We start from the raw sequence: 72,089 nt of genomic DNA on the forward strand, positions 1-72,089 counted from the left end.
CTTTCCAACATCCAGTAAGGGATTTTTACTTATGTGTTTATTTTTCATTTGTTTGTTGGCAGGTGTCCTCCGTCCCCATATCCCACAGAGAAGGGCTGAGAAGGCACGTGCAGTATTTCCCATGGCTTCTCAATGACCTGCTTTTCAACACCTTCACTGGGGGAGAAAGAACAGCCGTTATCTTCCCATTCAAGAAATTCAGCCTGGAAGACTGGCTTCCTGTGAATGTGTCCTCACGCTCCTGGGAGGTCATTCAACCTTCTTGACATTCTTGTCTGTCCGTGGCTTATGGGGGTATGTTTGGGGAAGCAAAGATTGGAGTCTGTGACCCAGCAGAAGACCACCAACTATGAACTCTATGGCCAATATTTTAGTGGTTAACTGATGACATTTCTTGCAAGGGCTAAATAGGTTGATAGGAAGACATTAACCAAAGTAGAAAAACATGATAGATACTAGCAGGCATCTTGGTAATTTCTCTTTTACCAGCCTTTCAGCAAATCTTGGATCTTGAAGAGTTTTCGAACAGAAAGAACAAGGGTTTTAGAGTTTCTGACTTAAAATCTCACTTTTGTTACTTTCTAGGTAAACTTGGTCTCTGTTTCCTCACCTATAGAACCTAGAGGATAATCATAGGGGGGATGAAGTGCCATTCTCTGCATAAAGAATCTGATGTTGAGACATGTACCTGGGACAGAGAAGATTTGTAATAGAAGGCTTGTCGAGTCTAAAAGTCTTTAATAAGTGGACTTGAGTGAACTCTTTCTGGACAAGGTGGAGATAATAACCATGAGCATTAAGTCAGTGGTGGCACAAGAAAAATGCACCTGTATCTAGGCAGATGTCCAACCAGGAGGCAGAGCTATGTCTTAAAGTGGTGTCTGTGTGTGTGTGTGTGTGTGTGTACCTATGTGTGCTTTATCCTGGACTCCCTACTCCCACTCCTCCTCCTGGGAATGTTGCAGGATAACTGAGCACACACACAATGTACTTTAGTTTATCCAGAAGAAGCGTTTGCAAAGGGAAAGCTAGAATTCAGTAATGAAGTCTCACTTCTTGGCAGTAGAAGTTGCTGGTCCCTGCCAAGGTGCAGATGACATCAGATCTTGAACAAAGTTGCCCAGTGCCTATATCTACGTCCGTTGTGTATTTTTACACATGAAACTGGTTTACCAGCTGCACGGGAGGGGGAATCCCAGAGTTAACACGTTTAATTGGGACTTTATAGCACTACCAGGCTGGCGTGGAGATGGGAGGAGGAAGGCCGTGTGTGCGGAGTTAACTCTTCTTTTGGAGTTACCTTCAGGGTCAGCCTCATAATCTCCTAAATATGATGACAGAACCAGCAGCTTTGAGATGGGTGTGAAGTTTTTGAGGAAATCAAATTTCTCCAGATCCATATTTGTGGATATAAGTAGCCATACAGAACAGAGCAGTTTTTGTTTTGAAAGTTAGGTATGACTCTAGAGCTCTATAGAGTTATAAGATCTATTCCCTCTGTATTTCATACTAGTTCAATCTCATGGAAATTTTCCAAATGTCCTTGATGTGAATGTTTGAAATAAACATCAAATATAAACTTACAAGGGAGAATGCATACAGTGGGTCCCCTTTGCAGGGCAGGATAGTCTTAAAAGATATATTCCAAATGTTTAATAATGATAATTTCTTGGGGGCCGGAGGGGTGGGGGTTGGGGGAGGCAAAAGTATAATAAGGAAAGAGTTTTTTACCTTGTATCTTATATACTTTTTGTATTTATAATAAAATAAAAGCTAAAAGTGAGCTTTTAGATGTTCACTAAACATATACTGAACATCTACGATGTTCCAGGAATTTTGCTACACGTACAATTTGATCTCATTACCTTAACAACACTGTGGGCAAGGTATTATCACTGCCTCAATTTTACCGTTGAGGAAATTGAGGTCTTGGAGGAGATAAATCACTTGCCAGAGATACATGGCTGAGTATAAGAGCTATAATGTAAATGAGGAGCCCAGATTCTGTACTTCTGGTCACCACACTAAAACTTCCTCAGCTGAATAAATAAATAAAAGTTCAAATTCCTCTTGGGGGAACAAAGAGTCAGTCTCATTACCCTGTAGTCACACCTTCCATACATCTTAAGTTTATACTTGGAATGTAAACTTTCGTTCACTTAAACATTCAATCAAATGTACATAACTGGGCGCCATCACCCCTCCCAGCACCTGCCACGCCGGGGTCAGGGAAATGGACACGTGTTGGTGGTCAGAGAGGGAGAACACAAGAGAGCCCAGAAAAAGATACCGGAGGCTGCTGGTTGGTCTTCCTTAAAGTACGAAACAAAAGGCAGAGAGAGAGAGACGAGCTAGAAAGGCCTTGTAATTGGGGAAACTGAGAGCATTGCATATTGGGAGATGTCCTGACTAGAAGTTACAGTAATGTTTTTTGATATACTTTAAAGTTGGTTTTTTTTTTTTTTACATTTATTTATGTTTTGAGAGACATAGAGAGACAGAGCACAAGTTGGGGAGGGGCAGAGAGAGAAGGAGACACAGAATCCGAACCAGGTTCCAAGCTCCAAGCTGTCAGCACAGAGCCCGAGGCGGGGCTCGAACTCACAAACCGTGAGATCTTGACCTGAGCCGAAGTCGGATGCTTAGCCGAATGAGCCACCCAGGCACCCCTTCTTTTGATATACTTTTAAAGTCCACTTTGTATTCACCAGATAAAAATAATTAGAAATTTCTTTTGGTTTGTAACTCTTCAGTATTCTTGTTTTTAAAAGCCTTCTTTTGCCTGGGCATTTTTTCTTATGACTTATCATGGGTCATTAAATAATGAACAAGAAAAAAAAATATGCATAAGGGGTCCTTCTCTCCTTCACAGCTCCCTATGTCTTTCCCTTCTCTTTTAATTTTTTTTTTAATGTTTATTTATTTTTGAGAGAGAGATAGACAGAGTGTGAGCAGGAGAGGAGCAGAGAGAGAAGGAGACACACAATCGGAAGCAGGCTCCAGGCTCTGAGCTGTCAGTACAGAGCCCAACACGGGGTTCAAACTCATGATCCCTGAGGTCATGACCTGAGCCGAAGTTGGATGCTCAACCGACTGAGCCGCCCAGGCGCCCCTTCCCTCCCTTTTAAACAAGTATTTCCTAAGCCATCCGGATAGAATGTCCCATTATGGATATTTTCCTTGGTTAAATCTCTGGCCCACTGACTACTTAAAAACTTGTGTTTGTTTTCCCACTGAGAAAGAGGAAGAAAAATTAACACCTATAGTATCTAGACACTAAACAAGCTACTCTACCGACTTCATTTAAGCCTTCCAATGACCCTGCAAAGTAATTGTGATCTTTCCCATTTTACAAATGGAGATAAGATAGCCTGTCCAAGGTGGCCAGTGGCAGAACTGAGTTTGAAGCTTTGTATTTGGTTTCTGAAGAGTGTATCTCTCCTCCTAATACACTGCTTTGATGTGCTAACAATGTCGTATGGGATCCATGCTCCTTTATTAACATTAGCATTATTAATATCATTAATAGTCACCATTTGTTGGATGCTTACCAAATACCGGGCAGGGTGCTAAAAACTTTCAGCCTCTCTCACGTGCTCCCAGCATTAACTTTACACAGAGTTATGACCTTTGCTTACAGATGAAATAACTAAGGTTTGGGAATATAACAAGTTAATACCTCTAGCAAGCTTTGGAACCTGGCCTCAAACCCTGCTCAGTCGGGAACACGCCCTCTCTGAGTTTGCTAAGTCAATGCTTTCCAAATCTGAGCACGCATCAGCGTCCCCGGGTGGGGCTTGTTAGAACATAAGTCCCTGGGCTCCACTCCAGAGTTTCTGCTTTAGGAGGTCTGGGGTACATCCAAGAATTGGCATGTCTAACAAGTTCCAGGTCCGATGCTGCTGGTTGGAGATACACTTGGAGAATCGTTGCTCTGGCCTGAGAGAAAGCAGAGCATGGGCACTTCACATTGTGGCAGACTTTAATGTGTAAATAATTGTCGATATAAATTCTGGAACTATTCCGCGAGTGTGACTTCCTTCTATTCCTTTTTAAAATTGGTGAGGGTGCAGGCCGTATGACATTCCCCACAAGCGGGTGAAACAGCTGACAGGTGGGACTGGCTCGCCCAGCCAGCCAACGTCAGGAAAACAAACTCACATCATCACCAGCGCCAGGCGGGCCGTTTGTGCCTCGGAGAGTTGTCCTTGGCAATGTCCAGCAGCACATTGTCATGGAATTCACAGCTGCCTTGCCCACACCCTGTTGGGGGACATGGCTGACATCTAAGAACCAGGAAACCTTATCCACAAAAGCACTGTGTCTCTTGGTGCCACACCACCCTGGGGCACTCCTCTGCTCCGGCTTCAAGCATCGGGTCAGAATTCCAAAGGGGCGTTGCCTCCCATCTGGTTGGCACAAATGTAGCTGTTGGCGGTGCTTTATCTAGGATTCCTACCCAGCAAGATAAGGTCCCGCCAAACCCACTTGGGCTGGTTCTCGTTGGTGATAAATTTCTCTTCTCTCAGCATGTTACCTATAAGGGGACACGGGATCAGAGAAAGTCGGGACTGGCAGGGTTCTCTAGGCTTATCTAATGAGGGCAGATCTGTGAATCTCACTGATGGGAAACCTCAAGGCAGAGAAATGCTTGGCACTCCTGAAAGCCAGGCTTCACCGGGACTCCTTCCCAGAAAGAACCCTCCACGTCCACCCCAGGAGGCCATCAGGGAAATGTAACTAGGCATGTCTGCTGGGATTAAGCCAGGTGAAATGTACACCCATTCTGGGAAGATCTGTTGTCATCTGCAAACAGGGGACTCTTCCCCCATCGCTTCTGGCTTCGGTTGTTTCTCAAGTCCCAGCCCTCCCCCCTAGCCTCCCTCAAGTTCTCAGGAGAATCCGGAGTAAAGTGTCTGGAAAAATTACATCATGGTATCTTAGGACCATGATATCATTTTAAAAGACAGCCTCGGGGATCCCCTACTTATCCCCCAAGGGCCAATCTCTGTTCAGAACATGCCAAGCGCTGCGGCTGCTCTTGTGAACTGAGGCCAGAGGCTTTCTGAACACGAGAAGTTGAGGCAGAGTGGGGCACCTTGGTGCCGGATCTCCTTGCTTCCGTGTTTGTTCTCGTCCGATCCCTGAGTCCGTCCCCACATCCTTTTACAGAGGGGAAAATGATATACAGCATACTGTGCTGTTTTGAGGACCAAAAGATGCAATCTATGCTGAGTCTGGCACAGAAACTGGGATATTGAAGGCTCCATGGTCTCTGTTCCCTCTCCCACCCTTTCTTCATACCACACTGTGTGCTAAGGCAAGCTCTGACAGTAAGGGGAGGGCTGAGGAGTATGCTTCAAGCACCTTGATCCTTCTGGAAGAAGCTGTGAGGGCCTAAATACAGTTTTATGTTCACTTGTATTACTTTGTCCACCCCTAAGACCTTGGGTACAAAATGGAATCTATAAAGAGTTTGGATAGCTCAGTCATGGAGTATGTGGCTCCTGGCTGACAAAACTCTAAAATTTGCTAAACTCCTTCCTCCCAAAGGAAGAGATGAATCCAAAAAGCTCAGGATATCCCCAATCTATTTTGTACCACGTGCTTGAATTAACTCTGTATTAGTCCAAAGTACCCAAGGACATCCTGTTGATGCAGCCCAAATTTAAATAAAACACTGCCTTTCTAGCAGGTGGAAATCTCGAGTCGACCGTGCCTAATTCCTGCTTGGCTTAGAAGCAGGCAGCCTTCGCTATTCACCAGCACCCTTGGGCACAAACCCAGGAAACAGAGGTATTGTTTGCTGTCCCAGAACAGCAATTATGTTCTTAGCTTCCTAATCTCTTTTACTGTACAAAACACCACAGAAACACTGTAAATTGTTCCTAATTAGAGTAGCTGGATTAAAACGCCTTTTATTCCCCCAAATTCCAAAGTGTATTTCAGGTGTGTTTAAGCTTTGAGCAATTTGTTCAGATTTATTTCTTGGTCAGAGTCCGCCCCCTGAAGTTTGATAAAGGTAAGTGCAGCACAGCCCTGCTGCCTTCTTAACAAAAGGTAAATTGTCTTTCCATTTAAGAGTCCTCTGAAAGGACATAGCTTTGGGGCTCTTACCAAAATCTTTATCAGTCTGAGAAACATTCTAGGTGCTACAGAATGACTATTCCTCAGCCCCTTTATTTATTCTGAAAGCGTCAGAAAAACCTGGAGAAAATTAATCTTTCTAAAATAGCTAGTTCCGGATCTGGAAGAGGTTATCCAATACAAGGCCAAGCAAAGTCTAAACATGATTCCATGCTATATATTCAGTATGAAACTTCCCAACAGTGGGATTTCTTATTCTGAATGACTATTATATTCTTATATCTTGATACAAGATGGGAATAAGCAAGTCAGGGTCTTGACTCTCAGCAGTATTCAACCCAGTTGCTATCCTTGAAATCTTTCTTGAAAGCTTTTCTTACCTTCTGGGATGCCACATTCTCTTGGTTTCCCTCCTCCTTCACAGGCTGCTCTTGCTCATTCCCCTTTCCAGGATCTTTTTCCTCTCCCTATTTCTAGATTCTGGGGTGCCCTGGCTCAGTGCTTGGACCTCTTCACTTTTGCCCTGTACTCACTAGGTGATCTCGTCTGGCCCCATGGCTTTAAGCAACATCTCTAGCCCCGCTCTTCCTTTGACAATAAACTATTATACCCAGTGGCCTACTTGACATCTCAAATTGGAGCTCTCATAGGCATCTCAAAAACCTGAAGCAGCTGGCCAAAGCCACATAAGCTTGGAGAGCCCTGTGACTTCTGAGTTCAAGGAAATGAATCAAGGGGACTTACAACTTTAAGATAGCCCATGCCTTCTTCAATTCATACACACACATTCCACATTTATTTATGTTTAACCACAGTTACAGGGATATGGTTTCAAGACAAAAAAAAAAAAAAAAAAAACCTTTAATTTCCTGCTTCCCGGAGAAAATCTCTGTTAACTGTTTTATTCCTTTGATAGTTATTTCCATATTTCCAAATATCTTGATTATAATGTTGCTTCTTGGTTTCTCAGTTTTATCGATTTCCAAACACAAAGAAAGATTTAGAGCTCTTCTGCCATCCCTCAAAATAGACTTCCTATTCTCCACTTTCCCAAACACTTATGGTGTTATTGTCTTGCTTATATCAAAATCACTTTTCACTATTGGTACTCTGTATACTCTATTCATAGCTGTGTTAGGTAGTATGTTTAAGTACTTTTTCTTTTCAGCACAGCATTTTGTTTCTGTTAGATGTAACGCTTTTTTTTTTTTTTTTTACTTGTTTGGATTTCTGTGTTCATATCAAAAATTTATCCCAACCCACCCCTGGGTATGTAAATCTCTTCTAGATAACACTCAGGGGTGCTTGGCCGGTTCAGTCGGTTGAGCGTCCAACTGTTGATTTCGGCTCAGGTCATGATCCCAGGGCTGTGGGATCGAGCCCTGCACTGGGTTCCACGCTGAGCATGGAGTGTGCTTGAGATTCTCTCTCTCCTTCTCTGCCCCTCCCCTGCTCACGTGCTCTGTGTCTCTCTAAAAAAAAATAATTAATAAAATAAAATAGATAACTTCAAAAAGTAGTAACACTCAGATCTGTTAGGTATCCTACTCTCGCTTTCATCTTCTTGAGCAATCTTTCTTGCAGCTCTAGCCTGGATCTGCCCCAGGTTGTTGTCTGGGTACAAACTCCTTTTAAGCCCACCCTAGATAGTCCCTCTGCTCTCTCTTTCATAGCATCTTTTGTTTTTGGGGTCCCAAGCCTTTTCCTTTCTAGGTCAATTGTCACGTTTGGTACTATTTCCCAACAGCTTTTGGCAAGGGAAGCTTTGCAGGAAAATTTATGGCGAATTTCTGTGGCTGAAGTTATCTTTATTCTTCCTCACACTTAACTGCTTCTGGGTTGCAATAATTCCTTCTCAACGTTTTGAAACCATTCTCCATCGTTATCTAGCTTACAACGTTACTGCGAGGAGTCTGATAATATTCTGATTTTGACCTTTTACGTAAAACCTTTTTTATCCCCTCTGAAAACGTTTTGTTCTTCTTTTTTGTCTTCTGTCACAGAATATCATAGAAGAAATTTCACAATGCTGTCATCTCAGTTGGTTCAAGCTGCTATAACCAGATACCATAGACTGGGTGCCTTATAAACATTTATTTCCCATAGTTCTGGAGGCTGGAAGTTCAAGATCAGGATGCCAATACTGTCGGTTTCTGGCAAGACCCTCTTCTGAGATACAGACTGCCAACTTCCAACTTGGTAGAAAGGGCAAGAGAGCTCTATGGAGTCTTTTGTAAGAGCACCAATGCCATTTACAAAGATTCCACCTTCACGATCTAACTACTTCCCAAAGGCCCCGCTTCCTACTACTATCACCTGGGGGGTTAGGTATTAACATATGCATTTGGAGGGGCACAAACCTAACTGTGGGTCTTTCACCTATCATCTCCTGGAGTGTGGCCAGGACCTGTGACCTACTTCCAGTAATTGAATATGGTAAAAGTTGTGAGATGTCACTCACCTGATTATGTTATACTTTGTCATAAAAGCCCACTGGAGTAACAGACTGTTCTGGCAGGCTTACAGGCATAAGTGGCCATGTTAGAGAATCTCTTGTGTCAGGGAAGTATAGGCAGCCTCTGGGGTGTCAGGGTAACCTCTAACCAATAAGTCAGCAAAAAGTCAAGGTTCTAATTCCCACAACTGCAGAGAAATGAATTCTGCCAATAACTTGAAGGAGTTGGAGTTCCCCAGTCAAGCCTCCAGCTGAAAATGCAGCCCTTGATTACAGTCTTGTGAAACTGAGCAGAGGACTCAGTTAGCTGTGTCTGGACTCCTGACTCAAAAGCTGTAAGATAATAAGTGTGTGTTGCTTTAAGCCCCTGTTTGTGGCAATTTTTAAATTCAGCAATAGGAACTATTGCAATGTTTTACTCTTTTTCTGACTCTTTTATTGTTTTTAGTAGCATTTTGGGAAGTATCTGAGATGAACGTGTGTGTAATCAGTGGATTAGACAAACGCGGCTTATGACGTGATCAAACACCTTTTTTTTTTGTCTCTCATTATCCTTATAAAATTTATTCAAGAGTAAAAGCTTTTCTTTCCCACCAGATATGTTCCAGAAATTACTCTAACATGCTCCAATAATAGCAGCTTTGTGGTCACTTTGGATAGTTCACACACTCTCAGTTTGGTTATTAAGATGCTGAGTCTCATGTAATAATAATAACTACAAATAATTTGGCTTGAATTTCTATTCTCCCCCAACTCCCTCTCCAACTGAGTCCTACTCTGGGTTGGCTCTTGGCACTGGCACATCTTTGCTGATGGACATTTTTGCTCAACTTTTCTTCCTCTCCTTCTACCCGCCCCACCTTGGGCAACGAGGTTTCTGACCTCCTTTCCCTCAAGTCCAGGAAGAGAGATTTGAATTACAAGATGGGGTTGCCTTCATATGGTGCCAGTTCTCTCTGGATGTAAGGGAGGGAGTGTTCGGGAACTCTTCTGAAATTTCGTATCCCTGACCTCTCTCACATGCAATTCCTTTAGCTCATACAAATTCATCTATATTCCAGGTGCTCATCCCCTAATCTGGCTTCACCTCCAACTTCTTTCTGCTCGATCTCCACCACTTTGGGTGGCCCCCTCACACAGCACCCAAGACAACCCCGTATTGTCTCTCTCTTGCTTGCTTGTCTCACCATTCTCCGTAAGAAACACACACACATGCTTCACTCTGACAAACTGTAGGCGTGTAGGCTGGTCTCAACACAGAGTCCATTTAGGGCCCCAGACCAGGACCCTAGTTCGTGCCCTGCATCGGTCTCTGTGCTGGCAGCTCGGAGTTTGGAGCCTGCTTTAGATTCTGTGTCTCCCTCTCTCTCTGCCCTTCCCCACTCACACTCTGTCTCTCTCTCTCAAAAATAAATAGACATTAAAAAAATTAAATACAAAAAGTAATTTTAAAAAGACTCTGTAAATCTCAAAATAGCCCATTCAGAAATCTGTTCTGTGTCCTACTTGAACATGCCTAATGAATGTTCGTTGTGTCCATGGGGCTGAATTCAGATGCACTGTCCTAAGTGGGACCTATTGCAGTAGAGAGCCTGGTCTAAGAACCAAATGGTTGGCACAAATTCACATGCTCTATTGCCTTCTTCCATCAATGTCTCCAATGGGCATAATGAAAATGCATCCACATCTCCTCCCTTGTCAGTAGAAAGGTGGAAGAATGTGGGGCAGGGACTGTCCAACCTGGAGTTTGATCTTTATGGGCTCACTCTTCACTAAGTGCTGGCACTCACATCTGACCTCTCTAGCTTGCCAGACAAAACTGTTGACAGTGGGTATATCCAGGCAATATGAGGTGGAGACTGGGAGGAAGCTACCCCAACCCACTCTGATGCCATGAGCAACGGGAGCCTTAGAGACCTCTAGGATCAAACTCTTGGCATGAGCACTGACACGTCCATGAGAGGTAGGGCGTGGTGGTGAGGCTTCATCAAAGAGATTCTGTAAGCAGCAACTGTGGATGAGTGAGAGGCAGAACAAGAAAGGGAGGCCAAGGCGGGTGGACCTAATTAGGGCTACCACGAGTGACTATGCAGATTATGGCCTAGACAACTTTAGTTGGCACCATTAATATCACAGGTGTGAGAATGGCACCCTCTTGAGTACACGGCCTGTAAAGCCATATGTGGTGACCTTGGAAAACTATGGTCATTGCACCTGAGATTGTCCTTCATCATTCCCTTGGGGACTTCAAGAAATAACTGAGAGGATATGTTGAAAGACCCTAAGTTCAATTAAACAGATAAGAACCCCAGCTGCTTGTTAGGAATTGAACTGCGTGTCTGCAAAATTCATATTTTGAAGCCCTAACCTCCAATATGACTGTATGTGGAGACGAGGCCATTTAGGAGGTGATTAAGGTTCAGTGAGGTGATCAGAGTGGGATCCCCATCTGATAGGATGGGCGCTCTTAAAGAAGAGACACCAGAGACCTCTATTAGCATACAATGAGAAGAGACCATGTGGGGACATAGCAAGAAGGTGGCTGTCTATGAGACGGGAAGAGTGGTCTCATCAGAAAATAACCCTAAAGACAGCTTGATCTTGGAAGTCCTAGCTTCCAGAACTGTGAAAAACATGAATTTCTGTTGTTTAAACTACCCAGTTTGTGATATGTTGTTATAGCAGTCTGAGTTAATATACTACTATAGATAGCCATTAAAAGTGGATATGACTTCATCTTGTAATGATGGTCTGCTGAGATTCGGGACATGAGGACTACATGTAAAATAGGGACTAGATGATGCTTGAGATCCCTCACAGACCAGAGAGTGTAAGATTCTAATTACAATTAAATAAGCAGTGCCCTTGCCTTCTAGTCTGACTTATATAACCCACTTCCTGTTAAAATTAACATCCACGACTATTATATGTATAACGGCTATTCATCATCCGTGTTGCCCTGCTCACATTATTTCCCCTTTGGGCCTTCGTTTCTGCTGCTGTAAACCGGGGACAGTAATGTTCCCCACTCCCAAGCTTCTTGTGAAGATTAAGAGTTAACATATGCAAGGCACTTAGTGCCTGGCAGGGAGTGAGCAGTCTATGAATGTTGCTTCTTCTTCTTTGACCTCTTACGATTATCGTCACCATCACCATCGTCATCACAATTATTGTTGAAAGAAATCTGCCCTTGCAGATTTTTAGGATGTCTAAGATTTCTAGAAGCAGGGATGAGTCAGATAGGGCTCAGTCTTTCTGGGCCCAGTGGCCAGGGTTGAAACACTGGCGAGCCCAGGGGGTGAAAGTATGGAAAGGAAATGTCACTTCGTGTGGTGCCTGTCCACCTGCTGCTCTCTGTCTCATCTGAAAGTGGCATTGGCTGTACATGTAAACAACCCCAAAAGTACTCACAGTGGTTATGAAAGAAAACCAGGAGAAAAAAAAAAAAAAAGAAAACCAGGATGTGTTTGGGTATCTCCCCGGAAGGTGACAACCAAACTCTCCCTCAATTTGCCTCTTACATTGAAAGAATTCTGGGAGTAATGAAACTCATATCTGACCTTATAAGTATTGTTAAGGTTGAAGGTCATTCCTAAGGCTGTTATGGGCCATAGAACTGGACTAGGAACCAAAAGTCCTAAAAGCCCTCAGTACCCCTTTACTGGCTACACAATCTCCACCTTGTTGAACATCCGTTTCCTCATCTCTGCTTTAGATCTGCCTGGACACCTCACTTCACTGGACTGGGGGCCGGATGAAATTACAAGGTGTAGACTGAAAAACATTGCCTTACGTATACAATCATATCATTATACTTCCCAACTAATGGCTACAAAGCTGTGTGAAATAGAATTTTTTCATTTTATTTCTGAATAAGTTCCAAAGGTAAGTGACTGAACCTAAAAAAAGAAAAAAAAAAGGATAAAATCCCACTGGAAAATTTGGGAGGGAAATGCCTCTTCTCTAGGAAATTTGCACCAATGACTTTTTGATAGGAAGTGAACGTGGGCCATCCATTTATCTCAGGTGATTTCGTGACGTTTTCTGACTGCAGTTCAGATGCCTGGGAATGCGACAAGAATAATGCTATTTCATGAAAAAGGAAACTGCAGTCTGTGGCAGTGAAAAGCTGGTACAACAGACGCAGCTTCTAATAAAACCTACTTTCCTACGTTTATGAAGCAATTCCTTTGAGTCAAACCACATGGAAATAAATGGTTCCGTTTAAATGAAGATAAAAAGAGCAGTGATGGAGCTGCTGAAACCTTCTCATTTTATTCCAGATGCCCACATCAGAAAATTCCATCTAATATTGTGCTAATTTTTTCACTGACATTTAGTTCTAAATGTCAAGTTGCACCAAAAATTTCCCTTGATTTTATGGTTCGCAGCCTTATTCAGTTGATAAAAACTGGGTTAGCATGATGTCATTTGACGATTCTCCAGTATGGGAAAGAGCATAAATGCCTAGGAGAGGAAAGAGACAATAAGAGTTACTGCTTCTATGTTGGAATCAAGCATGAGACCAAAATGAAAATATGCCTAGCCAGGTCCTTATAACTCTGGACAGCTCCGGAAAGATGATAGGGAAAGCTACAGAATGTGTAGTTGGCTGATAGGCAGCCACATTTTCATTAATTTCCAAGAGACTTGCGTTTATCAGACATCTCTCATTTGAGAAGAGAAGCACCACAGCTTTCAGATACGGCTGAGAGATGAGATAAAGTAGGTTTGAGATCATCAAATGTAATTGCTAGAAGGAAACTTTGTGATCTCTTAGGTTTTTCATATTATTGACGAGGGACAAACATCCAAAAAGGTTAAGAGATTTGTAAACAACACTCAGGCTGGTTGGTGACAGTGATAACAGGACCTAAGGTTTCTGGGTGGGCACACTGGACATTTGGGGAGGGAAGCCTTTTCAAGTTCAAGCACCTGAACTTTATTTGGAATTCAAATAATTTTTCTTAGAATCTAACGTGAGTGGCCCATTTCTCTGCCCTCATAAAGATATTAACCTAATTTAACATGTAGTGAGACTTGGGCATTTAAATGTGACTTCAGCTTAACTTGTAACACAATACCTCTTCCTCACCCCTCTTGTTCCACTCTCCTCCTCCAGGCATATTGCAACTATTTGCAGCATACATATCAGTCTTCCTGTAGCTGAATATCATTGACTTTAGCAACAGCCAATAGATGAGGGTAAAAACGATGCATGTCACAGCTGGAGGGGACAGTGCTTTCTCACCCATAGCAAGTGGTGGCTTCTCCCTTTGCAGGAACATTTTAGGATGCCTAATACCTGGCCCATGCCCACTGCTCAGCTGCTGACACAAGGGGAGTGACTCTCCAGTAAGGACAAAATTGGTGTTCATCTAACCACACTCCTGCACCCCATGACCCCAGTGATCAATGTCATCAATTTATATAATGTCTAAGTGAGGAAATGGTGGTAATTTGTGATGAAATTCAAAGGGACACCATGGGTCTCCATGACCCTCAAATCCCTAACAATGTTCGGTCAGCCCTGAGCACCATCCAGATGAACTTCAGACATATGACCAGCTCATATTCCTATACTTCCCACCTGAGGTTTTTAAAAGTACCCCTTCAGGGGCGCCTGGGTGGCTCAGTCGGTTAAGCGTCCGACTTCGGCTCAGGTCACGATCTCACGGTCCGTGAGTTCGAGCCCCGTGTCGGGCTCTGGGCTGACTGCTCAGAGCCTGGAGCCTGTTTCAGATTCTGTGTCTCCCTCTCTCTCTGATCCTCCCCTGTTCATGCTCTGTCTCTCTCTGTCTCAAAAATAAATAAACGTTAAAAAAAAAAAATTAAAAAAAAAAAAGTACCCCTTCAATTTTCCTCATGTGATATATTCATATTCTTTCTTCTATTTTTTATTAACCTTTGGCTTATTGTTAACTCACCTTTGTGTTGCAGTGGGTTGAAAGGCTTTGGGAATTTGGGTTTGGCAGATACATCTGTTGAGTTCTGCTGCATAAAAGAAAAACAAGTCATTCGGAAATTAATTCTATTCGTTCAGTGATGCTCTGCATTTCCGACATCTTAATGTCATTAGTGAACCTTTACTCCATTTACATGGTGCACTATTCTGTTTTATTAGAGTACTCCTTTCTTACGCTTTCTCCTGCTTTAATCTTTTTAAAATGCCTAAGGACTTATTTCTAAGTGAATCTTGTGTTCCTGTATATTCTCACAACTTCTAACAACAAACCAGAAAGAAGGGGTTTTTTTTTTGTTTAATTTTTTTTAATGTTTGTTTTTGAAAGAGACAGAATGCGAGTGGGTTAGGGGCAGAGAGAGAGGGAGACACAGAATCCGAAGCAGGCTCCAGGCTCTGAGCTGTCAGCACAGAGCCCGACGCGGGGCTCGAACTCACGAGCTGTGAGATCATGACCTGAGCCGAAGTTGGTCGCTCAACCGACTGAGCCACCCAGGCGCCCCAAACCAGAAAGAAGTTTTAAAGAGGGCATTATTGGGGTGCCTGGGTGGCTCAGTCGGTTAAGTGTCCAACTTCAGCTCAGGTCATGATCTCACAGCTCGTGGGTCCCCATGTTGGGCTCTGTGCTGACAGCTCAGGGCCTGGAACCTGCTTCAGATTCTGTGTCTCCCTCTCTCTCTCGGCACCTCTCCTGCTCATACTCTCTCTCTCTCAAAAATAAACATTAAAATAAATAAATGAAATAAAGAAGGCATTATCTTTTTTCATGTCTATGCTTACATTTCTTTGGTTCACACATGTATCACTAGAAAAGAAACCCCAGGGGGGAAAAACAATAGTTCTATAAAAATGGTCTCAAATAAAACTTTGCCTTATTCTCACTCATCTTAGCATTCAAATCCCTTTGTGAATAATCCTTTAGCAACTGCTGCAGAGGCTAAATAGAGTTCAAAAATTTGAAAACTGAATTATCTCACTGAAATCAAATTTTTAAAATGAAGAATATGTTCTTATGGGGAAAGGTAAATGTGTTAAGATACACTGTATCCTTTTCCACTCAGCAGTTGATTTATTCATCAATTTAACATCTCCTATTGAGTACCACTGTATGCTAGACACTATGTTAGGCACCAGGAATAATTAGAAAGAATAAGATCCATTTTCTATCACTGTCCATATCATGAGGAAGCTAAATCAAGATGGAAGAAAAAAGGTTCTTGTTATATGCAGTGGGCAACCCAGTGACAGCTCCTGATTTTCATGGAAATATAGAAGTTGCTACCCCACATTGAGCTCTGGAAAAAGATTATCATAGAGAGAGGAATGAGAAATGTCTGAAACTTCCAAAGCAAAATAATTGATTTTCTAGATTCAGGACTTAGTAAACATATACTAAAGAAAAATTCTACGGTCATTATCATTGCTTTTAAAACTGCATCCTGCCCCATAGAGAGAGAAGAATCTTAGATTGCTTAGATTTCAACACACTCAGGGATTCTACATGGTCTGGGATAAAGCAGCCTCTTCAGACACGTGAATATATGGGGTTAAGCTCTTGGTCAAATAAAAGGACCTGAATCATTGGAACCATAAACAATTAAATAACTTCTCTCTGGAGGGAAATTCTGTAGGGGCCACCAGTGTCTGCCTCTTGGTGAAGAGTTGCAGAGAACATGGCTAGAGACGATGGAAGGGCCAAGAAGGGTCCCTGAGCCCTCAGCAAGGACTCGAGAGAAACTGCACCATGGGTCCACACAGTGTCATGGCGGCTTGAGGGATGGTCCTTGTAGAGAACACTGTGGACTACTTTCATTCCTTTCAGCCAACAACCCAAATTTCACTGCCCTTTTAAGACCCCTATTTTGCCATCCATTTTTCCATCTCTTATTGGATAGCCTTTTCTCTTACTGTAAAAACAAAACAAAACAAAACAAAAAAGTACCCAGGTCTGAATTCTCTCACCCCCTGACCCAATCTGCACACGTTGCTCTATCTGCATCAAACTGATGCTTCCTGTGTCCAGGGAAGAGTCTGACCCCTCTGTCTTAAGTCGAGCCATTCCATGTGCCTTCCCAAGAATCTTCTTCCTTCAGTCATCCTTCCCAACCCCCATTTGTCTTCAGACTATCTTTGCTGGCTCATCCCTCCCAGCATATGGACTTGCTCACGTCCTTGTGACTCAGCTCTACCATCACTGCTGTCCTGAGTCTGCGTCTGCTTTCCACCCTCACTCTCTTTTCTGTCACGACGAGTTTCTTGCAGGAACATTCCCACAGAGGTATCTTTTCCTCCCCTTCTCATTCCTCAACCGGGGTCGTCTGGGCTCCTGTTTTACATTCAAACTTCCTCAGCATTGAAATGTGGCTTCAGCTTAACTTGTAACACAATACCTCTTCCTCACCCCTCTTGATCCACTCTTCTCCTCCAGGCATATTGCAACTATTTGCAAGGCATACATATCAGTCTTCCTGTAGCTGAATATCATTGACTTTAGCAACAGCCAATAGATGAGGGTAAAAACGATGCATGTCACAGCTGGAGGGGACAGTGCTTTCTCACCCATAGCAAGTGGTGGCTTCTCCCTTTGCAAGAACATTTTAGAGGGAGGGGATACCTAATACCTGGCCCAGGCCCACTGCTCAGCTGCTGACACAAGGGGAGTGACTCTCTGGTAAGGACAAAATTGGTATTCATCTAGCCACACTCCTGCACCCCATGACCCCAATGATCAATGTCATCAATTTACATAATGTCTAAGTGAGGAAATGGTGGTAATTTGTGATGAAATTAAAAGGGACACCATGGGTCTCCATGAGCCTTGGGAAATTACGAACACCCATCTTCTATTCTCCCAAATACACATTTATTTTAAAGCAAGCGAGCCACCTAACCCGAAAACAAAATCCCACTTTTGTCATCTGATTTAAAAATGACATTGGAAAAGGAGTACAAATCCACAAGATGCCTCAGTGACCACAGCTGCCTGCTGACCAGTGTCAACACTTTACATTAGAAACAGGGAGAAAAAACACTGTCGGGCATCCTTACTTTTGTTTTTGTTTTAATTTATGTCGGGGTGTTTTTCTCTCTTTGGTTTTCAAATGAGAAAAATTCTGACTTCCTGCTTGGTGGGGTGGGGGGTGTCCTGTGTTACCTTGTTAACTTTAGGTTTTTCTATAATGCAGTCACATATGCTGTAGCTCCCTCCTTTTCTGAAGAATAGTGAGTGATTTCTTAGTTTCACTTTTCCTGGTTGAAGAGTTTGGTTCTTCAAGACATAAACTCAAAATCACAGAAAATCAGAACTTCTGCTTTGAGTGACCAGCCCAACAGTTAATATTAACAGTTGAAACAAAAATTAAAACCAAAAGGTACCATGTGACTTTCCTAAAATCATTCAGCCAATTGGTTACTGAGTCAGAAATACAGGGCAGGTATACTCTCACGGGCCACCTAACTCACAGCAATTCCCAGTACTAGGAAATGCAGAGCCAGGGAAAAATTTTAAGGTCAAAGGTTAATTTCTTCACAGTTGGGCTTTTTTTTTTTTTACTATTATTATTTCAAAAGATTATCTTGTCCCTTATAAAAATCTCTAAACACCATGTAGGTTTACATCGACTTAAGTCAGTTGACTTTTATCAAACACAAAAATCTCTGCTTTAGAGCTCATTCTGAAAGGCCTTCAGTGTTTTGCTGAAAAGCAAAAGACTAAATTGACTTCAAAAATACAAAATATGAACACAAAGGCGTTTGTTCCTACTATATTCTCCTTAAATGGATTGCACTATAATGGCAAAGAATGAAACAGGAATCCTCTGTTGCCATACAAATGTCTCAGTTTGTAGATTTAACAGCTACAGTTGCAAGGGACAGTTATACCCACTTAAGAGGGAAAACTCAGAGAGGACATTTCACATATTAGAAGTTAATCAAGGACTTCACCGTTTACTTTTATGAAAGCAAAATGGTCTGCAGGAGGTCCAGAAAGTCATTCAGAGAAAAGGGTCTCACTGACTCTAGATATTGGCAGACAAGTCAGACTAAAGCAAATGATTGCTCAAAGGTATTTGCCCACAAGAACACCCCCAGACCTCAGTGCTTGAACATCTTTGTAACTTTCCCTGCCTTCTCATTCATTCATTTATACACTCATTCATTCACTCACTCATTCATTGTCTCACTCACTCAACTTTATGAGTATTGACGCTGTGCTAGGAACCATGCCAGATAACAGAAATATAATGGTGCCAGAAACTCAAGGGGTTATGCAAAAGTGGGCTTGCTATAAAACTGCACACGGAGAAAAGTATGAAACCGGAACTTCAGGCATTGGACTCATGGCAGCAGATGATTACCTTTGATGCTTGCTTCTGAGAGCTTAAAGGAGACAATTTGTTGAACAGCAATTGTCGCAGCTATAAGGCAACAAAGAAATATTGAAGACAGGCACATATTCAATCATAAAAGACAAATCCAGAACAAAACTACAGATTGGAATTGTTGTTTACTAGAGGTATTTCCTGGAAGCACTTAATAGACCTTAACCATGGCTATCTGATGAAAGAATTTGTTATATTTGTTTGCTTTACCTATAAACAAATCTAAGATTCAACAAAGAACAACAGTACCAAAAGCTGTCATAATTCAGATCCTAGGCAAATAGTAATTTATAATAATTGCTAGGTTGAAATTTATCTTTGAAGTAAAGACTTTCCTGACCATGTGAATGATGCCATTAAGAGAATTATTTAGTCTCCTCAAGAATAGCAAATTGCTTCTCTGTAAACAGGGATTTTGGATATGTGCTAAAATTGTGCTAATTATAAAATATTCTTATCTTCTTATTAAAACAAAGTCCATATCGCTTAGCTTACTGTCTTTACGTCTCTCAACAGACTTGCTCAAAGCTTGGGCAAAATAATGAAACAAGTTGATATAAAATTTTTTCTATAATTTTTTGCTCACATTGGTTGTCCTTCATTAGAGATTTTACTTAATGTTAAAGGCTATTTAATATTTACCATATAAAACTCTAGAAATATGGGAGGAAATACTCCTTCCAGCATGTTCTAAGTAAATGCATACATTTAATCGAGGAGAAACAGAAAATTCAACCTTCCTGAAAGTACTTTCGCTCTTCAATGACTGCCAAACAGTGGATAAAAGTGGCAAAATGAAAAGTAAAAACAATTTCCCTTTTTTGTCTACAATGTTCACATCATATGTTGTGATTAGTTCTATATAGTTTTATTATCAGAGGTGAGTATTTCCACTGAGTCTTCCTGAGTCTGCCTTTTATAAAATTATAGAATTTGATTACAAAAGTACCCAGGGTCTCATCTCTATTGTGAATAAGAGCCCAGAAATCTTATTGGGTTGGATGCCTGGATTAGAAGAAGAAAGAGATAAAGAGAGAAATGAACACACATACCTTACTATCCCAGAGCATTCCAAAACATAAGATGAAAAAACCCTAAAAAAAAAAAAAAAAAGAATAGATCACGTGCATGGTCTTATCTTTTCCAGAAAAATGAAGCACTGATATGTAATACTATTCTATCACCCAACATGGAAGTTGTTTTCTTGTCTGTCTTCCTACTAGACAGTGGGCTCCTTGAAGGCAAGGACCCTGGGTCACTCCCCAATGCCTGGCATAACACAAGCACTCAAAAATGTTTGTGTCGAATGTATAAAGAAGTGAGTGAATAAAGTTTTAAATGCATGCTGAGGGGCGCCTGGGTGGCTCAGTCGGTTGAGCACCGACTTCGGCTCATGTCCCGATCTCACGGTTCGTGAGTTCGAGCCCCGCGTCGGGCTCTGGGCTGATGGCTCAGAGCCTGGAGCCTGCTTCCGATTCTGTGTCTCCCTCTCTCTCTGCCCCTCCCCCGTTCATGCTCTGTCTCTCTCTGTCCCAAAAATAAATAAACGTTAAAATAAATAAATAAATAAATAAATAAATAAATAAATAAATACATGCTGAGATTTCTTTTCCCCTTTGTGTCATCCTACACCCAATACAAATCACTTCCATCTGCCTCTATATCTTAGTCTTTCTTTAGAATAGGCATTAAATAAACATTGACTAAACATTTATGACGGCAGTGGGCATTGAGGTCCAACCCTAAGATCAAACGGAGGACCTTTAGCTGCACCCTTTCCATCAGGTCCACCCTTGGGGAACCCCTGGAAGAGGCTTTCTTGTACCTTGGAATCCTCTTCTCTGTCAGAGCACCCTCAACTGGTGCCTGTTCACACAGCATATCACCACGGGTCTGCCCTCAACAGAAGCTCCCTAAGCCCGTCACCATTAGGTCCGTGCTTTCGAGGTTTGCCCTCTGTCCTACCACTGAAAACATTCACCAGTATGCTAACATAGGTGGAAAACCACTTGCTTTTAGAAGACGTTATTAGCGTCTGCTATGTGCCAGGCACTGTGCTAAGAGCTAACTTATGCCATTCATCTTCATATCTACTTTATGATACAGGTAATGATATTATCCCTGTTTAACAGATGAAAGAATTGAAAGAGAGATTAAATAATTTTTTTTTTAGTGGTCACAGTTGATAACGTGACATATTTGAGCTGAGACCTATTCAAGTACAGAGCTCAAATGTTTAACCACCACCTTCCCGAATCATGTCCAGAGGGGACCAGCAAATTTTCGTCAAACCAGGATGAAAGGCTCTCTTCCAGACTCATCAAATCCTAAAGATTACTTTGTCTACCTCCTCTCTGACCACTCTCTGGTTGTGGAATGTAAAACCCATGCTTTGCAGCAGGGGTAGGCCAACTTTTTCTGGAAAGAGCCAGAGAGGACATGTTTTAGGCTTTGCAGGTCATACGATCACAACTGCTCAGTTTTGCCAGTGTAAAGAAAGCAGCCGCAGACCGTATCTAAAAAAACTGGTGTGGCTGTCTTCCAATAAAACTTTATTTACAAAAACAGAGCTGGCTACAGTTTGCCAGCTCCTGCTCTGTCATGCTCTAGAGACTTCCTTTGCACCATGCAGAGTCAACAATCACTCTTGATTTCTTTCCCTTTCCCTGTGTGCTTTTGCAGAGAGGTCTGCCCAAGAGAAAGGGGACTGAGTCAGCAGCAAGAGGGATTAACGTTAGCTATATGAACTCAAACAGATTTCAAATCCTGGGATGGAGGGGTGCCTGGGTGACTTCAGTCGGTTGCGTCCGACTTCGGCTCGGGTTGTGATCTCATGGTTCACGAGTTCGAGCCCCGCATCGGGCTCTGTGCTGACGGCTCAGAGCCTGGAACCTGCTTCAGATTCTGTGTCTCTCTCTCTCTCTGCTCCTCTGCCACTCACGCTCTGTCTCTCTCTCAAAAATTAAAATCCTGGGATGGATTACTGAAGAAGTCTAATATTCTGCTTCAGTATAAGAATAACTCTTGGAAAATATGGATCCTTTTGTTTGTTTGTTTTCTATTCACTGTTGCCAGGCAGTGTTGGTTTACAGACCTGGTGGGGCCGGGAGAGGAGATAGCCTCCAGAGTGGTATTACCAACCTCAGTTCTCTATAATCATTCCCATCACCTGATGATATAAGAAGTTATTCTTATTGTTCTTACCTGGAATGCATTGAGTAATGCAAAAATAACATGCCAAGCCAGATTCCGGTTGTCCACTATTGTTCCTATGCCAAAGCCCCAGGTGAGGCCCAGCAGAGGGGTCAGGATGAGGAGGCTCTTCCCCATGCGGACAATAGTGGCCTTGTTGTCCTGACTCGGCCTTTCTCCAACAGTGGGCCTCCAGAGCTTTGTGAGAACTAATAGCACCACAACCAAATTCACAGCCACAATAGTCAGTGCAGGAACAGCAAAGGCCAAGAGGGGTTTGCTCTTATCAGACCAATTAAGCCAACACACGTCTTTCCTTTCGTAGCCATTGCCAGGTTGCGTGACGGCAATGGTGATGACAGATATGATGAGAGGGCACCCATAGCCCAGGCAGAACCCGAAAGCCATCATCAAATGCAGGCCCATGTGATGGAACACAAAGAGGATCCGATAAGCTAGCAGGATGCCAAGCATGAGCATCCAAAAGAACAAGGAGAGGTAGAAAAAGTGCATAAAAAACACTGCAGCTATGCAGACTCCAGAAAAGCTTACTGTGGAGTCTGCAGTGGCGGCAACGATAAACCAAACATCAGCAATCAGGAGGCACAAGGCTATGTTCACCATGCAAATATGGCGCGTGTAGGAAGTTTGGTTTTTCTTGACCTGCTTCCAAAATAGAGCTTCGAAGATTAGGCATAAGGTGAGACTTCCAATGGAGATGCCCAGTCCCACAAAAGTGAGCCATTTCACAAAGGGGATGATGGCAGGGGGGACAAAGGGTGACATCAGTATGGAGAAGGAGGTCAGGTGAGTACATTGGCACGTCACCGTGTCTGGAGTTTCATTCACTAGGTGGCAGCCCGCATTGTTCCATTGCAAATGCCTGAAATCCCAAAACACACAGTGAGGCTGGCTCAGATTTGACTCTGTCTTGGGAAAAACCAGGAAAATTTCATTTATGGAATAGTTTTGGATAACCGTGGATATCACTGGCCCATTGACCTGAGCATTTCCATTTTTGGCGATGGATAGAATATTCCCCAGGGTCAATGAGGCCATGCTGATAATAGTTTCTGGAAAGGACCACTGGAATTGGTCTGACCCAATTAACACATGGCCTCTGATGGGAATGGAAGTATTTGGGGGGAATATTTTAGCCTCATAGCTGTAACCCATCTCAAGTTGGCTTTGGGACCCTGGAATCCCTCTCCAGTGAATGAATTCCCGAGAGAAACTCAGGGGCAGAGCTGTCGAAGGTACGAGGCTGCTGATGTTTTCCAGTGTCTCCAGTAATCGTGAGCTGGCATGCTGTTCTTCCCGCAGTAACACCGTCCAGTTGGTTACTGATGCTGAATTAAGGATGTGGTCAGCAATACTGATGACATCCTGAAATACAAGGATGAAAGTCGGTTTGCATTTTGAATAAGCAGTTCAGAGGACTAAGAGCAGAGAGTCATTAGAATATTAAGTATACTACAATTGCGGGGGCGCCTGGGTGGCTCAGTCGGTTGAGCGTCCGACTTCGGCTCAGGTCATGATCTCACGGTTTGTGAGTCCGAGCCCCGCATCGGGCTCTGTGCTGTCAGCTCAGAGCCCGGAGCCTGCTTCGGATTCTGTGTCACCTTCTCTCTCTGCCCCTCCCCCACTCGTGCTCTGCCTCTTTCTGTCTCTCAAAAATAAATAAATGCAAAAAAAAAAAATTTTTTTTTTCAAAAAGTATAGTACAAATGTCCAGAGAGTTGACTCGGTTGAGGACCACATTCAAATTCATCAGCAATAATCAGCTTAGTTGCTCTGCACGGTGGAAGCTTTGGGTTAAGAAACTTGGGTCAGCAGAATCATATAAGTCTCAGAGTGATCTCCCCGGGGCATTCATATGCACACTGGGGATCCAGCACGGCTGACAAAGAATCCTGTGATGTGGGTTGCAGCAGGGCCCATTTCTGTCCTCAGAGATGACCAACATGGCTGCCTTATTAAGAGTTCAGCTGAGGCTCAAGGAGTAAGATGTTATTTTGAACTGCTCTCCAACATTATGTTTCTTTTGCTAACATCAGAAGTTCTAAATTCATGTCATGGACGTTCAAGTTTTAATCCATGTGTGTTTATGACCATTTAATAGAAGAGAATATAAAGTAAAAATCCTTAAAAACTGGACAAGCAACCAAGAAGCATGGAATTGTTGTGGGTTTTAAGTGTCAGTCTTAGTTTAAGAGATTCCTTTTCCTAACAAGCCCTTGAAAGGTGGACCGTGTCTCTGGCTTATGGCTCAGGTTCCCAGGCATTGTCAACGCCCCAGGCGTTGTCACTCTGACTGAGTCTCACCCTAAATGAGCCCTCTGTGGCTTCTTGCCCTGAGTCCCATAGCATGCTTCTTGTACTGCCCCTTGGAACCTCTGCCTTCTTTTGGTTTCTGTTTGCCTGCTCTGTGCTCTTCATTTTATTTTTAAATTTTTTGTGTCGTTTTGTTTTAGCTGGCTTCTAGTAAACAGCACAAAGCCAGGCTTTAAAAAAAATTTTTTTGAGCATCTTTCCTTTGATTCAGGGAGTTTAGCCTATTTATATTTAATGTCATCTCTGACATATCCATTCTATAATCCAGTTGTGTAAAATATTATGTACTTTAACATACACAATGCATGTATCCAAAATGGTTGGAAGGACATTCAGTTAAGAAATATTTATTGAGTACCTTCTATGTGCTACTTGTCATTTTGTCATTTTCTAGGCACTGAGGTGATACCTGAAATGTAAGCAATGGCTATTCTAGGGTGACCAGATTACATATCTTTATTATTATTTTTTGCCTATTTGCATTTCTTAGTAAGCAAGTTTTACTTGCATAAATTTTAAGCTATTTTTTATTTGTTTGTTTGTTTGTTTGTTTGTTTTTGAGACAGAGAGCATGTGCACGCTCGAAGGGGAGGGGCAGAAGGAGAGGAAGAGAGAGAGAACCTAAGCAGGTTCCATGCCCAGCCTAGTGCTTGATATGGGGCTCGATCTCACAACCATGAGATCATGACCTGAGCCAAATCAAGGGTCAGACACTTAACCGACTGAGCCTCCCAGGTGCCCCTAAACTAATTTTTAAATATCCAAACTAGGGGCGCCTGGGTGGCTCAGTCGGTTAAGCGTCCGACTTCAGCTCAGGTCACATCTCGCGGTCCGTGAGTTCGAGCCCACGTCGGGCTCTGGGCTGATGGCTCAGAGCCTGGAGCCTGCTTCTGATTCTGTGTCTCCCTCTCTCTCTGCCCCTCCCCCGTTCATGCTCTGTCTCTCTCTGTCTCAAAAATAAATAAACGTTAAAAAAAAAAAATTTAAATATCCAAACTAAACCTTGAATTCCCCGGTCAAAATGAGGGAGTTCTTAAAATATATACTACTAAAATTAGAGCTTTTAGCCACAGGAAATATAACTGCAGAGACAGGAGAAAGTTGGCACCTATGCCACACAGTGGAGAAGCTCATTCCTTCCTCTAAGCCTGCCTAGAGGCAGCCCCTCTTTGAACTCACATAATCAATCCCGTGACTTCATTGTACACTGTGGAGGAAGCAGTAAAGCTCATACAAAGACTGTTACATGACTCTTCAGTCTTTTTTTCCCAAAGGTTATTTTGAGAGAGACAGAGAGGGAGAGAGAGAGAGAACACGAGTGGGGAAAGGGCAGAGAGAGAGGAGCGAGGAAATTTCAAGCAGGCTCCACACCGTCAGCACAGAGCCTGATGTGGGGCCTGAGAGATTGTGACCTGAGCCAGAATCAAGAATCCACCCTCTTTGGTCTTTTTCAGTGGTGCGTCTTCAACTCAGGCTTTTATCATGCTTCCTAAGAGACGGAGCACACCTAAGGTGAATTCTTAGGATGCCTAGGTGACTCGTCAGTTAAGTGTCCCATTCTTGGTTTAGGCTCAGGTCATGATCTCACAGTTAAGGAGACCATGCCCCACATCAGGGATTCTTTCTTTCCCTCTCTCTCTCTCTCTCCCCCTCCCCAACCTCTCGGGATAAATAAATAAACTTAAAAAAAAAAATACAGTGAGTTCTTCTAACACAGGCAGACCATACCTCCATGGTTGAATTGGACACCTTGAAATGACTTGACAGTGACAGAGACAAGACGTTGTCCAGAATGGACACCACTGAAGCCAGATTGCCAGCTGTAGTTGATGGGTTTTGCCGAATGACGACTGAAAGATTTCTCACCAAGGATGACACAGCTGCCTCAGTGGCATTGCCTGCGATCACACTGAAATTCTAGGAATAAAAATGGTTAAGTTCTAGAGAACAACAAAATGCTTGTGTTTCATATACATTTTTACCCTGATTATACAGAAACTGATATTCAGTGAGATTTGGTGACTTTCCAAACTACACAGCGGGAAGTGGAAAGGTAGGCTCTACTGGCACTAAGTCCTATGTTATATCCACCATACGATGCCAAGAAATCCTTGTGGGATGAGAAGACAAAAGGACATATGTGGAGATAGGACTACACTTCGTCATTGGATCAGGAGTTTTGCTTCTTCCTTCAGGCTCCCCTCTGCCTTCGCTACACTGAGCTAGCTTGAAAGGCAGCCAAGAAGGGATATTCCTTTCCGTTCAAAGTCAACCCAGGAATCAGATCCCATCTGTTTTCCTTTTTGCTCTCCTCAACTGACAGTGCTGTTCTCTACTCAGAGCACCTGGGGTCTGCCTGCCCTCACACTTGGAGGGGACTAGTCCCAGCTATGGTCCCTGTCTGGAACCGATGTAGAGAAGGCAAGAACAAGGATAGACTCCAGAAGCCATCTGGTCCAATCTCCCTCCCCAGTTTACAGATGAGAAAACTCAGAAAGGAAGCAGTAAACTTTCTATAGTCTTCTGAAAAAGATCATTCTGAGTTTCATCTACAATAGCAGGGTCTCTGGCTGGGAGATAAGTTCTGCTCAATATGGACATCTATTTGCAAAATAGTGTCTGTGAACTGATCTCAGAGTCCCTTCTTTCTTTTTCTTGAGTTCTAATCCCTTGCCATCTGCTTCCATCTTTCTATCCACCTTGCCTTAAGGACCTGAAGCTTTCTAAGGAAACTTCATGTGGAGGTCATAGTCCAGGATTGGATATCAAGTGATCACGTTTTTAGTTCAGTGCTATTGCTACCAGAGGGACCATTAGCCTCTTCGTCTTTCAATTCCTGATCAACAAAAACGGGTTGATAAGCCAGATGGCCCTTGAGATCCATTGCAGCTCTGTCATTGTATATGGTTCACCCCTGGCTGACCCACTCCCTGCCCAGGTTTCTGATGTGTGATCCTCTCACTTGTACTGAGTTTACAGCTTCTGACTCACACCTTCACTTAGATCTTTGATCCCCCGGCTTTCTGGACTTCTAAGGCCAGCTTAGTTGCTGTTTTGCTATCTTAGAACTCTTCAGCATTGACTCATTCGTCTGTAGGACCCTCCCCACTAGAAACATCAACTCTGACTTGTTCTGACTCTCTCGGCTTCCACCTGGACTCTGCTACCCATGCCCACACTCCCTGGGGTTGCCAGGCTCTGATAACACCCTCGACCTCTGTGCACTAACCACCGAGACAAATTGATATATTATCTACTGCCTAGCCCACGCTCACTGGGGGATGCCCACCGTGAAATTCAAAACACGAGACAGACACGCTTCACCTTCTTCAGTTCGTCCAGCTGAGAGTGTACACATGTCTCCCTGAGGACCTGCCACCCAGAGGGCTGGCACCTGGCTGTAATGTTTCCAGCGTAGCCACTGCTACAGGGAAGAGTGTACTCGTCATTCCCGAACCCAAATCCAAAGACAATGCTGTTACACTGGGCTGGGAAAAAAATGGAAACAGAGAGGAAAAGTGTCTAAATATCCCGGCGTACCGTATAAACCATACGGCAGTGTTTTAGAAGTCATATTTTCAGAGACAAAACCCAGGCAAAATTCAGGAGTAGAAATCTGCCCTTGATGCCCAGCTTCAGCCTTGTCAGTACCCTTTTGTCCTTTCTGGCGCCTTCCCCAAGGCTGGCTGGTGTCTGATCTGTGCCAGCACTCTTGCTTTTGATGGGCTATCAGCTAGTAAGCCGCAGGTGGAAATAAGACAGGGTGCAATCACTCTCAGGAAAGAGTTTCACTCTGCAAGGAAGTGTCAGAAAATCAGAAACTCTTCCAGGAGCGAGGGAACAAAGTAGTAATGACACGGTTGAAAGAGGAGCAGTTGCCGTGGTAGGGTGGCACGTGTGTTCCTTTGAAAGCTTCTCACATTGTGACCAGTCACGAGTTTCAGTCGTTTCCACCACAGCCTGCTGAAAAGCCCATCTTCCACAGTGTCTGCCCTGGGAACTGGAGACCAGATCGCACCGAAATAGTCCACTGAAGCTGAGTTTCATCATGGTGACAGGGGAAAGGCTGACTGTGTCTATGGAAAGTCAGTCTTAGAACAATCCTGTATCAGAAACATTTCCAGTCTACTCCCCGAAGACACAAGTAAGCGACTAATTAAGGGACTCCCGTAACCTGAGCCAGGGAAGGGAATTGGGTAGTACCTTTTCCAAATACTCTGAAAGAGCCGTCTTCTAGTGGGAACAGCTTGCGAAGGCCTGCCTTCACCTTCTCAGCCACCTGTTCGATGGCTGACAGCAGCTCAGATGTGTTGCTGGAACCCACAACTTCAAACCCAGCAATGATGCTTCCATCCCTATAATGACTATGTGGAAAGAAAAATGAGATTCATTCAGTCACGCGGGGCCTGCTGTGTGTATGCATGGCATTGGGTCCACAGGAACACATCAAACAGATTTGGTCCCTGCCTTCATGAAGCTTACATTCTAGTGGAGAAGACAAGGCAAACAGGGAACAAGTGACCAGCATACATAAACAATTATACATAATTTATATAACATAAAAATATACATATATATATAATATATACATTTAGTTAAGTGTTATGAGAGACAGGTGCAATGATAAGAATAGCAGGTGGAGGGGCACCTGAGTGCTCAGCTGATTGAGGGTCTGACTCTTGATTTCAGCTCAGGTCATGATCCCCGGGTTGTGGGATCAAGCCCTGAAGCTGGCTTCGTGCTGAGTATGGAGCCTGCTTGAGATGCTCTCTCTCCCTCTGCCCCTCTCCCCTGCTCGTGTGTTCTCTCTCTTTCCAGAATAAAATAAAATAAAATAAAATAAAATAAAATAAAATAAAATAAAATAAAATAAAATTGCTTTAAAAAATAAGTATAGCAGGTAGAGATGAGGCTCACTTTAAATAAGGCTGGGTAGAAAAGGCTTTTCTGTGCAGAGAGTCTCTGAAGCTGAGGCCCAAATGATGAGAAGAAAAGCTAGTATTGCAAAGAACATCGATGTAGTGTGTCAGCAGGTGTGAAGGCCTGCATGCAGGAAAATGTCTATGAGTGGGACACATTGAAAGACTAGCTTCCAGGGGTGCCTGGGTCGCTCAGGTCATGATCTCACTGGTCCCAGGGTCGAGCCCTGAGTCAGGCTTTGTGCTGACAGCTCAGAGCCTGGAGCCTGTTTCAGATTCTGTGTCTACCTCTCTCTCTGCTCTTCCCCCGCTTGCTCTCTCTCTCTCTCTCTCTCAAAAATAAATAAACATTAAAAACAATCAAAAAAAAAAAAATAAAGTCTAGCTGCCAGGTCAAGAGCCGAAGTTGCTTCTCAATGTGCAAATTCTTCAATGTAGGTTTCAAATATCCAAGGAGAATACATTGGGTTCAATAAAATCAGTATAAGTTAGAAGACAAAAATTAATTAATTACCTAATTAACTAATTCTAGCATAACTAAGTTTTCAGTGAGCAGGAGAGAAATGGTAGAAGATGATATTAGATAAGCAGCCAAGAGCCAGATCGAATAGGGCCTTAGAGTTTGAATTTTATTTTTTATTAAAAGGTTTTATTCTTTAGTAAAAGTCAGTGGTATGCTCAGGTTTATTGTTGAAGAGCATCACTCTGGCTGCTGCATAGAATGGACTGAAGAGAGGGAAGCGGGGAAACAGGAGGACCCATTAGGAAAGAGGTGATGGTGGCTTGAACTTGGGTGCGGTGTATGTGGAGAGAAATGGCCAGGTTGTACTTGAAGACTGAGCCACTGGAATTGCTAAGGATGCTGGGAATGGAGAAAAGAACCGGTCAAGAATGACTCCAAGGGATAGAAAAAACAAATTGCGGTGCATTCATACAATGGAATAGCACTTGGCAATAAAAAGGAGGCAGCCCCTGACACTCAGAAAAACAAGAATGACCCTCGAAGACATTATGCTGAGGGAAAGAAGTCAGACACACAAAACAATTACACATTGGGTGATTCCATTTGTATGAAGTTCTAGAATAGACAAAACTAGCCTATGATGATAGAAAAATGAGCAGTGGTTATTTCTAGTGGCAGGTGGGGCATCGAATTGGCTAGAAAGAGGCACAAGGGAACTTTCGGGGTGATGAAAATGTTCTGTCTTATTAAAAGGTGGCTGATGCAAGCATTTGTCAAAGCTTATTCAACCGCACACATGAGGTTTGAGCGTATCACTGTACATAATTATATCTCAGTAAAAAATGATTACAAAGGATGACTCCAAGTTTGGGTCTCTGCAGCTGGAAGACTAGCACCGCTGTAACTGAGATGGGCATGATAGCAGGAGAAGTAGGTTAAAGGTTCTGAGAAGAAAAGTTGGAGGACCCCTGTTTTGGACACATTATATGTGACGTGCCTGCTAGAACATCAAGTGGAGATGCTAACAGGCAATTGGATATTTGGGTTTGGACTTTATGAGAAGAGCCAAGCTCAAGTAATAAATTTAGAAGCCACCAGCATACACATGGTGTTCGAAGTCATGAAAACAAGTGAGATCACATATATTAAGTTAATCCTGCAATAATTCCATGAGGTACACATTGTATTAGCCCCATTATGTAGATGAGGGAGCTGGAATCCTAAAGAGAAGTTGGGTCAAGCAATTATTAGTTATTAACTGATACTCCAAATATCAAATTCTTAATCACTACACCGAACTACCACTCACAATGTATGAATAAATCCAAATATTCTTTTAGGTAGTGAGAATCACAATGTCTTTGCATCAATATGGTTCTTCTATCAAGAAAACATTGTTTACAAAATATTTTCCTGCCTATTATTTCATTTGATTTAATGAAGCTAAATCAGATTCCACATGTATTAACAGTACTGTTTAACAGAGAAGTAAATTGAGACACTAAGAAATTAAGACTTACTTTAAATCATATACATAAAGAGTGAAACCTAAATAATAGTATTTTATAGACTTATGCCTACTTTAGCTTTGATTTTTTTCTACAAATTATTGGAGATAGCTTATAAGACATTTAGAATGGAATATACATAGGAAATACAAATGGAGGGGCACCTGGATGGTTCAGTCAGTTAAGCGTCCAGTTTCAGCTCAGGTCATGATCTCACAGTTCATGAGTTCAAGTCTCACATCGGGCTCTGTGGTGACAGCTCAGAGGTTGGAGCCTGCCTACGTATTCTGTGCCTCCCTCTCTCTCTCTCTACCCCTCCCTGACTCACACTCTGTCTCTCTGTCTCTCAAAAATAAACACTGAAAAAAAAATTTTTTTTGAAGAAATATAAATGGAAAGCCAGGCCCAAGGTAAAGAAAAATATGAATATTGAATACAAAAATTACTGATTAAGTTTCAAGTTTGTCTATGCATTCAGTGACTGCAAAGTCAGAAGGAAAATATGATTCATTGTATAGACGTTAGTATAAGAAAAAAGAAGTGGGGCACCTGGGAGGCTCATTTAGTTAAGCGTCCAACTTCAGCTCAGGTCGTGATCTCGCGGTTTGTGAGTTTGAGCCCCGCATCAGGCTCTGTGCTGACAGCTCAGAGCCTGGAGCCTGCTTCAGATTCTGTGTCTCCCTCTTTCTCTGCCCCTCTCCCACTCACACTCTGTCTCTCTCTGCTTCAGAAATAAATAAACATTAAAAAAAGAAAGAAAGAAAAAAGAAGCAGTGTCCTTCCTAGTGTTGAATTTTAAAGAAAATTATCCACATGGGCCCTTATATAAGAAGATGGGATATCTGGAAGGATAATATCCAGAAGAGCATATTGATGACAAATGCTGTTGAAAATTTCCTATAGCTATTCTTTAAGTTAACTGTGAAAAAAAAAAAAATATATATATATATGAAGTCAAGTTCTCTGACCTCTAAGCCACTTCCTCTATCCAGCAGATTATAAATAGTTAGTAATCAATGTACACATGGCTAACTAACCATATAACTTTTGGAATGAAAGCATAAACAAAAAGATAATTTACTAAATATCTCTTTATTTGCTGTAGACAATGCCTACTGGGTTATGAGTTATGGTGCACACATGATACCTGCAGAAAAATATAATGGTTCGCCGTAGGCTGCCCCCACGGCTCCCAGTTATACAGCTTTGTACCATATCTCCCTGTGCTTAGGACAGAGAAAAACCATCCCTCTGCAACCCATAACCCTCATCTCCACCCCTCATCCTGTTCCATACGTGCACACCACGATCTCCTGCTTCATCCCAAGTTCTCCCACTGTGGGTTTGCAGTTGCAGTCTCTAATCTACAGCTTGGAGAACGCCATTCAATATTTAAGTTTCCTCTTCTGACATTTAAAAGCATTACAGACTTTTGTCTAGTTTTAGTAAGAATACTAGAAAGACCAGTTCTGCCCTATTTTCTGTCAAGGTCATTTGGGAACCTAGCACTAGGAATTCTGCAGGATGGGTGCACAATTCTGAGGATGCCCTTCTAAGGCCATTGTGTTACTTACCGAAATTGGGTGACATGAACCGACTCAAAATCTTGAATTCTTTTGAATGCTTCTTTAAGCTTACAAACAGAAAAAAGGGCGACATGTTGATCTTTGCCCCCATTCGAGGAAGATATTTAAGCAAAAAACTGATGGAGATAATAAATAAACCAACAGAACCACTGAGCAAAGAGATACTACAAGAGGTAGTTGCTATTATACAAATATAGTTCAAATGGCACTTGAGAATGTACACACACACACACACACACACACACACACACACGAGTCACGCCATTTATTTTTTAGTTTGCTAATAAAGATGGAAGAACCAATTTGTTATAAGGGGGGATTGGGTGCCAGATAACACAAATTTACCCCCGAAATGTATGCTTTCTCCCTCATAAAAATACCACATGAATTTCCATATGCATTGAAACTGAATCTATTGGAAAGTATCTGTGTATGTCTTCAGTGAAAATCACATCTGAACCATCATCCGAGGCAGACGGGCACTAACCGAAGTTTTGGATGACTTCATTATATAGTCCAGAATTTTTCTCAATAATTCTATTTAGCTTCTAACAAGAGAAGCTTCCTTCCGGAACAAATCCCAGATGCTGACAATTGAGCCTAGATCATGAAAATTTTCTTTTGACAAATAAAAAAACCAGAAAACAATCAAGAAGACTCAGTAGGATATGACTCACATAAATGAGCAAAAGTGAACACAAGAGAAATGGAACGAAGTCAATTACTAAAAATCTCCCAGAAAGAGAATGTTCAATGTACGTCAGTTGTGAGCTATGTGATTAACTGTTCTGTAATAACTCATTGAATGTGAATGATTAAGAATATGCATTAAATAAACACGCGGAATTGAAAACACTTGAACTTATGTTTAGCCAACAATTTCTTATGTAATAAGCAGAAAGTGCTTACTTGAATTTCAATTCCAGTTGTATACTTGGAATATGAAGGAGAAGATGAATTCAAAAGGTCTTTGGTAAATCGTTCATTGATTTTGAAAGTGCCCCAAACCTCTACGGGAAATAAAAAGAGGTTGATGGATATAAAAATTATTCGCTTGAATTTATGACAGCATAAAATTACAGAAGTACATTTGGAACCCATCTATTTAACAGCAGTATTTCAATTTCTTTTTGTAATGAATGTTCACCTAAAATAATATAGGAAGTGTACATAAAACTAGATTTTCAACCGTGAATTTGTAACGCAACAGGAAAGTGCTGGTGATCAAGACAACTTTATAAGTAGGTAAACGTGTGGCCACCATGTGTGGTTTAAAAAAAAAAAAAAAAGCAGTCACTTAACCCTGAAATATATGCCCATCTAGGCATTGAACTTAAATACTGTCCCCATTAAAAATTAAAAAACAAAACAAAACAATAAAACACTACTTGCTATCTCTAGCATATGCTTGTTTACCCATTGCTGGTACATTTTTGTTCAGGGACAAGTTGTTGCCCATTTTTATATGGATAAATACCATTTATCCTTCATTAAGGACCTAGTGAAATGTACCTCCTGTGCAAGCCGTCCCTTGATCCCCAGTTGCAAAGATTCTTTCCTTCCTCTAAATTCCTACAGTCCTTTGTTCGTACCCCCTTTACAACCTCTTGTACAGACATATCTATTTGTGAGCATTTCTCACATTTATATGTCCCTGCTCCACTTTGGGAAGACCTTTGTGAGTGTAATCCCTGTCTCATCCATGGTTGTCTCTCTTCAAGATGGAATAGACACAGACCACCCTTCAAACGGTAGACTTTCATTCAAATTCGTTGAGGAAAATATATTATCTTCTTTCTTGTATTGTAGCCTAACCTCCCCAACTAGCCTTCTAATTCATACATAGAGAGAAGTGCTTCATTGTGTCCTCCCAGAATTTGCCTCTGATCCGGGTATAAAGATGGTGTTTCATAAATATGCATTGCCTTCGTGAATTGGCATCGTCCTGGGAAGGGGAGCGAGAAATGTCCAGAAGATCTGGGCTATTTCAGTTTTTCCTTCACCCTTTGCTCAGCTCTGCCCAAATCCAAAGCTTCAAGATAACTGGAGTAATCTCTGAGGAAACTTTTTAAAGACCTTCAAGCCCTGAAGCCCATGTCATTTGGCTCACCTCATCACCCACTGAACATAAACCTAAGGTGACAGCTCACTCAGCTTCCACTGGTTTCCTAAAACGGACTTCTAATTTCTTGTTTTGTTTGGTAATGCATTCAGTACACCTACCTGTTGGCAGTTTTCAACATGTATTTCAATATAACCACTATGTGCTCCTCCCTGCTCTCACACCTCTAGACTTCCCTTTTCTGAAAGCTGATGTTGGCAAAAGAAACGAAAGAAGGCAGGAAAGAAAATCATTTACTCAAGCAGCTCCCCTACTTGGGATTTCAGTGCATCTCCCTAAATCTCAATAAAATCAGAGAATTGCAGAGCTCAGCTAGATGAACCTCAGGGTTGAACTGATGCTCAAATATCAACTTGCATGTCTGAATTTTCTGTAATTAGGATGTTCTCACTGTGTGCGGTTAAGCCTAGTGGGGTATACTGTTACCACCTTTTGATGACCCTGCAAACACTAGCTCTGTTAGTGGAATACGTGGGTGAAGAGCTAGGGTTCTCTCTCCATGGCTTGTTGGGTGCCGGGGTGCAGGCCTGGAGCTCTCCTGCCAGCACCCTGATGCGCTTACTTGCTCTCTCGCAGAAACTGAGGCTCTGGGTGAGGTTGTTGAGATGACAGTCACAGCTCTGGAGGGCTCCGGCCGTGTGAAGGTAGCATTTCTGGGGATCAAGGCATGAGGGAGGGAACCAGGAATAGCCGTCCTCACAGGAACACTGCAGGACCCCATTCTGGCGCCCACAGTCTGCACAGAAAACAGAGCTTGGTCTCGCGGGGTCTGATTTATCAATTGACTAGCGTTGAGTTCTCATCCTTGTTTCTGACTTAGAATCTGAACCCAGTGTTTCCCACCAAAAGCCAGAAGGATAAAACTAGGATGGCAATGTGTTTAAGGTAAGGAAACGTCCAACTCAATAGATTCTGAGGCTGATATCAAACGCTTGGCAAACATAAAATCAAGGGGCTGGGTCTAGCATCTAAAGGAAGGATGAATACCCAGTAGATAGCCCTTGGAATGGCAAAGAGAAGCAAAAGAGGGTATATAAACCTGATAGTTATTTAAGAGTTCTAGAAGGTATTTCTCCATCCACTACTTCATTGCAGGCTCCTCTTATCTACCTAACACCGTTTTTGGTAGGCCCCTTAAGCAAGATGGCAAACACCGAGAGACATTTTTGAGAGTCATGAGGAAAAATTCCATCAGCCAATTCTGTAGTCTCGGTTCCTACTAACTGACCCAAAATGCCCCATCAAAAGGCATTCCTTTATAATAGACAAAAAACTGGAACAAAGTCACCAGACATCTTTGTGAAAACATGCATGATGATATGCAGTGAATGATTCTTTAATTTTGCCATGTGTCAGAACCACCTGGAGGGTCTCATCCCAAAGTTTCTGATTCAGTAAGTCTGGGATGGGGCCAAGGATTTGCATTTCTATTAAGTCCCCTGATAATGCTGCTGCTGCTAATCTGGGCACCATACTTTGACAACTACTGCTTTAGACAAATCGTTTAACATCTCTGAACCCCAGCATTGTGGTCATTAGTGCTGTTTGTCAATTAGTTCTTGCTCTTTTCCAGGCACATAGTAAGATTACATATCTTGCCCCCACCCCCTCCCCTTCCCCGAGGCTGAATGGAACCATGAAACCAGTTTTGGCCACTAAATTGTGAGCAGAACTAATGTGTGTCACTTCTGAGGTGGAGAATTCAACTGCCAATGTGAAACCCTCTATGTTTCCATTTCTTTTTGGCTCAAACTGGGTACATTTGAGGTAGTTTCTGATTGATTAGCCTGGATTCCCAAGTGACACAAACACAACCATGCTGCCAAACTGCAGTAGAGATATAGCGTGAAGAAGAAAGAACGCATGTATTCTTTCAAGCCATAGATATGGTGGGGGTGGTTGTCTCCATAGCATAACCTAACCTATCCTGACTGATACACCCACCTTCCCCATTTCTACTCCCAGTTCCCAGGGGGGAGATTTACATGTGGTGGCCTTTGCTCTGATAATCTTCATTGGTTCATGTAACCATAACAATGGAGGGTTCAAAAGCTTCAGAAAATTCTTCAAGTGTCTCTTCTCCTTGGAATCTCTGTAGGCCACCTGAAGCAGCAGCTCATATTCCTGGACTGAGCCTAAAGAGAGGAAGAGAGTCAGGAGTCTCCTCTTTCAGCCCGAGAGACAAATATTGTCAAGGAAACCACCATGAAGCAACCATCACATGTAGTCTGGGGGGTCACAGGCTAGGCCACAAAGCTTGTTACTGACATCTGCTCGTCCAGACATTAAGTGCAAATGAGCGTCCAGAGCAAACACTTGCAGACAGTCCCACATGTGAGTGATATATGTCTATCCCCCCACCTCTGCTCAGGCAGCTGCTCCCACTCTCCCTGACCCACCCTGGCCTCCCCCTGCTGACTTTACACAGTTCCTCAGGACACGTCCAAGGTCACGTTTCAGGGATCAAGACCCAAGGGAGAAGATGGGAGAAAATCCGAGTCGCTCTTCCTTCTTACTCTCCCAGCTCTGGGCTCCTTGAAGTATCTCTGGCATAAAACCCCCAGTCTCACACTTAGCAAAGAGCCCTTTTTTCTCCTGGGAAGAGGTTCCAGCAATTAGCCAAGTTTGAGTACCTTATGTGATGTGCAAAAGCCAAACGAAACCAGACCCTACTCAAGTCTGATCAATGCCTTATCACTGCGGAGCACCTTTTGTTTCCCTAAGGAGAGGCCGTTAAGTGTTCTGGGCTCAGAGAGAATATGAGTCCTGTGAGTATTCTCACACCCAAAACTCATTTAGGCACGTTCACGTGAAAGTTAGTGCTCGATCTCATGGGGTTTCAAGATCCTCCAAAGTTCATCTATGGATCCCAGATTGAGAATGTGAAGGACCTTAGAGAAAAAGGGGGAAAAGGTGAACATCCTTTTATCCTGGGTCTCCTTTGATTTCCACTGGCAGTGAAATCTCTTAGAAGTCTTAGATTTCTCGAGACATCCATGCTTTTTGCAGGGACAGATGAGCTGGGAGCTTCTATGAGACTGTCCCATTTCTTAGGGACCCGATGGGGATGTCCAAGCAAAAAGGAAATTTGTAGAGAAAAAAATCAGCAGATCAACCCCTAGACTTTTCAGAAGGCAGGAAGCTGGCTGAGGCTAACATGTTCCAGAACATTTATAAGAGCTTCCTATCTGCCATAACTTCCACCATCTCACTCCATAAAGCCTCAGCCCTGCCTCTTTCTCTCCCCTCCCTTTGTAGGCTGGAGCCTCTGCCCCAGGTTTGGGAGCCACACCAAGTAGAGAGAGCTAAGGGGACTCCTGTTCCCACTGCCCAAGCAGGTAAGAGGTGGGGGAATGGTCACTGTCAGAGGTTAATGGCACTGGTTCTGGAGCCAGGTTGACTGGGTTTTAATCATTCCATTTGCCCCCTAGCTCTGTTTTTAATTTCACTATCTATAAAATAAAGATCACCACTGTTCCTAAATGAGAGGGTCAATGTGAGGATTTAATTCGTCTAATGCACTTAAAATAGTGCCTGGCATCTAGTAACAGCTCAATAAATACTAGCTGTATTTTTACTCCGAGGGAAAATGTATTCATGGCATTCCAAATTGAATTTTTATTTCACTTTCTGAAGAATCATAGCCAGCCTTGCATGGTGGTAAGTTCAATGACACCATTAGAACGCTGTTTTATGACAGACCACTGCACGGGGGAAAGGCTTTTGTGTACTGACCCAGGAACCGAACAACCATCTGTGGACATCATTATTTCCAAGAAATATATTTGGTGCTTGAAACATCAGAACGACAAATTAAATTTCAGAACACAACCCATTTCTCAATTGAGAGTTGTACCCACTAATGACTTTGTTAGGATTGAGATAAGGAAGGAAAGGGGGAGCTATTTGTCAGGTATGGTGCAGGATGCTATGCCTTCGTATGTTATTTAACCTTCACAAATGTTTTGCTAGTAGGGATTGCTGTTATTCTCATTTCACAGATTTAGGGTCATACCACCAGTCACAAGCACTACTGAGGTTTGAACCCTGGTCCCTTGGCACCAGTGTCTATCACACCACACTCTACAGGAGTCTCACCTGGATGCTTTTTCTTATTCACAGTGAGTCCTCTTTTTGTTTTCATGCCTTCATTTCTCTATTTAAGAGGGGAACAAAAGAATAATTACAACATGGCCTTGTAATGATGTACTTCATAAGGCGCTATTGGAACTCCCAGAACAATTGAAATTATGGATCTAAAAATCCAAGCCAGGGATGGTGGAGAGGTGGCCAGAGAAGACCTCACTGAGGCAACTTTTGAGCACAACCCTGAAGGAGGTGAGGAACTGAGAATCCCTGGAAAAGAACTTTCCAGGCAGAGGGAACAGCACATGCAATATCCCTGGGATGAGAATATGCCTGGCATGGGAGGACAGAATGAGGAGGCCAGAGTAGCTCAGTGGAATGGTAAGGGGAGAGGGGCAGGAAGTGAGATCAGAGAGTATCTCCAAGGAGACAGGCTGTGTAGATCTTTATAGGCTATAGCAATGGTTTAGCTTTTACTTCAGTGAGATAGGAACCCACCGGAGAGTTCTGAACAGAGGTGAGAGTGCTCTACTTTACCTTTTAGAAGGTTCAATCCCGCAGCCATGTTAGGAACAGACAAGCACAAAAGCAATGACAGCATCTCAAGAGTTAGTGCAATAACACAGGTGAGAGATACTGAAGGTGTGGATTGAGGTGGTAGCCATAGAGGTAATGAGAAATGTTTGAATTCTGGGTGTGTTATAAAGATAAAGCAAAACAAAACAAGAGCCAATGGTTTAGATATGGATTCTGAGGAGAGCCAAGCACGAAAATAAATTTTCTTCCCAGGCATCTAGAGGGACAATGGCACCACTTGCTGAAATGAGAAAGGAGAAGCAGGCTTGGCAAGGAAAAACTCAAGAATTTAATTTTGGACTCATTAACTTAAGGGGCCTATTGGACGCCCAACTGGAAATAGCAAGTAGGTAGTAGATACATGGGGTTAGAGTTCAGGGGAAAAGGCTGAGAGGTAGATGTAAATTGGGGAGCCATCAGAGAACATTAAAACCATGATCCTAGATGAAAGCATCAAGAAAGTGAGCGTAGAGAGGGAAGAGAGTCCAAGGATTGCCCATGCCAATCTGTATGTCTTTTCTTGGTCAAAGAAACCATAGGAAGGAATGTGCTGAGCTAGCGGAGATCTCCAAGATGGTTCAGTCTGAGTTCCTTATTTTGTAGTTAGATCATCTAAGCTCCAGGAGATGAAACTGTTTGTCCAAGGCTACACAGCTCATGTTGGTAATGTTGAGACAAGAACCCAGGACTTCTAATTCCAAGTCTACTAACTTATATAGCTCCAGTTGCTGAGGGAGTGATAGGTTCTCAAAGTGCAGAGGGAGAGAAGAGTGGCGATAAGGAGGAAAAATGGGGCATGTGCCAACTCACCCCCAGGAAGCCTTCCAGGCCCTCGGTGAGTGTGAAGAAAGAGATGAGCCAGAGCATGTGGAATTTCATCTTCAACTGGTCTCCCTCCTTACCATGGACTCAACCATGAACAACCGGGGTCACGGTCTGTGGCCAGACGATTGATGTACCATGCAAGGCTGCAAAGCTGATGCAAAAAAAAAAAAAACAAACAAAAAAACAAAAACAAAAACAAAAACAAAAACAAAAACAAAAAAAACCCAAAAAACCAAACAACAAAAAACCACCACCACCAACAAAAACAAAAACAAAAAAACAAGTCGTTCAAGCCAAAATTTAAAAATGCACACAGTGGTTGGGCCTAAATGAGCAGATCAGAAGCCCTGAGTGTTTGATGATTTTTCCATTTCACGTGTGTAGCCTGAGATACCATTACTTTCGCTCCAGTAGCAGAAGGTATTAAGTCTCTGTCTTTCCAAACTTCCCAGAAAATTGCTCAAGAGCACTCAAATTTGCCTAAACACAGGCTATTTTATTTATTTAAAAAAATTTTTTTTTTACATTTATTTTTGAGAAACAGAGTGAGACAAAGCGTGAACGGGGGAGGGGCAGAGAGAGTAGAAGACACAGAATCTGAAGCAGGCTTTAGGTTCTGAGCAAGCGGTCAGCACAGAGCCTGATGCGGGGCTCGAACCCACGAACTGTGAGATCATGACCTGAGCCGAAGTCGGACGCTCAACCGATTGAGCCACCCAGGCGCCCCAACACAGGCTATTTTAAAATTATGACTTACTTGGGGCGCCTGGGTGGCTCAGTCGGTTAAACGGCCGACTTCGGCTCAGGTCATGATCTCGCGGTCCTTGAGTTCAAGCCCCGCGTTGGGCTCTGTGCTGACAGCTCAGAGCCTGGAGCCTGTTTCAGATTCTGTGTCTCCCTCTCTCTGACCCTCCCCCGTTCATGCTCTGTCTCTGTCTCAAAAATAAATAAACGTTAAAAAAAAAAATTTTTTTTTAAATTATGACTTGCTTAACTTTGTGACTAAATGCATTCAACATCCAGCCTTTTTATATTTCACGCTTTCCCTTTTATCAGTAAAAGCAAGCATTAAAATAACCAATGATCCTTAGAAGCGTTAATATATATGGAATATATATTGGAATATATATGGAATAATATGGAATCAGTGTTTAAGCATAAAAGTAATAATGAAGCGATGTAGCAAATTTCTTTCTTTATAGTTGACGTAATTATCAACAAATTATCCTCAAGTTTATGGTTATGTCAGAAGAATTGAGACAAAATTCAGCACATGGTCAGGGTCACAAAATTTATCATTTATACCCGGGTTATTTGGTTTCAACAACAAAAAATCACCGTAAGTTAGAATTGTTCTGTCCAATATAGTAGCCACTGGATACATGTGGAAGTCTGAATTTTAATTTTAATTGCAATAAAATGAAATGAAAAATGCAACACCTCAGTCACGCCAGCCACATTTCAGGCATTCGATAACCACATGTAGCTGGCAGCTACCAGTGTTAGGCAGTGTAGACACAGGACATTTCTGTCATTGCCAAAAGTTTTATTAGGCACAGAATAGTATTCAGCCTTAAAATAAAAGGAAATCCTGTCCCATGATACAATATGGGTAAACCTCAAGAGCATCATATTAAGAAAAAGAAGCCGATTGCAAAAGGCAAATCCTGTATGATTCCACTTGTATAAAGTATCTAAAGTAGTCAAGCTCATAGAAATGGAAAGTAGAATGGCAGTTGCCAAGGGCTTGGGGGAGGGGGAAATGGGGACTTGCTATTTCAGTTTTGCCACATGAGAAAGTTCCAGAGATCTGATGTATAACAATGTGAATATACTTAATTAACACTACTGCAACCACACACTTAAAAATAGTTAAGATGGCACATTTTACTGTACGTGGGGTTTTTCCCACAATGTTTGAAAAGTGGTAATGGACAGCATCGACAGAAATGAAGGAGTGCAATGGGCTCGCAACATTCTTTCACATCGCCATAGGAAACGACGAAAAATAGGATTCCTAGGCTCGATAACCCACCATTAGAATAAGTGTGCTTGACCAGCAGCACAGAAAATGCAGAGTTGGACCCTGCCTTCCAGCTCTTACCTGGTTTCCTGGGTGTACCTTAACCCTCACACAAGTCCTGACATCCCTGACAGGCGCCCACACTTTGCCCTCTGGTCTGCAAGAAGAGAAAAAAGGCATTAGGGACAGGATAAAGACTACCACAGGCATGGCCTACGTGTCAGCAGCGATCCTTTCCAGGGCTTTCTAGGGAAGTAAGAAAAATAAGCAATGAACCACATACAACTTTTGTGTTTACCTTCTCCCCTTAGGTGAATTTCGGTCCTCTCCCGTGGCTACCTTCCCACTTGCCAAAACTCCTTCGAAATCTACTGATGTTAACTTTCTCTGAGCAGCAGCCTATGCTCCAGATTGTTCTTATAGATTCTTGCTTCTCAAAATGTATCTTCTTCGGGTCCTATTCCTTCTGGCCTGCTCTGTGCGTTCTCAAAGTGATGGATATTTACGCTTAGGGCAGTGTTTTTCAAACATTTTGACCAGGCTTGATAAAAAGAAATATATTTTATAACATGTGCATGTATAGACACACATATAATAAAATGTAGGAGTATGTATGTATAAATAACAGAATAGTTAAATAACAGAACAATTCTGTGAAACGGAACTTAATAATTTCTGAGACGTGCCCTTGGACATTTCTATTTGTTTTTTTGTGTGTGTGGTTGCTGTTGTTTTTATTCAAATTCCAGTTAGTTAACATACAGTGTAATATTAGTTTCAGGTGTACAAAATAGTGATTTCACACTTCATACATCACCTGGCACTCATCACAGCAAGTGCCCTCCTTAGTCTCCATTGTCCATTTAACCCATCCTCCCACCTACCTCCTCTCTGGTTAACCATCAGCTTGTTCTCTTTAGTTAAAAGTCTCTTGGTTTATCTCTCTCTCTCTCTCTGTCTTTTTCCCTTTTCTCATTTGTTTTGTTTCTTAAATTCCATGTTTGTGGAAAGCTATTTGTCTTTCTCTGACTGACATGTTTAAATTTAGTGTAATACTCTCCAACTCTACCCATGTCATTACAAATGGCAAGATTTCATTCTTTTTTATGGCTGAGTAATATTACACACACACACACACACACACATGCACACACACACATGCACACACTCACACACACACACCACATCTTTATCCATTCATCAGTTGGTTATTTCCATATCTTGGCTATTGTAGATAATGCTGCTATAAACATCAGGGTGCATGTATCCCTTTGTATTCTTCAGGGAAATACCTAGCAGTAAAATTTTTGGATAGTGAAGTAGTTCTAGTTTGAACTTTTTGAGGAATCTCCATACTGTTGTCCAGAGTGGCTGCACCAGTTTGCATTCTTACCAACAGTTCAAGAGGGCTCCCCTTTCTCCACATCCTCAACACCTGTTGTTTCTTGTGTTGTTGATTTTAGCCATTTTGACAGATGTGAGGTGATATCTCATTGTGATTTTTATTTGTGTTTCCCTAATGATGAGTGATGTTGAGCATCTTTTCATGTATGTGTTGGCCATCTGAATGTCTTCTTTGGAAAAATGTCTATTCATGTCTTCTGTCCATTTTTTAATTGGATTATTCACTTCCTGAGTGTTGAGTTTGTTAAGTTGTTTTACAGATTTTGGATACTAACCCTGTATTAGATATGTCACTTGCAAATATCTTCTCTAATACCATAGGTTACCTTTTAGTTTTGTTGATTATTTCCTTCACTATGCAGAAACTTTTTATCTTGATCAAGTCCCAGTAGTTCCAATACCTTCTTGGAGTGCAGCCACATTGCAGAGGAAGCCTGTGCTCTTTCCAACCCCATTTTCACTTTTTCTCCACCTCCAGGGAAAACATTTTAATGTCAGTTCCTGAGCACTGTTTGGACCACGGTCTGTAGTGGTGAAGATTTCAAAGAGGGAAACAGTCTCTGTGCATGTAAGGTGTGATCTATCCTGTCCTTGTGTCAGGGTCTGTGTCCCAGTGGGAGGCTTGCCCTCATATGGCTCTTTCTCTCAATTCTCCCTATCAATCTCTGAAAAATCTTCTTTCTCACCTATGTTGTCCAGACTGGAGGCTGCAAACCCAACCCGATAAGGCCTAGATGACAGCCTGGGCATCGTAAGGAAACTCTTTCTCATACTTTTGGCCTCTTTATCCACTCTTCCTCCCATGTGGAGGGTGTATTCCAGGCTGGCTCCTCGGACTTGCTAGAAATGGTAAACTGTCACTTACAGTCAGGATTTCAGAACAGTGATTCCCAGTCACCGCTCTGTAGGCCAATCATGAATAGCTAGACTATAAAACAAGATGGAGAAAGAAGAAGAGGATGAGAAAAGAAAACACTGGGAAGCTCATTAGAAAATACAAGTGTCTGCATCCCACCCTAAGCGCACTAAATCTCAAACAGGCTAGGCCCAGCCATGTGCATTATTAAAGTTACCAAAAGATGCTGGCCTCCAGGCAGGTTTGAGAGTTATTATTCTAGACTGGTTCTGGGATAGGAAAAAGGAGTTCTGCCCTAAGGCCAACCCCGTGATTTGAATTCTAATTTGGGGTTTGGGACCAAAGCTCAAACTAATCAAAATGTTTTCTTTGCTTCCTTGGTGTAAACACCTCCTCCTTAGATAGAGTTGGAAGACTGGATTTCAGGTAAATAATGGCTAATGTTTCAGTGTTAAGTATGTGCCATACAACATTTGGGACACGATTCATTGTCAGAATTATTCGTTGTTTTTCTGAAATTCAAATTTAACTGGGCATCTTCTATTTGCCAACTAGTCACAGGTGGGAAAATGGTACGTCAAGGCACGTGGATCAAAACAAGCACTGTAGTTGAATTGTCCAGGGTTCAGTTACCAGCTTTGATATTATCAAGTAGATGCCCTCTGACATTTTCTCAGGCTTCCCGTATCTCAGTTTACTAACCTATAACATGGAGGAAATGGTATATAATTCAGAAGTTCTTAGGAGAGTTGAATGCATTATTGCATACAAAGTAACCAAAACATACCTAGCGGGTGATAAGCCTCAATTATGTTAGTGGTTAAAATGAACATTACTAATATTTCAATTTCAGCACCAGTTTTTACAGTTACTTGTTGAATTGTGTCAGAATTTGACTTCGATTGTGAACCAAATTAACTTACCAAATAAAGATGCTCCCAGGTCGGTGGCCCCCGTTATGTAAATAGAAGGATGGATTTCAGCCTCAAGGTAATACAGTTTCATAGTAACTGAATTATCTGACTCAAAGGAGAGTCATCAACAGTGTAGATGTCAAGAAATACTCTGTGTGTGTGTGTGTGTGTGTGTGTGTGTGTGTGTGTGTGTAGGGTATGGTAATCTTAAATCCCACTTAACATCGCCTTTACTGGAGGCAACCTTCGTGGTATTCTCAGGACTTCCTTTCCAAACTGAAAGGGTCCTGATTATTAAAAATTCTCTAAATCCGTGTGCCTTAGCCACAAACAAGGAGCTGTTGTTGTCATCAGAGTATATGTGTTTACATCACTTGCTTTTGGCAGCTGGGGGCCAATGATGCCTGAGCCACAGCTGTGTTGGCACTGGCTGCAGAGGGAAGGCTTGGCCATGGCAAGACTCTCGTCACTTCCTTGAATTCATTTAAGTGAATTCATTCCTGATAATCCCTGTCCTTCAGTTTGCAGAGAACAATCATTAAGATTTGCTGTTACGCCTGTGGAGAAGGCTGTCCATTGTCTCTCCATTCTTCCAGTTATGTATTTATGGGCTCCAAACATTATTTATTTATGTCAACAGCTGTCACCTTATCAACAGCGGTCCTTAGTTGGAACTGCTCACACCTACACTTCCCAGAATTTTTAGCAACATTCTAATCTTAGGCACAGTTGACCCGTTGGGCTGCTTTCTTGGCACCAATATTTATGGGATTGTTTCTTCCTCCATAAATAGAAGAAATCCTAGTAGAGTTGTCTCCCTCCTCTCTGTCTTGGGCTCACATGGGCACGTGTATACAACACACACACACACACACACACACACACACACATGCTAATGCAAAGAGCAGATCTCCAGCTAGGATCTGAAAGAAATCATGACTCAAATAGAAGTGCTTGTTTTACAGGCAGAGGACCTATACAACCTTGGTTTTATTTCATGTCTTACTTTATAACTCTTTGGTAACATTTTCATTGGATCTGTCTTTGTGTAGGAATCCTTGGGCCTTTTGCCTTTGAGAAAATTTCTTTGCGCTCCTTTAAGTAGGCAGATATAGTAGAAAAGGTGAAAAGATAGGTGGGGACAGAGAAGGCAACCCATTCACATCTGGAAAAATGCTGGGAGGTCTGGTAAACCTTATGAGCTAGACAAACTCCTTCTGGAAGAACTACAATTTAAAGTTATTTAAAATCTTGGGGGGCCTGGGTGGCTTAGTCATTTGACTTCGACTCAGGTCATGATCTCACGGCTTGTGAGTTCGAGCCCCGTGTCGGGCTCTGTGCTGACAGCTCGGAGCCTGGAGCCTATTTCAGATTCTGTGTCTCCCCCTCTCTCTACCCCTCCCCTGCTTGCATTCTGTCTATCTCTCTCTCAAAAATAAGTAAACATTAATAAAATTTTTTTAAATTTAAAGTTATTTAAAATCTCAGTGAGTATCTGCATAAATATGTGTGCACAGTAAATTTTAAGCCCGTATTTCACATTTTAGCAGGTTTTTTAGCATGCTTCTGTTGTATAAACATAGTGGAAAAGACCTAGATTAATTAGAATCCAACCCCAGGTTTGTCTCTTATCTGTCAGAACTTGTGAAAGTTAAAAAACAAAACAAAACAAAACCTTGCTGGACTCAGTTTCCTCCTCTATAAAATAACCAATAGAATAAGGTGAGTTCCAATCCATTCACATTCAGATTCTATTGTTATATGCCCATTTCCCAAGTTCTATTTGCATATTATTTATTTATTGTTCTTTTCCTTAGTGTGTGTCAGTCATCAAATAGAACCTGGGAAAGATAAAAAAAAAAAATTACTGGGCTTTATACCTGTTTTCTCCTCAAACTGGTTATTCTAATTCTGGAACATCTTTGGAAATGGGCTGAAAACCTACTAAGAATGATGCCCTTGGGTTGAGAATAGAGGTGTGATTTTTAAGAATCCTAAAACTTTAAGCCTGGAAGAGACCAAAGGAATGAATGACTTAGCTCAGTCATTCCTTCCCCAGGACACTTTACCAATCTGCTAAACTCTAATTTGAGAGCTTCCAATTTCCCAGGCACCGTGCCAAGCACTGGAGGTTCACAGCACAGTCAGGTGGGCTGTTCATACACCCTAACTCTACCCATTAAGAGAAACTCCAAAAGCAGCGATCCAAACCCACTTTTGAGAAGAACTTCTGGGTTGCTGGGGTCTCTGTTTCCTATTTAAACTCTCCAACATTGCATCGAAGGGATCTCCCTTCAGAGTCCAGCTTGTGACCTTACCTCCTCCACTGATCCTTTTTGTTCCAAAAATTAACATACGTTTTACAAGTCTGTGTGTCCTTTGCCACTCATGGGAACTTCAGTTGCAGGGGATTACTCCTAATGCTGGTGCTGTCAGCCTAGCACGGCTGTGTGTTCCCCACGAACAAAGATTCTGGGCTTTTTTAAGTCATTCCATCTGTGCTTTGTGTCTTAGTTACAGGATGAACTGTTGTTCTGAGCTCTTCACCCAATATGGATGTTCTAATACAGTTCATTTCCTACAGACAAGTCCAACTCAATCCCGTTGTAAGAGCCTGACTGCCAGCCTCAGAGGTTGGCTCTATTCCAACGCCTTGTAACTGAAGCTTTTCTCCTGTCACTCTTGGTTCGGTAGAGTCAACATTACCACCAAGCCCTTAAACGATGATCAATGGCATTCCAGAGAAGGTGCCAAGCTGTTTCTTCCAGCCAAGCCTTCAGCTCAGCAATGGGGACCCAGCCTTCCTGGAATCCCCAGATGGGGTTTATCTCCACTCTTTGTCACATGACTCCATGGGTAAAACCCATGAGAGGAATGTGAACTTCCTCTCATATTGTTCCTTTGAAAAAGTATTTGCATAGCACTTGAGGGAGGTGATGGTTACATAAGAAGAAGAAATAAGAATAATTCTTTCTAGTTTACAGAATACTTTCATATGGATTGATCTAGTTATCTTGGCAATCTTGTAAATAAAGTGGGAATTATTTCCATTTCACACTTGCAGAAAATGAAAAGGGCAGGCCTGAATCCTACATAAAGACTTATCTTTATGTTTTTATGTCTTTATGTCTTTATGTTTATTCTTTAAAGAGATTTTTATTCTTTAAAAAGAACTTATCAACTATTTCTCTAAATTTCTCTCCCCAAAACAATCTAACCTTCCTCTTGGACTTTGAGCCAATGCATTTTGTTGCTTGGGAGATGATTTTAAGAAAATCCTGATTGTTAATTTGATCTCCATCTGACTTCCTTACGAATAAGGTTTCTTTGTTCAAGAAAAAGAAGAGTACACATTTCAAAGCAATCCTTCTAACAAATATGAGTGTCTTCAGTGTCAACGGATGAAAACACACTTTATCAGGCCTACTGGAAAGAACCAGAGAAAAGGCTTTGTGGCAACTTCTTATTGAAAGTTCAGATTAAAGACGTAACAAGCTCTTCCTGGGTATCTTTTTAAATAACACAAATATCCAACTTCCATTCAATGCTTAGAGCCATAGAGTGGTAAATCTTAATTATATCAAATACACCAAAAAACAATCATTCTTTGTTTCCCTATGCCTAGTAACAGTATTTTCATCATAATTTCCCAATGAGTGAAAGTTTTTCAATCATATTCCCCAAGTGATTCTTCTAGAAATAGAACCAGTTTCCTGGCATTCCCCCTACCTTGCAAATATTATGGCAGTTGATATTCCAAAACCTTCCAGGCTCCACTCTATGTTCAGATAAAGACGCATTATGGTGGCAAATTCGTTATTTGGACTCTTACCATCTGCCCTCAAATGTTCCTTCTGTGAAACTTCTTGCATATCCTTAATTCCAAGCAAATCGGGATTTTTCCAGGTTAGAGTGAAGTCCTGCCTCTATGCACTTTGACTTCTGATCCCCATGGCCAACGTGCCCTCCTCGTTTGTACCCCTGTCCACACCCCAGTGAGGTGTGGAAATGCCAGTTTCATCACCCTGTCCCCAGCATCTTTTTTTAGTGTTTGCCAAATCGATAAGCAAAATTTTTTTCTAATTGCTTTAATTTCCATGTCTTTGATTATCACTAAGAATAAGCATTGGTTTTCAGATGTTTATTAGCCATTTGTATTTTTTTTTTTCCTGGCTTGACTTTTTAAGTCATTGTTCTAAGTTTTTCTATTGAAATGTTTACTTTTTCTTAAGAACTGCTTCTTTGGAGCTTTTATGTAACATGGATATTGGCTTTTTTTTCACTTCTGTTATAAATCTGTGTCCATTTGTCTTTGGTCTTTTAACTTTTTATGTTCTGCACAAGAGCTCAAAATGTTCATGAAATCACATCTGTTGATCTTTCCCATTTTGTATTTTAAACTAGAAGTCAACCTCAAAAAAAATGTTTTATAAAATGATTATAAAAATATTCTATGTTTCCTTCTAAACTTTCATTTTAAAATACATTTAAACTTTTAATCCTTCTGGACTTACTTTAGGTTTTGGTATGAAATAGGCGTTTACTTTCATTTCCCCCCCCCCCCAAATGAACAACCAGTTATCCCAACTATGTTTCTTAACTGAACCATTCTTTTTCAAGACACCTTGATAATTCTTTGACAGTTTTCTTTTTTTTCTTTTTTTTTTTTTTTTTTTAACATTTATTTATTTTTGAGACAGAGAGAGACAGAGCATGAACGGGGGAGGGTCAGAGAGAGGGAGACACAGAATCGGAAACAGGCTCCAGGCTCTGAGCTGTCAGCACAGAGCCCGACACGGGGCTCGAACTCACGGACTGCGAGATCATGACTTGAGCCGAAGTCGGCCGCTTAACCGACTGAGCCACCCAGGCGCCCCTCTTTGACAGTTTTAAAAGCCACCTTGTCACATAGTGAAATTCTGATTTATGTATCTGTGAATTGTACCACTGTGTCGTGTTTTTTTTTTGTTTTGTTTTTTTGCCATTTACTTGTTTAATTGGTATCTTGATCAACGATACAGTAAAGTGTTATATGCCTAAGAATTATATCGTTAAGTTTCTTATGGGAAACAATTAGCCAGATTCGCTAAGAGATTAAGTATACAAAAGTCTTCAAACAAAATTAGGCTAAACTACAAACACAAGTGTGCAAGGTTTTCATAGAAAATATAATCTCCTTAAGACAAGGTCTCTTTACCCAAAACTTCGCAGGTGTGAACCTGTTCCATTGTGACCAGTTATCCTAATACCACAAATTTACAGTAAATGGGTGCTTATCCCTAAACAATAAAGGAACTTATATGATCAGGGTTTTTTTTTTTTATTTAATCTTAGTATAAAAAAGCAAATAAGGAAATTATCTTAGACTTTATTTAACGTCTTAATTTTAAAAGACTTTATTTAAAACAAAACAAAAAAACTAGAGTTTCCAAGGTGTGTGGGCCTCAGAGATTAAAAACTGACATTTACAATGAGGACCCAGAGACACCATGGGGGCCTGAGAACCCTCATCAACGAGATTTCACTACAGTTTCACAATTTGAGGGCTACATACCTCACTGCTATTCTCCTCTTTACTTGTTATTTATTCAACTGCCTACTCGTGGGGAATTTACTCCAACCTTATGAAGTTCCAGGCACTGTCACACTGATTCTTACGGAATTTCATTCTCAACATCTCAGAGCCCAGGTTTCCACCTGCCATTGAACAGGACCCCCTGAGATTATCTTTGGCTTTGAGGGGAGAGGGGTGGTAAGAGGGCCTCCCTTCCCCACGGGTTTTGTGTACCATTCAGCAAAGCTAGAATCAGCCGTGCATGTGACAGACTATGTTTCAGGCCATGATACTATAGACCTTTTCCACTATCCCTCCAAGTTTCTAGGTGTTTTTCATAACTATTAAGAACAGGTGTCTATCTATCCTTGAACTGTAGAGACCCTGACATCCTGTGAGCACTTCCCTGCTCAAACACAACTAGAACTCCCCGATGTGTTTGGGAACAGGTTCCCCTTTTCTGTAGCTATGGGTTTTTCCTGCCAAAGAGCTTGAGGAAGAAAACAAGGCAGAATATTGTTGAAGTGGTAAATACATGTTTAGATTGGCTGGACTATGGTTTCCTAAGTGGCGTTAAGCAAAACTGAGAATTCAGTGACATTGTACCCAGGATTCCACTTCTCCACTGTCTGAGTTCTTCACCCTTTATGGCACACCCCTCCCGCTGGTAATGCCCTTCGATACTCAGTACCCTCTGGCTGCTTCCGGTTTACTGTTGCTCCCAACCAAAGTGCTAAATCGGTCACTTATAGACCCTAGTTTAAATGAATGTGTTCATTTATTTTTTTAGGAGAATATTTACATTCCTTTAATTGTGGAATGAATGAATGACATCAGAGGGCATGTGGATGCAAAAATCTGGTGTTCCCCTTACCCTCAGCACAGCAAGAGACAAACTGTGTAATGGGAACCTTACCCCTACTTTAAAAAAATAAATAGGGGTGCCTGGGTGGCTCAACCGGTTAAGTGCAGACTCTGGTTCACCTCACATCAAGTGAGGTTCAGTTTGTGAGATTGAGCCCCACAGGGTACATGAGGTCCACTTCCGCATTGGGCTCTGGGCTGACAGCATGGAGCCTGCTTGAGATTCTCTCTGTCCCTCTCTCTCTTTCTCTCTGCCCTTACCCTGCTCATGCTCTCTTTCTCTCAAATATAAATAAATAAAAATAAACTTTAAAAAAATTATAGAAATTGACTGCCATTTTAGAGGGACAGGGCGTGTACACCGGTGAGGCATGTCAACAACAGTTCCCATCAGTTTGTGGCTGTGTACAAAACAGAAGTGTTTGCAAGTCAACCTGGTAAATCTCAACATGCACGTGCTCTGATTTTAAGTCCTAATGCTTATTGCCACCATTCAGCAAATTTAGTAATCAGAGCACGAAAAGCTTAAACAATGTGCTCAAGGTTATAACCCTTGCTAGTATTACTAAGTGTAGCCATTTTGTAAGATTGCTCTTAATTTTGATTATGGTTGTATAAGTAGCAGTGGTCTGTTACAGAAAAAGAAAAAATAAACAAAAGGCTGTGCAAATATTCTAATAAATTATAGAATATATGCTTATCTATTTTTATTATTTCTTTCCTATCTGTAATTTCGCACCAATGTGTGTTATTATCAAGATTAGTTTAACAGGTGTCGTCACGGAAAAGCCACAGGTATCGTTTATCTATATCTCTTCCACCTTGATCTTCTTGCTGTACTTTCTCCAGTGACTTCCCATATCTAGGATATCAGGCTCACATAAATGAATTTTTCATTTCAAAAAAAGGAAAAGGAAAAGAAAAATTACCAATTTTCAAGGCCCATCAGTCAGAAAATAGAGAGTTATCGCTTTGTATATATTAGTGGGAAGGAGCAGGGAAATGATTGTAAGGGTCAATGTTTGGATTTTTTCTCAGTTCAGGGAAGGAGCTAAATTGCAAAGTACTTTCCAGATTTATACTGGTTCATGCAAAGCTTATATGAATTCATTCTAAAGTGAAAATAAATTTAATCTTCTCGAGCATATTTGTATTTTAAGAGATTGCTAAAGCTAATATATTACTAACCAGTGGAAGTCGTGAGACTGATATTTGTAAGTTTCCTTGGTGGCACCTTCTTTATTCCAGCCAATCTACCTCCCAGGCACACCCGAAGAAGAGGGTACCCCTTATTCTGTGTTATAATCGATAGGGAGACGTGTGTGCTTTGAGTCAGCAAACCTGGAGTCTGCGAATCAGCAAATCCCCTCAATGTATATAGTCACCAAGAGGATGAACTCTCTGCTCGTCTCTGCTTGTTGCTTTTTCCATCCTTTGTTCCTTTATTTAGCCTTCTTTGGGAAATGGGATGTTGAAATCAGAGTTTTCCCCGGGGGAAAGGGATCTCAACTCAACAGGCAGTACTGGGTGATAGCAATACACAGTCTAAGGAATCAAATCTCAGCTATTGGGCTTACCTGGTGATTCCTCTCTTCACATCACAGCCTTAGGGAGCCCCTCCTCCAGTGTACCTGTGGCTCAATCACTTCTTAATGCTGTTTGGAAAGACATCGCTAATACCTGACCAGCAGCTCACTGGCATTCATGCAGGTCCACTGATTCATAAGCGACTCCTGGTGCATGTTGCTGCCCTTGTAGGCAGACAAGCCCAGGACACACCCCCTTCAAGAAGGAAAAGAGAAATACTTTTATGCTGCCTCTCCCTCCCACTTGGAGTCAATACCAGGCCTGGTAAGAGGAAGGAGATCTGAGCCCAAGACCTAACGATTCTTGCAGCAGACAGATTTCTGAAACCACAAAAGGAAAGTGGGGGGAAAAAAATGCTCTAGGGGAACGCGGAACACTTCTGTCCTAGATCAGTTTGCTATCAAATGCCACTCTGTCGAGCTTTCATGTCCAGCCTCAGGACACCCGCGGGTCATACCCCATAAAGCGGAAGGAATGCGGCCCTTCATGTATAATTCCAATGGCGGGGGAGGTGGGCAATTCCAGTGGAGTGAAGATAGGGGTCAATATTATTTTTCCTTTTCTGACTTCTTTCCCAGACAAAGGAACCTCAGACTTACCCGTGGGATAATATGGAATGGGGGCTGGCAAAAGAGAACAACAGCGTACATGCTGAGGGTGGAATGCTCTTTGGCCTTAGAAAACCTAGAACAGAATCATTTTAACTTTTTAATAAATGCTTCTTTGCTTTCTAATGACCCATCTGATTTGAAAATTACCATACACACGTACACACACACACACACACACACACATGTATTTTTTTTAAGTGTTTCTTTATTAATTTTTGAGAGAAAGACAGCACAAGCAGGGGAGGGGCAGAGAGAGAGGGAGAGAGAGAAAATCCCTAGCAGGTTCAGCACTCTCAGCACAGAGTCTGAGGTGGGGCTCGAACTCACAAACTGCAAGATCATAACCTGAGCTGAAATCGCGTGTCAGATGTTTAACTGACTGAGACACCCAGGTGCCCCTAACACCCTTATATTCTGCAAATGACTTGAGGTGGCTCACCCTGTCAATGCATTTAAAAACATTATACTGGACTAGAAATAAGGAAACGTGAACTATAAAAGTTCTATGTACACTACACAAATGATAGAAAGGGAAGCTATAAAGTAGAGTGTCAATGAAGAAAAAGAATGCAAATAGAAACCTATGAGGTATCTACACTATTTTATAAATTTGAAGCTTAACTTTAGGAGAAGAGCTTCCTAGCATTCAAGAAAAGGGGAAGTCAATCAGGTACATTGTTCTCATCACAGAAGAGAAAACATTCATCTTCTTCAGAAGGAGAAAATGGTCTTCAGAGCACTGGATTCTAATAGAAATATCTCTTTTAGAGTGAACAATTCTCCGAATAAAATTAGAGCTCATAATTTCATGCTGAAGACCTTCGGTGTCAAGAAGGCCTAAACACAATGTGACCTTCTTGTTTCCAATACCAATTGAGCCACTTGGTCTATAGCATAATTTTTCATGATCAGGTCTAAGTCTGGTCCAGTGGAGAAGTTATCAAGAGAACAAAGACAACTTGACAACCCCTAACTGTTCAAAGGCATCAGCCATCCCTCCTTTGTCGGCCACCAGCCTGGGCAAAATAGAGCTGATCTCATAATCTAATCAAGTCAATGCCACTCTCTGCTGTGCCCTTTCTGCAGGGTTTTGCGCATTTTCCAGATCCACCAATTGCAAATGGAGACCAAATTTCCTTTCAGTACAGAAGGTCGAGGGCTTCCAGAAGGTCCTCACTCAGTTGATCTGATGTCTGAAGTTCTAGGATTAAATGCCATCTTTTCAGTTCAGTGCTATTTGTTTCCTATTGTCTGTGTTAAAATGCAAGTGCATGTAGGAGCACAGAAGTCACTGACACCGTAGTGGGAATGTGTTTATAAAATGGTACTAATAGTCTATTAACTACTTAGGGAGGAAAGTGGCCGTGGAATTGGAAGGGGGTCAGGCGAAGGAGTAAGACAGACAAAATGGCCAATCACTCTGGAGCTTAATGGGGGAGGGCTTGAAGCTCAGATAGAAGGTCTGTTAGTGACCTCCAGCTCATCATGTTGCAAAGCCCAGCAACTTCCTAGGGGCTGGCATGTGGCCCTTGGAACCAAAGGGATCCCTATAGTTTCTTCTTAGACCGAAAACACTTTAGCAGATAGTAGAAAATTAGGCACCCAATAGACATCAATAATTCCTTGAGTAGATTGGTTTTGGAGAAAATCTGAATCCAAACAAATGAATATATTTAATTGTTAATTCCGCATTTAATGGAAGGAGATCATAGTATGCCCAATATTTAGGTTGTTTCACAAATAGGGTGTGCTTTTGAATTACTGATGGGTGACTCACCAGTAAGCCACTTACTCAACCCTCCTAGTTTCCTCCTAACCATCTACTAACACATGCGAGGCTGAATTCGATACTTCCTGGTTAGGTTATAGGGCTCCGGAGTCCCTCCGGAGGACAGAAAGCAAAAGAGAGTAACACGGGTTTTTGCACAGTGTGGAGCATGGTGACATATCATTCTTCTGAGCCCAAGGAGAGCTGGTCTTCTGGGAAGGCAGAGTTGAGGGAGGCTTGCTCCTCCGGTACAACGGCAACTCTCCTTTGGCTGCAAAATCGCACACACTCCCCTGTGAAGCAGGTACAAGGTGTCCACCTGAGCATCCAAAGGCAGCTAAACAAATGTGTTTTGGTCCCTCTGGTATATTTTACATCGTCTGCTCATCTGGACCACAGAACTTCCTTGACTAAACCAGCCCCCAGCCCCGGCATCCTATAGATAGATGCCCAAGAGAACAAGGAGGAAGACCAGGGGGCCGAGGAAGCACTTTGAACCCTGTCAAATCATCTCTCTGTTTGCGTTGGTTTCCTGGGCAGTCTGATGGCTTGCTTTCCCGGTAAAAGAGTAGAGTCACAGCAATAAATAGCAACAACCCTGAGGCCCCGGAGAAAGGACGAAGCGAACAGAATCTCGTTATTGGAACTAGTTTTCTAAATCTTATCACACCTTATCACCAGGTGTGAGGCACTATCTGAATGTGGTCAGCAGGTGAGCTGGAGAGGATCCTGGAGGGCAGTGTTTATCCTTCAGAGGTGCTAGGAGGTCTCTGCCCTTGGTCTTAGAGAAGCTCTAATCCAGGGGCTGTAAACACAGTTGGTCGCCTTGAATGATATGCTGACTCGAGGGTGTGATAGTCCCTGAGCTGTTTCGGGTGGCTTTATTCCACACTGTGAAATGATTAAATGCAATAAGAAATATTTCAAGTATAATTAAAAAAAAAAAAAAACACAAACCTGAAAGGAACAGTAAAGAGAAGAGTTGAGTGTAAAATGTACATTATAGTGAGAAGGTTTTCCTAACTAACAAAGATTTTATCAAAACTGATACAGTCTTTTAACACTCAACACCAGGGCTTAAAAAATAAAGAGAGATGGGAATTATTAAATTATTTGAGGATAAAGCTTAGTCAAAGGGGCTTATGAGAAACTGTTTGGGGGTGGTATTTAATCATTGTAATGCTTCTTAGCCTGAATATAAGGTATACTCAAATAAACAAACGGAGAGCTCACAAAACTGTAGGAAATCTTTTCCCATCCATATCACAGACAAGTGTAGCAATCTATACACATGAACACTGGCCTGGGCAGAAAATCAGAGAAGAGATCAACAGTCAAGCACGTAGTAACAGCCCCCATTTACTAAGCACTTACTATGTTCCAAGTAGTGTTCTGAGCAGTTTCCAAGTGCTTTTATACTCCCAGCAACCCTCGAGGCAGTTCCCACCATCATTCCCCTTTTATGGGTGAGGAAATGGAGGGACAGAGCAGGTAAGTAAATGATGGGCCTGCCTTCAAAGTCTGTGTTCCTCTTTTTTGTTGTTGTGAATTTTTTAAGCTTAGTTATTCATTTTGAGAGACACAGAGTGCATGGGGGAGGGGCAGACAAAGAATGGGAGAGAAAACCCCAAGCAGGCAATGCACTGTCAGTGTGGAGCCTGATACGGGGCTCGAATTCACGCAACATGAGATCATGACCTCAGCAGAGATCAAGAGTTGAGAGCTTAACCGACTGAGCCACCAAGGCACCCTGTGAGAAAAGGCAGGTGAAAAATACAAACAGAAGTGTCCAACCTTTCCAAAATAACCAAAGAAAAGACCAAGGCAACATTATGGTCTTAGGCACTAATGAGACATAGCATTCTTATCAGCTAAACCTTTCATAGTAAAATGAAGGGCCACCAAAGCCCCCGGAGAGAATCCACGTTTCCATTTAATTCAGCGAGTACGCTTCACATGTCCCTAAATTCAAAGCCCTGGACAAACTTAGCAAGGCCAAGCAGAATTCCCCCATTGCCTGTCATCAGTTCAGAGCTTACAGGGTTTGAATGCCAGAGGTAACACTGACTACGAAAATCATGAACTTTGCTTTTTTTTCCCTCTGCCTGTCTTTAAAATGAGAATTACACAACATCAAGCAGCCTTCTCTCTAGACTCAAGGGACCCTCCCGGTGTGGCAGGGACAGTGCAGTCACAGGCAACAGAGCCCATCCACTTACGCTCAACGTGATGTGGAAAAATCCATCCGCGGGTCGGGGCAGCCTCAGTGGAAATGCTCAATCTGATGCAGTTTACAAGAATCCTGCTTTGACCATGCAGGTTCTAGAACACCAGACCTTTAACAGGAACGTGCATTTCTCCACTGGCCTATAGCGCCAGACAAAAGTAACACAAACAAGGCTCCCAAAAGACAGTCAGGAGTCTGCTGGATTAGAGGCTAAAACCCAACAGACTGTCACTCCATCTCCCAAGGGAGAGATCCTGTGGGTGAGAAGCTCTCCCAGAACAAAATAAATCCGATTCTGTCCCTGGGCATTTTTTCTTTGTCATTGTGGCTGTACTCAACTTCCTCATGAGGACAAACATCTGAAGAGGCGGCCTGAGATGAAGACATTCTATTTTTTGCGGAAGTATGGTTTCTGTTTAGCAAACTGCCAGTTGACCCCAGGGTTTCGGAATGTCCTTTAAGCAAAGGGAGACATCTAGTGGCCAAGATTTGCATGTTAGAAGAGGCCACCTGTTCATAAAATCACTGTAGGGTACAGAGGTTCAGTTGCCTTGAGGATTGGACTAGGGCACTTGGCCAGAAGGGAGTAGAAAGAAGGAGTGATCTGAATCAGGTAACCCCTGAGACCCTGAGTTACTTTGTTCAGATGCTTGGCAGGGATCCTGCTTGTGGTGGAATTCATTCATTCATTCATTCATTCATTCAGCTATCTTATTAAATATTGACTAGCTACAAGACTGCTAGGCCATGGGGACCTCAAAATCTATATATACTGCCTTCAAGGATCTTGTAGCTTAGTCGAAAGACTAGACCAGCAACGATCAGTTAAAATACATCATGATAGGGGCTGAGCACACTACGTTATAGTAGCCCATAGAAAAGTCACTTAAATGAATCTCCAAGGGTGAGAGGAATAAATGTCTAGACCGCAATTCCCAAACTGGCACCCTGTGGACCCCATCTGGCCTGCAGATGTGTTTTGCTTGGCCCATGCAATGTTCTTAAAACTCTGAATTAGTTGCTAACATTTTAAACAACAGGGGATTTCACATGAAAATCCAGATTACAGCTTCTTTTGAAAAACGACAAGATCTGACAGCATGGTTTCCATATTGCTGTAAGGAGATATTAAACTGGAGCTGGGTAGGGGCTGCTCACCTTCCTGTTCCAGTTTCATAACAATAAAGAATTTACTTATTTCAGTGAAGTTTTGGTAGATTTCACACGAATGGGGTACAAAAGTCAAAATTACAAAACTCTATTCATTGAAAAATTAGTCTCCTGCAATGCCTTGTTCTACAGCCAACAAATCGTCACCTACAAAGGCACTCACTATTGTTACCAGGTAGAGATTGAACGTATCCCTCCCTAACCCCTCACATCAAAATTAATTTCATCTGTTTTACAAATTTTAAAACAAAATATAAAACTACAAATACTAGAAGAAAACAAAAAAAGTTATTTTCTTTCTATTCTTTAAATAATATGTTCATTTATGATTAAGGCATTTTGTAAAGAGAGACCATAATTCAGGCATCACAAACACACACACATACACACACACACACACACACAATTGATATTTGACTACATAAAAAGGGGGAAAATTCTTCTTGGCAAAAAATACAATGAACAGCATCCAAACATAAATAAGTACCTAGAAAAATATTTTTGATTTATATCAGAAATGACTTTTTCTTGAATATGTAAGTAGTCCTTATAAATCAATAAGAAAAAGACACACCAGGGGCACCTGGGTGGCTCAGTAGGTTAGGCATCTGACTTGATTTTGGCTCAAGTCATGATCGCATGGCTCGTGAGTTCAAGTCCCATGCCAGGCTCTGTGCTGGTGGCATGGAGCCTGCTTGGGAGTCTCTCTCTGCCCCTCCTCCCCTCTTGCTTTCTCTCTCTCTCTCAAAATAAATAAATAAACACTAAAAGAGAAAAACATGCCCAAAGACACAAATGGGCCAACAGGAATAAGCCAAAAAAAGAATACAAATAGTTCTAAAATATATTAAAAGGATGAAAAGTGACATTTCACCTCTCAGGTGAGAAAAAATTCAGCAGAAATGATAACATTTGTGCAGGTGGGAAGAAACAGGTAGTCTCATATGCAGCTGGTAGGTGGATAAACTAGCAAGTCAGTATCAAATTTTAAAACGTGCTTGTCCCTTGGCTTAGCAGATCTACAGGCAGCCTTCCTTTAATGCATCTCACTTGGTTGTGCTCCACAGATAATGTGGTTTTTTTTTATAAACTGAAGACTTGTGGCGACCCTGAGTCAAGCAAATCTATCAGTGCCATTCTTCCAACAGCATTTGTCCATTTCATGTCTCTCTGTCACATTTTGGCAATTCTCACAATATGTCAAACTTTTTCATTGTTACTGCATTTGTTACAGTGATTCGCGATCTGTGATTACAGCTCGCTGAAAGTTCAGATGATGGTTGGCAATCTTTAGCAATAAACTGCTCTTTAAGGTATGCGCACTGTCTTTGTATACATAATGTGACTGCACACTTACTAGACCACCATACAGTGTGAACATAACTTTTATATGCACTGGGAAACCAAAATTTTTGTTTGATTTGCTTTATTGCTCTATTCACTTTATTGCGTTGGTAAGGAACCAGACTGGCAGTATCTCCAAAGCATGCCTGTATCTCCGGAAATGTAAGCTACAGATATGCTTGCCCATGTGCAAAATGATATCCACACAAATATGCCCGGTGCAGAATTATTTCTGATATGTGGAAATTAGAAGCGGTATAAAGTTCCATTAATAGATGCGGTGGATTGTATTTGTTTACAATGTGTTATATGCTCAAACCATAAACCTTTTTCCTGTCTGTGTCAAGCAATTGAAATTCTGAAATTGTTACTACAATGTCAATTAGCTAAAGTTACAGCGGAAATTGGTCCTGAGAGTGGGGCAAAAGCTCTCATAAGAGAGATCTGAAAATATATGGCATTAGCCTCTGGTCTGCCGATAGGAAGCAAGGAAATTTATTGGAAAAGAACGGAGGCTGTGTATGTAATGCAGTGAAACATTTTATGAACTTGGATGGCAGATAACGTGCTAACCAAGCTTGTGGCTTTAGGCAAAGAAGTTAGAATCCCTTTTAGTGCAACAGTGGCTCTCCTGACAGGGCAAGCCTCTTTAAAATATACTTGGCTTTTTACCTATCTTATTCCAGTTAGCTCTAGGTGCCTGTGATATGATTAATAAGAAGAAACATGTATTTGGCCTTTTCCCTGTGCTGGCAAAGAGCTCCTAAAACCCTTGGAATTTCCTAAGTAATGAATGCAGTAAAATTGTCTCATGTTAACGAGATGATTTTTGTTTAGCACTAGGATGCGGGGTGGGGGAGGCTGGCTGCCAGGAGAACCAGCTGAGTGGTTAAAGGATTAGAACTTTTAACCCCACCGCCCTGACCTCCCTCCCGGGGGAAGAGATTGGTGTTGGAGGTGCTTGAATCCATCGCCAATGGCCGGTGATTTCATCAACCATGTCCGTGTAACGAAACCGACATAAAAATCCAAAAGGACGGGTTTCAGAGGGCTTCCAGGTTGGTAACCATGTGGCGATTTGGGGAAAGTGGCACACTTGGAGAGGGAACAGAAGCTCCAGCCCTCTCCCCAGCCTTGTTCCACGCATCTGATTCATCTGGCAGTTCCTGAGTAATATCCTTTTATAATAAATTGGTAATCTAGTAAGTAAAATGCTTCTCTGAGTTTTACGAGCCACTCCAGCAAATTGAGCAAACCCAAGGAGGAAGTCATGGGAACCTCTGATTTATAGCCAGTCGGTCAGCAGTACAGGTAACAACATGGAGTTGCAACTGAAGTGGGGGGTGTGGGACACAAGTGGGACAGTCTTGTGAGACTAGCCCTTAACCTATGGAACCCGACCCTATCTCCAGATAGACCGTGTCAGAATTGAGTTAAATTCTGGGACACCCAGCTGGTGTCCAAGAATTGCTTGGATTTCTGTGGAAAACCCGCCCCCTGCCCCTCCCCCACACACAATGGAACGGGATGCAGAACTTTTAGTGCCAGTAGTTATGAGCCCAATTCTTTTCCAGACAGATAACCTTGAGGGAATCGGGCTTCAGAGGGAGAGGCACACCTTTGGCCTCTTTTCCCTGAGCTCTTTTTCAAAGGAGAGTATTGACTTAGAAGCACCTTAATCAGGGGCGCCTGGGTGGCTCAGTCGGTTGAGCGACCAACTTCAGCTCAGGTCATGATCTCACGGTTTGTGGGTTCGAGCCCCGCGTCGGGCTCTGTGCTGACAGCCTGGAGCCTGCTTCTGATTCTGTGTCTCCCTCTCTCTCTGCCCCTCCCCCACTCATGCTCTGTCTCTCTCTGCCTCAGAAATAAATAAACATTAAAAAAAAAAAAAGAAAAAAAAGAAGCACCTTAATCATTCCAGTTCTTCAAGCAACAGGTTTGATGGCCCTACCTTGACTTGTTTCTAGCCATGAGTCTTAGCTGTAATTGGTCCTAATCACTGAAGGTCCATCTCACTTTTATATTTTACCAGTTAGAGGTAGGAATTAGCTACTAGTTAGAGGTGGAAGTATGTTGCATCTTCTAGTTGGAATTTTTGTGCCTATTTTTTTTCCTTTTTGCACCTGTGTGAGAATTCGTCATTGCTTTCTTGCAACATGTAGTCTAAGCGGGCCAATAGCAGCTAAGGCGTGCTAATAATTGGGGTTTCAGCTATCTAGCCATTTTTCCCACACCAATGACTGAACAATCCATCTTTTCCTCACTGTTTTGAGATGCCACCTGCATTAAATATTAAATTCCTGGGCATCTTTGGGCCTACTTATGGACTTTGTTGTTCTTTTCATTCATCTGTTTACTCGAGACTAAACTCAACACTATTTGCTGTAGCTTCATGATATATTTTCATATCCAATACAATAAGTCTCCCTTATCATTCTTCCTTTTCAAATGTTTTTCTTTCCAATGTTTAATAATTTTTTATAGAGGGGCGCCTGGGTGGCTCAGTCAGTTAAGTGTCCAACTCTTGATTTCAGCTCAGGTCATGATCTCACAGTTTGTGAGTTCCAGCGCTTCGTGGGGCTCTGCATTGACAGCATGGAGCCTGCTTGGGATTCTCCGTCTCCCTGTCTCTCTGCCCCTCCCCCACTCACATGCTTGTGCATGCTCTCTGTCTCTCTCAGAATTAATAAACATTTAAGAAATACTTATTTCTGGGGCGCCTGGGTGGCTCAGTCGGTTGGGCGTCCGGCTTTGGCTCGGGTCGTGGTCTCACAGTTTGTCGGTGCGAGCCCCACCTCGGGCTCTGTGCTGACGGCTCGGAGCCTGGAACCTGCTTCGGGTTCTGTGTCTCCCTCTCTCTCTGCTCCTCCCCCACTCGTGCTGTCTCTCTCTGTCTCAAAAAATAAAATAAAACATTAAAAAAAAATTTAATAAAAATAAAATAAAGAAATATTTATTATTTATTTATTTATTTATTTATTTATTTATTTTAGAGAGAGAGAGAGAGACAGAAATACAGCATGAGCAGGAGAGGGGAAGAGAGGGAGACACAGAATTCGAAGTAGGCTCCAAGCTCTGATCTCTCAGCACTGAGCCCCACACGGGGCTCGAACCCACAGACCTCAAGATCATGACCTGAGCCAAAGTCCAACACACTTAACCGACTGAGGCACCCAGGTGCCCCATTAAGAAATAATATTAATGTTATACATAAACTTTCGAATACTTTTTCCACATAGACTTTATTTTTTATTTATTTTTTGAATGTTAAATTGTTTTGGATTTTATTTGTTTGGGTTTTGCTAACTGATAATAGGTATATGACAGAATTTGATTTGGGGCTTATTTTCATTGTAGCATATGAAGTTAGGAGATACAGATATCCTATGTGTATATATATATCTTTCATTCCCTCTTAGTATTAAAGGATATAGTTATTTATGAAAAATAGTAATATAGTGCTTCTGTCTTATAGCAGTTTACAACAGAATAAAACACTAAATTGACAAGGTATTATTAGGGTAATGAGTGAAGTTCTTTCCTAAGTGTTCATATTTAAGTTGAAGGATGAGAACGATAACTATATTACTATCAATATATTGGGAAAATTGGGGAACTATATTCTGTATTTCAGAGAGAGAGCATGAGAAAGAGAGAAAAAATATTGTAAAGATCTTTAAACGGGAAGAAAAAATGACACAATCCAGAGAATGTCAGAGGGATTTAAGACAAGAAAAAAGTCAAGAGAATGGAGAGCCACTAATAGTCAGCAGGTGAATTTGAGAGTTTGGAATTTCAAGGCCTTGCAAGTCTTGTTTAAAATAAGGCACAAAATTAAATATTATTGTAAGTAATATTAAGCATAATCCTGTAAAAATTTCAAGAGGGGCATTCATATGATCTGTTTGGGATATAAAAGGAATACTCAAGATGATGTGTGAAGAATGAAGGACTAAAGAAGAGAAAATAAGGCAGTAGAGAAACCAATTTAATGGTTAATAATAATAGTCATTTAGACATTACTAAGGTTGAAGAGGAAGATGGATGCAAATATGTTTTGAGGTGATCATTAACCTAGATGTTGAATTCACCAAGGATGATGATAGAAGTATATAGGAAGATTATGAACCATAAATATTCCTAAGAAGGAGGCCTCTTTTCCCAAAGTATATGGTGTCAGAGAAGTAAATGTTTCCTGCTTATGTGTGTCACTGGGGAAAAAACATCATCAGAGAGTAGCCACATATCATCCACATAGACTTTAAAATCAGTTTGTGGGTCCCTCCTTCCAGCAAACACCACCCTCCCAAATCTATTAACATATTTATTGAGATTTTGTTAAATGTATAAATAAACTTGGGAGCCATTAATGTCTTTTGAATGTTGAGTTCCCATAATTAAGAATATGATTTGATTTTCTAGTTCAAATAAAATAAAATAAAATATTAAGGAATGATTCTAACAAATATACAAGATCAATGTGAAGAAATCTTTCTAAATTTACTAAAGAACACAAAAAAGAATTTTTTAGTTACATCCAAAGCTTGTGAAGCATGTGTGCATGCTCACATGTATCATTAAAATATAGAATAAAACTAACCTGATGTTGAGAAATATTTCCACTCAGGATGATGTTCCATTGCAAGTTTATCATGAAATTGCAAAGAGGAGCTTCTGGGATAACTGGGTAAAAGATACACCTTTATTTTACTTATTTATTTGTTTGTTTGTTTGTTTTGCTTTTCAAATTCTTATTTAAATTCCAGTTAGTTAACATACAGTGTGGGGCACCTGGGTGACTCAGTCGGTTAAGTGGCTGACCTCGGCTCAGGTCATGATCTCACAGTTTGTGGGTTCGAGCCCTGCGTTGGGCTCTGTGATGACAGCTCGGAGCCTGGAGCTCGTTTCGGATTCTGTGTCTCCCTCTCTCTCTGCCACTCTCTCACACACACTCTCTGTCCCTCTCTCTCTCTAAAATATAAATAAACATTAAAAAAAAAAAACAACAGTGCAATATTGGTTTCTGGAGTCGAATTCAGTGATTCAACACTTACATACTACACCCAGGGCTCATCCCAACAAGTGCCTTCCTTAGTGGCCATCACCCATGTAACCCATCCCCCACCCACCTCCCTCCATCAACCCTCAGTCTGCTCTCTAAAAAGATACACCTTTAAAAATAGGTACATTTTCTTCATAAAGAAAGGGTGGCAAGGGAAAGGAAAGAAGACAGGGAGACAAAAAATATATACACTCCCTTTTGCTGCTCTGGCTATTTCTGGTTGTTGCTGTTCTTTGATGACCTTGGAGTATGATGCGTATTTTCAGACAGCTTTTATTTTCCTGCACACAAATGAAATTTCAACAGGGCCAGAGCATGCTCAATTATCCATCTACATTTGCTACCCCCCCTTTTTTCTCTCTCCCTTCCACCTTTTCCTCACATTGGCGTGGTGGGGGAGGGTACTGCAGATGATGAAGAGTGAATCCAAAACCTTTCTTTTGAATTAAAGAAATACGTGTTCCGTCCCCGGGTAAGCATCAACACTGATTATTGACAACCTCTCTTAAAAGACTTCTTTTAACTTGACTTAACTCTAATTCTCAGACCTCAAAAGCAGACTTTTATGTAAAGTATTCTCACATTAAATGTGTCTTTCACGTATTCTGTAAGCCTTTATTCATAAACTTGATCAAACACATTCTCACACTTACACTTTGCAAGCTGGAGACCTAATTTATAATTTGTCATTAACAAAACCTTTTAACAAAAACTTAAACAAAAATCCACATAAATCCACATAAAGGATATTAGGGGGTCGTGTAAACATATCTTCATAAATCTATATTCTCTTTCCTAGTTCACAGTTAGGCAGCAAGTCAGAGTTAGGAGTACAGTTACTTAAAGTGGGAAAGCAAATTTAAATGGCTCATCAAGTGCCTGAACATAATACCATGGCTAAACAAAAGTATGTTTAGTTTACCAAGTGTATTATTAGTTAGGGTTCTCCACAGAGATAGGACCAATAGGGTATATGTATATACCTACTTAGAAAGAGATTTATTATAAGGGATTGGCTCAGGTGATTACAGAGGCTAAGAAGTTCAAGATCTGCCATCAACAGGCTGGAGACCCAAGAGAGGTGATGTATAGTTCCAGTCCAAAACCAAAGCCCTAAGAACCAGGAGAGTCAATGGTGTGAGTTCCAGTTTGAAAGCTGGCAAGTTCAAGATCCAAGACCCAAAAAGAATCCAAGTCTGAAAGCTTGGAAAGACCAATGTCCCAGCTCTATCAATCAGGTGGCAATGTTCTCTCTATTCACAGGGAAGTCAGTATTTTTGTTCTACTCAGGCCTTTAACTGATTACATGAGGGCTGCTCACATTATAGAGAGCAATTTTCTTGATTCATTCTAGAAATTCAAATGTTAATCTCATTCAAAAACACCTTCACCTTCATTACAAGCTAACTAGCCACAGACTGTCCAACCCAAGGTTCTAGATTTTTCATGCTACTCTTATCAGCCTCCACATGATTTCTACCACGTTCTTCGAAAATTATAATACTGTACTATTTTGTTGAGACTCATCTATTTAACCAGCCAGAAATAGACAAAAATCAACGAAATATTGGGCATTACACAGAAGCCATCAGTAGATCAAGACCTGCCATCTTTGTTAATGGCATGGAAAATTTCTGACACTTCATCTAGATCACCTTAGCCACCCTGATCCCACAGATAACTCCTATCACCTGGTAGATATTAGGTATTTGGATACACAATACATGAAGAACCCAATATTAAATCCAACTGTCCCCAACAACTCTGACCAGCTGAAACAATATCTAGACCCTTCAGACTCACTCAACAAGCATCAATGCTGTGTTTAACATGACCCAACATTTCAAGAGGTCTCCAAGGGTGACACCTTTTCAGAGCGAATACTTGAGAATGGGGAATACACTGAGAATTACAAATATCAGTTCTTCCCTGCATTAAAGCATTTTAAAGTATTGGCTTGCCTACCAGATACAAGAAACAAAATCCAAGAGACAGAAAAGATTTTTCTGAGCGTACACTATTTCAGGTGGTCTTTGGAAAAGAAGTATATGATATAGAACAGGTTTCTAAACTAAGAAACAGGGAGAACTGTCATTCAGAGAAAATGTGAGGATCTACCTGTCTCTATGATGTGGACATGGGGAGCAGTGAATTTCATTCAGGCATAACAATACCTATGCAATTCCGCCACTGACTCACGGAACCTGTTGAAGCAGCTTTTCCATGTGGTTGTCCCACAACAAACAGACCACAACGCTTCCTTCAACCACCCATCCTCCTGTGCCACCTACTCCTTCCTAGGGGACACAAATAGGCTTTGAATGGAAATAACCAAGGCAATTCTACTAATTTATTTCGCCTACTAATTTTACAGTTATGGAACACACTAATGCCGGGAAATACTTTGGCATGGACTTTCTCAATTAAATTTCACAACAACCACCTATGATGGGTTCTATTTTTTCTTCCATTTTATAATGACAAAACCAAGGCTTTGAAAGCCAGTTCATTCAAGGTCACAGAATCAGTAGAAAAGCTGACTGTGGAAATCAAGTCTGCCTACCTTGGGTTTCTGAACTTTTCCTTATTTATCTTTAAATCATGCCTTAATGCCTGTCAGTCCAAATTTAGAAATCATGAGACTTTAAGTATATGGTTTAAAGCAAACTTTATTAGTCTTGGGATATTTCAAAGGATGAAATTCCCCCATATGTGCAATGCATAAAATTTTCTGAACCTGCAGGTTAAAAAAAATGCTACTTCAGAGATTTTATTTGGGTCCCAGAACATAAATCTAAATTACTGCTTTAGATTCTTAAAACAAGTTTGACTGTTTGAGGACGCGATGGGAGCCTTGCGCCTGCCTGTTTTGTAATTTTACTCAAAATCATATGGCTGACATTTTTTTTTCCTTTTTCCTTTTCCCCAGCTTTATTGAGATATAATTGACATACATATATCATTGTGGACGTTTAAAGTGTACAATGTGAATAACTCGACATGTGTGTCTATTGTGAAAGGAGTACCACGAAATAATTTGATTTCACCAACTCAACTTGAGGACCTCTTGAAGGGATTGAGGTAACCGGAGTTTCTTTAATTACTGAGGGACTTAACTGAGCTAAACACTAGCAACCCCACCCTCAGGGGACATACAAATTAATAAAGGACATGGACAAATAATAATAGTGTAACCACCTCACCTATAAATTTGGGAATTGGGGAGTAACAGGGCTGGTGATGAGCAGACTCACCCGGGTCATTTCATTAGCCTCGCAATGAGCTGACCCTACACCCCATGAAACTGAATTCGGGGGATCTCGTTGACGTGGTTTACAGAAAGCCGAGCTTTCTGTAGGATTAATATAATAGCTAAGCGTTAGATCAACAGATGCCCAAAGAGGTACTGAGCACCTAGCCATGTCCGACCGCAGAAAATGTACGTAAATTGCGCCCATTTTGCCAATCAAATCCACTCCCCGCTTCTTCCCAGAACTCCCTCGTGTCTCTCCTGTTCCACCATGAGAAGCAGATAGTGCAGGGGTTGAGAACAGAGCTCAGGGGGACAATCGCCGGGTTTAAAATCCAACGCCACGTCATGGGCTGGTGACGCTAAATAAGCATCCCCCCCTAAACTCATCCATAAAACCTACAGCACCTCGCGCCTACCTCGGAGGGTTGCTGTCAGATTAAATAGGACAACGTATGTAGGACATTTTGCTAACAAGTAGTGTGTAATAAATGCTTTGACAAAAAGCGGCTTCAGAAACATGAAATAAAATAAATTTCTAAAGTGGTCTCCTCCGATGGATGTCTGTTTCCCTCTTCTCCATCTCATCAGGTTCTGTAGTGAATTGAAAGGCTGAATCAAGTGCTCTTCTCCATGGCTACTTTCTCCCTGACGATTCTGGCTCTTAACGGGAATGATTTCCTTTAAATAACCAGTACCACACATGTAAGCCCTGGATAATAGGTTTACTAGACTCTGGCGACTCTTGAAGAGGAGCTTGGTTGGTGGGTAAGGGACAAAATGGGCAAGCACAGTGCTGCTCATGCTGGTCCGGGCTGGCCAGGATGTCAGAGTGTTCCCAGGAGGGCACAAGAGGGGACCAAAGACTGCGTTTCTACCTGACGTTCCTACCCCCGCAATCTATTCTCTAGCTGTACAACCCACGATAAGCCCAGGTTTGGTTGGTTTACCTATAAATGGGAAGGATCCCATTTTCCCTAGCTGCGGTAGGAAAGCTGAACCATACCCTAATTGTAAAACCTCTTTCACTGCCAGATCTGAAATTCTCCTGGCACGTGTGCCCCTGGGTGTGGGAGGCTGCAACACCCTGAAGCCAGGTGACCTGTACATCTGGCCTCTCTAGAGGCCTCCATACCTTCCAAGTGAACAAGACATGTTGTTCTTACTTCCCTCCACTCCCTCCAAAATCTGGAATCTCTTTCCAGTCAGTGACGGCTCATGAGCCAACAGCTACTTGAACCCAGGCTGCCAGCAGGGCAGTGCCCAGGGCTTGCTGATGTAAACACTGATGAGGAATGATGGAAGTTTGGCTCTGTCCGTCCCTTTCTGTGCTATCTTCAGCCAAGGGCCTGCAGGCTTTCATCTGCCGAGCTGAACAGTGTTAAACAACAACATTATTCTCCCTGCCTGCCTCAACGGCCACCCCTCCTTCTGGCTGCCGTCTCAAAGGAAATAAGCAGCAAGGACGGAAGAGCCCCTGCCGTTTAGACCTCTTATAAATGGGGAGGATTCTGGGAAAGACAGCCAGCTTGTCTACTTTCTTTAATACTGGCCTGGTGACTAATCTCAAGGAGAAATGACAAAGAGACAGAAGAGGGGACTGGGGACTTCTTCTGGCAGGAGAAGAGAGGAATTTGTGAGCCAAGAGTCCTGATCCAATCTGTAACCAGGAAAGTCCTGTCTCCCCCCAGGTCTGCCCTAGGCTTTACAGGAGTAGGTCCTTGGTGAGAGTGGCCATGAGCCCAAAGCCAACGCCGTACCTCACACACAGTGGGAAGGCAGCAGTCTTTGGAGGCCATTATCAAGGAACTACATACAACTATGTAGGTTGTATCTTCCCAAAAGCACCTGGGACAGTAAAGGCTGAAACTCAGCTTGGTCTACACTTGCCAAACCATTGTATTTTCTCATAATATAATGCTCAAAATGTCCAGATTTCCGTGGCCAATCATTTGTCATATCAAGAACTGGAAAGATCACGAAGCGAATAAAAAGAAGTAAGCAATAGATCCCAACATGGAGATGACAGAGGTGTTAGAATTATCCGACAAATATTTTAAAGCAGCTATAACAACGTTTCAATGAGCAATCATAAACATGCTTGAAACAAATGCAAAAATAAAAAGTTTCACCAAAGAAACAGAAGATATAAAGAAGAAGCAAATGGACATCTTAGAATGGAGAAGTAAAATAATCAAAATAAAAATCCAATGTATAAGATAAGTAAGTACTGTGAATGTAACGTTCTAAATGCGAACTAGAGTTAACACTGCTGTATGATATACAGGAAAGTTGTTAAGAGAATAAATCCTAAGAGTTCTCATCACAAGGAAAATTTTTTCCTTTTTCTCTTTTTTCTTTTTATTGTAGCTATATGAGAAAATGGATGTTAGCCGAATTTTTGAGGTAATTATTTCACAATACACGTAAATAAAACAATCGTGCTATGTGCCTTAAACTTATACAATGATGTATATCCATTATTTCTCAATAAGACTTGGGCACAAAACTCAGTGTATAAGTTTAGCAGTAAAATAGAAGGCACCAGGAAAAGAGTCAATTAATTTGAAAATATAACATTAGGAATCACCCAATTTGAATAACAGAGAGAAAATAGACTGGAAATAAATGAACAAAGCCTTAGTGACCTGTGGCACTATAACAAAAAATTCAATATTCATTGAAGTCATTGGAGTCCTAGAAATAGAGAAGAAAGCAGACAGGGCTGAAAAAAGTACTTAAAATGTCAGAAAATTTTCCAAATTTGACAAATGACTTAAATTTACAAGCTAAAGAAGTTAAACAAATCTTAAATAAGATAAATCCAGAGAAATCCACACCAAGACACAACAAATTCAAATATCTGAAAACTAAAGACATAGAAAAAAATCTTAAAAGCAGTTAGAGAAAATGATATTTTACCTATAGTGAGAAACAATTAAATTGAAAGAAAAGAAT

At 41.8% G+C, this 72,089-nt stretch overlaps 1 protein-coding gene across 4 annotated transcripts; it reads right to left on the reverse strand.

Moving 5' to 3' along the window:
• Window positions 1-12,668: 12,668 nt before the first annotated feature.
• Window positions 12,669-58,589, reverse strand: ADGRF1 (adhesion G protein-coupled receptor F1). Of its 4 annotated transcripts, none has more exons than XM_042986519.1 (16): window positions 58,298-58,589; window positions 42,602-42,677; window positions 40,483-40,648; window positions 39,109-39,166; window positions 36,996-37,145; window positions 35,573-35,746; window positions 33,798-33,898; window positions 32,877-32,935; window positions 28,616-28,776; window positions 27,737-27,900; window positions 26,141-26,329; window positions 22,091-23,464; window positions 19,939-19,980; window positions 18,863-18,922; window positions 14,470-14,533; window positions 12,669-13,009 (listed from the first exon to the last, which is right to left on the reverse strand). In XM_042986519.1, the coding sequence occupies exons 3-16, from the start codon at window positions 40,549-40,551 to the stop codon at window positions 12,936-12,938; spliced, it is 2,739 nt and encodes a 912-aa protein (XP_042842453.1). In that variant the 5' UTR covers window positions 40,552-40,648; window positions 42,602-42,677; window positions 58,298-58,589; the 3' UTR covers window positions 12,669-12,935. The 4 variants fall into 4 exon arrangements, with proteins under 4 accessions (XP_042842453.1, XP_042842452.1, XP_007085157.2 ...); XM_042986518.1 differs by having other exon boundaries at window positions 14,470-14,536; XM_007085095.3 differs by lacking the exon at window positions 58,298-58,589 and adding an exon at window positions 53,690-54,412 and having other exon boundaries at window positions 14,470-14,536.
• Window positions 58,590-72,089: the final 13,500 nt, after the last annotated feature.

This window comes from Panthera tigris, chromosome B2, assembly GCF_018350195.1.
Source record: "Panthera tigris isolate Pti1 chromosome B2, P.tigris_Pti1_mat1.1, whole genome shotgun sequence".
Lineage (NCBI taxonomy): Eukaryota > Metazoa > Chordata > Mammalia > Carnivora > Felidae > Panthera > Panthera tigris.

Bases quoted from the DNA above. Each gene is read 5' to 3' on its own strand.
- ADGRF1 (XM_042986518.1), bottom strand. From the start codon at position 40,551: ATGAAATTCCACATGCTCTGGCTCATCTCTTTCTTCACACTCACCGAG. The intron at 19,981-22,090 runs GTAAGAACAATA...TTTTTTTTTTAG, and splicing joins CATTACTCAATGCATTCCAG to GGTTTTTTCATCTTATGTTT. The intron at 18,923-19,938 runs GTATGTGTGTTC...GTTGCCTTATAG, and splicing joins GAATGCTCTGGGATAGTAAG to CTGCGACAATTGCTGTTCAA.